This window comes from Euprymna scolopes, chromosome 8 (assembly GCF_053919585.1).
Source record: "Euprymna scolopes isolate OS-2025 chromosome 8, ASM5391958v1, whole genome shotgun sequence".
Lineage (NCBI taxonomy): Eukaryota > Metazoa > Mollusca > Cephalopoda > Sepiida > Sepiolidae > Euprymna > Euprymna scolopes.
In genome coordinates, this window is record NC_136489.1 from 145,790,923 (window position 1) to 145,857,724 (window position 66,802).

Consider the following 66,802-nt stretch of genomic DNA (forward strand, 5'->3'; position numbering starts at 1 on the left):
AAATCATTTTTTCCATTGCTTCCAAAATGAATGGCTCTCGTTTTGGGATGGCTCTGTGTTTTGACAAGCTTCTGGGTCTAACCATTACTTCTGATCTGAGATGAAACACATGCATCAAATTCGTTGCCAAGGCTGCTGGGAAAATGGTGGGATCCTTCTACCGCTCCAGTAGATATCTCACTGCTGATGCAATTCAATACCTGTATAAGAGCCAAGTGTGTCCAAGGATGGAGTACTATTGCCACATCTGGGCAGGAGCTGCTAGAAGTACCTTGTCCTGCTTTGGCAGAGTTTAAAATAGACTTTGTAGCCTAGTGGGGGATGCCATTTCCTCTTCCCTGCAACCTCTTTCCCACAGAAGAGACGCTGCGAGCCTGTCTCTGTTTATCATTATTTTCATGGCAAGTGCTACTCTGACCTCCAATTTAGGGTCCTCTCTGATCTGACTTTCACAAAAAACACATGTATAGCTGAAACCACTATCAATAATTTCCCCCACCCTTTATCTGTGCCTAAACCTAAACGTAGATTCCATGAACAAAGCTTCTTTCTTAGAACTGCACGCCTGTGGAACTCTGTTCTGTTTTCCTGCTTTCCAACTGACTACAATATGGTCGTCTTCAAGTCCAACGTGAGCCATTCCCTTGATTTACCAAATTTCCATTACTAACGATTACTACAACATTTGCTACTGTATACTCATTAACCCTTATCCTCGTGGTGACTCCTTTGTAAAAAAAAATGAAGAATTAATAAATATTCCACAAATTTCAGGCTATTTGGAGTAGTTCAAGAATATTTGTTTGGAGTATTTAAAGAATATTTATTTGGAATATTTAAAAAATATTTAGGGGGCATAATATAAACACAACCTCCCATTTGAAAATTCAAATATTTCAGATTTGCATTAAATTTAATATATAGCCAATTAAATAAGATTTCCTGAATTTCAATTTTTTTTAATCATAAGCCTTAAATTTAGCTGATTTTCTAGAATCAAAATCATGTGATGGCTTTTGACCAAAGTTGGAATAAGAATTCTAGACATAAGACTTAGTAGCATTAAATCTTGATTTTAATATGTGTAAGGGTGAATAAAAGTGATATAAACCTGTTTTGTTTGAGGAATAATTTTAATCGTCTTTAAGACGATTATTCTTTTAGTTTGCATCTGCAACTAAACTTTTTATGTACAGATTTTCCCAGACGTCCCATCTGTTGACCCTTTCCAAAACTGATAGAAAGAGACGAAGAGAATTTATAAATTCTGTCAGAAAATTTTTACCATTCCGACTGACTGTTTTTCTTGGTAAGAGAAACATCACTCACCAACCAGACTCGGTTCTTTGCTGGCGACATTCCTGTTTCGTACCGGCAATTTGAGATCTATCATCAGTTGGAGATTTTTTTCCTTTCTTTTTTTTTTCTTCCTCTCTCTCTCTCTCTCTCTCTCTCTCTCTCTCTCTCTCTCTCTCTCTACCCCCCGCTCTCTCTCTCTCTCTACCCCCCGCTCTCTCTCTCTCTTTCTCTCTCTGTTTTTATTTCTCTGTCTGTGTCTTCAAGTCTGTCTTATTATTTCTTCATAATATTTTTCTTCCATGTCAATCCGAGCTCCTCCCACGTTTTCTTCCTGGCGCACTCAAAACAAATCCATTCTGCCAGTACACGTTTATTTCGTGTTTGACGAACAAATATACAAATGTGTAAAAAAAATTTATGAATGTGTAAAAATTTGAACGAAAAAAGGTCATTTTAAGCAAATGAATAATAATAACAATATTTAATGTGATAAAAGTAGTTTTAATTAATGAATTACACAAAAAAAGTTTGTAAATTGAATATGAGTTGTGTTCATCTGCATGATGATGGCTACACTACACCATTATCGCTTGATCGCATATAAGGCATCGTGACGACGATATCCTTTGTGCTCTACTTTATAATGGGATCACAGTTACTGCTTCTTAATTGTTCAATGAAGTTTGTGCGTCTCTACATATCATCCAAAGTTTCTGCTTCTGAATTTGCGGCTCAGTTTTCATGAGAAATACTGGCACTGCTCAGCACCAGAAGACTCATTACTTTCTTCATCATTTTCCACAGTAAAGGACTAGTCTGCCTCCAAGCAAGACAAAGATCCAGACATGATCCCCTATATCATATAGCCCATTCATTTTCTCGTTATCGTGTGACGGCGTAGCATTGTATCAGTATGTTGTTTCCCAATGGAGCACTTCTCCCTGGTAGCAATCCTCCTCTCTATGCTGCAGTGACTTCTTTCTATGAGGCATTTACCTGGCGGTACATATGCACGTCGCTGCTGCAGTTGAACTCCCTATTCTTATAAAAACCTATCTGACTTGCTAGCTACAAAAGGCTGTGTTATTATCGGCCACAATTTTATGTGCTGCTCCCCTTTCGTAAAAGATGGACAATAGTTGTTGATTAATGTTTGCCAAGTTTAGTTATGCAAGTGGTTACCAACCCACAAAACAGGTTGATGTGAATAAGAAATGGTTGACATTATCATAGGGGATAACCATTCCCACACTTTGTCATGCTTCCAGTCATCATGCTAATTCTAGGTCAGTTGACTGACATATCTCAACGGTGATTAATGAATTGTTTGATCTTTGATTTGACCACTGCTTGGTCTATAAGACTCATGAACGCCTAGATGTTCTCTCTGCATGTTTTACTCTCTTTTTTTTTTCAACGAGAATTTGTCCATGCAAACAATGCTCATTTGCATAAATAATGTGATCACTCATTTGCATAAATAATGTGATCACTCATTTGCATAAATAATGTGATCACACAAAAATAATAAGATTCTATCTTATGTTTCTGAAGTTTCGAGACGAGGACTTGTCACATAGTAAGTGATATAAATAAAAGTACTTAGTAAAATTCAGCTGTAAAGTTACACTCTTCTGAAAATTGAAGGTTCAATCCTCAGTGCGGGCGACACTCAAAAATACAATTGCAAATTACTTAGAACTTTTATCTAGTCATGGCTAACAAAATAAGAGCATGCTATCCCCGTGAATTAAACAAAGTGTTCCATTCGAAATTCCTGTGCAGATTTCCGAGTTTAACGAAAAGATTCTAAACTCTACAAGATACACCTGAAAAAAGTCGAAGGTTACATCAACCAAAAACGTTGTGAAAATAACACTCAAGATAAGAAGAGTACTTCGAAGAATCTAAATCATATTAAGATTCTATCTTGTAAGTGGAAATTTTTGGGTTCAATCCCTAATGAAGGATCACAACGTGACCCTCACACTTTTATGATGTCTGCTACAGAAATGCGTTGGGTAAATTAGTAAAATAAACAAGTCATTGTTTAGCAAATAATGTTTAAAAATAAAATTAAAACAATTGATTACTACGGTGAGCTGATCATAAAACGAAGAAGATGCTTATTTGATTTTGATAAGTGATGATGTTTTGCTTCGCTTGCAGACTCGCTTAGGGATCCTGCTGAAGATCCATAGAGGTAAAAATATGATTATGTCATCAATCAGCAATAACACCTAAACAATGTAACTCCTGTAATATTGGGATTATTTCGACTACAGTTCTCATCTTGGAAATTATTTTTACATCGTTGTGGTCGATAGAGCCTCCGACTTTCTTTAAATGCATCTTATCAACTTAGGAATCTTTGTCATACTCTGAAACCTACACAGAATTTCAAACTGCATCCTTTATTTAATCTATAGGGGTAGATTGCTTGTTCTATCGGCATAATTATTAGTATCGCCTGTACTGAGGATTGAACCTTCAACCTCAAACAGACTGTGACTTAAATCTGACTGTTATCTATTGACTTTATCGGTTGTGCTACAGATCAAGATTTTCAAGAGTTTTGCAAGACGCACCTGCACACAATATCCACAATATCCAACGATATTTTTGGGTGGAATTCGAATATTTTTTGCTTTTTTACATTTTAGAATTTTATTTCTTCACGAAATCCTAATTTATTGTTCGTTGACTGATGGCACACAGTTCCTAACTCAACTGCATTTTACTAATTCTTTAATTAAAAGATTCTTCTTTTTTATTGTTTGAAATTTCCCTTATCCATCAATAAACTCTACGACTAATCTAAACGTCTCCTTCCTAATAGTGTTGTACCTTTTCTCCACGTTAAAAAACGACCCTGGTGTCTAACTCTGTCCCGTGGGGAGGCATTGTAAATAGGTACACCTTATGAAATTTAAGATACATATTTCATATTAAGGTTGGTTACATAACGTTACATAATTTCGATTTTGTTTTTGTGTAAGAATTATGTATTGCACTGTTTTCTTGTTGACTCTATTGAAACGGTTAATTTAGTCCACATGGATAGAAATCAAGAAACCACAAAAGGAAAACGACACTCATATAGGATTAAAACCTCTGCCTTGGGAGTCACCTGTCGTAAATTCAAGGTGATCATCATAAAAAAAAACATAAATAAAGTTGGAGAGATAAGTTATTTTCAAATTCAACCATAACTTTGTTTGGGTATGTTAAGGTGACGGCGCAACAGGTGATCCCTCCTATCTGCAGCCGAGGTTTGAATCCAGTACACTTCTCAATCTTCTGTTTGTGAGATTTTTTGTTTATTCCCAGCCCCATGGACATACTGAACTGTTTATTTAAATGTATTACCTACATAAACACAATCTCAAGAAAAATACTTTAAAAAGCAGTGAGATATATATTAATGAATAACCATTTCATGACTGATATTACTATTAGTCATGAAATCACTAGTATAGATTGAATTCCTCATAAAATGATAATTTGTATAAAGCACAGCTGAGATCAAGGGTCATGGCTTGCCTCTTCACGGAAACAAAAAGGAAAACATTGTTTAGAAATTGAGTTTTCTTTCTTTTTTCCTTTTTATAACGGGTAGAAAGAATAAGAAAATATAAAATTGGACAAAAAAAGAAAATAATGTAGTTGCTAAGAAAATGAATGGACACTTTAGTTTTTGCAAAATCTTGGTTCATGAATAAGCAATTAATTATTTCTAAATATTTTGTGCTATTTTGTTGTCTTTGTTTTTTGGGGTTTTTTTTTTTTTGCATGACATAATATGGAATGCTAAGCGTTTTTGCATTGGTCACACGAAAGAAGGAAGCAAAACATTGCGTGGGTGTTTCTGGCATGAATTATGATGATGCCAACAGATGATGCTGGCAGGTCGTTGTTGTCTTGGGCCGCTCGTGGAAAATATAAGATGTTTGCAAAGAAAGAAGCGGAAGGTTTAGAGAAGGTAGGGTAAAAGTAAAAGTCAGTAAGAAGAAGAAGAAGAAGAAGAAGAAGAAGAAGAAGAAGAAGAAGAAGAAGAAGAAGAAGAAGAAGAAGAAGAAGAAGAAGAAATTAATGTGAGGAGGAAATTATAAAACCAAAAAATGTAAAATAAAAAAATGTAAAAAATTCAGTTAATCCAGGGATAAAAAGGGGACAGAAAAGTTTGAAATGTGAAAGTCACATTTCAAATAGAAATCCTTCCATGAAAATGTTTTAATCATATGCTGAGTCAGATTTCAATACGACAATATGGCGAGGACAGCTTGACCTCAGCAATGCTTTAATCTATCAGACTACTATTTTATTGAGAATTTAATCTTCATGCGTTAAATTTGTTTTCTTTTATGGCATACTAGCAGATCGCCCGGCGTTACTCGGTCGTAAAATACACATAAATATTTTATTTTAATCAATTCTTATTTACCGTAGATATTAAACGAGATGTTAAATTCCTTTTCAAAAAATGAAGTAAAAAAAACGGAAAGAAACGAAACATGTGCATGCGAGTATTATGTTTTTTCTAAACAGTTCATTTCTTGTAAGTAAAAAAAATACTCAAGCTGAGATCGAAATCGAAACCTGAACGATAACCATTAGGTCAACTTGACTACTTATTCTGAACATAAGAAATCTGTCATTAAAATGATTCACGAATGCGCATTCGTGAAACAGTTGATAAACATATAAAAATCTGATGACCCCCCCCACATATCAATTTTTCATTTTTTACCCCTTTAGCAACCCTTTTTTCCAGATGAAAACCGATTAAAAAAATTTCAACATATCTGAATATCCTATATACCAAATTTCAAGTCTTTAGATTAAAAATTCGTTGAATATATAGGTTAGGAAGTGTCCTCACACACACATTCTCACTTTTATGGAATACTAGCAGTTCAGCCCGGCTGTGCTCAGGCCCTATGTACTGTTCATAACTTTATGTGCATATGTATATACATATGTATATATATATATTAAAAAGTTTGACTCATATCCAGGTAACATACATCTAAAATTTCAAGTGTTTAGACCCAAAATTGGCAGAGGAGTTTGGTAGAATCTTCAAAGGTCATCTCTTTCAACTTCGACCTCTTGGCAGCCAACTTTTCACCTAAAAATTGATTAAAAAGCTTGCTGCATGCCTGAATACCCTTTATGTAAAATTTCAAATGTTTAGACCCAAAATTGGCTGAATAGTTTGCTAGAGACCGCAACGGTCAACTCTTTTGAACTTTGACCTCTTGGCAGGCAAATTTTCGGCCAAAAACCGATTAAGAAGCTTGTCTTATGTCTGAATATACGTTATGTAAAATTTAGAATGTTTAGACCAAAAATTGGCTTAGTAATTTGGTAGAGACTGCAGAGATCAACTTTTTTTTACACTTTGACCCCAATTTTGACCTCTTAACATTTATTGTTTTGGACTCAAATCAAATTAAAAAGTTTGATTCATTCCAAATAACCTACATCTACAATTTTAAGTGTTTAGATCCAAAACTGGTGGAGGAGTTTGGTGGAGTTTGACAGACAAATTTCTGTCCAAAAACTGATTAAAAAGATTTTCCCAAATCTCAATACTCCTTATGTCAAATCTCGAGTGAAAATTGACAGAGTAGTTTGGTAGGAACATGTACACACACACACACACACACACACACAAACACACACAATTTCATCTTTATAGATATATAGATAACATAAGATAGATTAACACTTTTGGCTTATTCGATGCCAACTTTATTTGGATGAAAAGTGTTTTATGCTTGAAATTTTTAATATTTTCAAACATTCAACAAGTTCTGTCAACAGATCAATTTCTTTCATCTGTTTATTTTGCGAATAAGTGGTCTCCAATCAGTAAATTCTATTTCATCCATTGAACAGTTTGAGTTGGTTTATTGGATTTACAGATATTAAATTTAGGGATTTAAATCCGCAATCTTCAAAAAGGACACTACAAGTTCTCAACACAACATAGTTGCGGGGCGAGGGGGAGAAATATGTTTACAGATTTGAGTACAAAAAATCACGAGACACCCTTACTTCAGCAGCGATTTAATTTAGCAGATTATCATTTTCCAGTGCCAATATTGTTTGTGTTTGTGACATGAGAGCAAAATTAATATATTCTAACAAAATGTCTGATATGACAAATCACACAACATGGCCGTTTCCATAACTCAAGCAAGAATGAAGGTGTAACTTTTTAGTCTCTGTTTTCATAAATCAGGTTGCATTGTCCACACTATTGGATGTATCTAAACTTGCATTTCTTGTTTATTTTAACGTTTGTCTATGAAACTTAAATTTGCTGCTGAGGGACTCTTTCAGTGTAAATCTGCACTTCATGTCACACCTAAAATAGACACTGTGAAAGAATACATGTTTTAGTTTTTAATTTGTAAAATAAATTGTTTTCAGTGATGTCTTATCAAATTGTTTTTATTGTTTTATTGGTATTATTTTATTGTTATATTGGTATTATTTTATTGGTATAATTGTTTGTTGAACCACAGAAGAGGAGTGATGACAGAATCAAATTATTTGGAGTTCGACAACAGAAAACGGAAACAAAGTGGAATTGACTTAAAAGAAAAAAAAAAGAAGAAATGTTAAAGAAAGAAAAAACAAGAAGAGAAGGGTTGAAAAATAGAAAATAAATATAAATTATACAAACAGAAGGAAAGAAGGAGAATGATTTGAGAATAAAAACAGTAAAAAAAATAATAAACTGATGGTAAATATAAATTTTCAAATGGAAAAATGGATGCAGCGAACAAAGAAAAGAAATTGTTGTTGAGTTATGTTTCTTTTACAGTAAAAAAAAGTCAAAATAAAAATTTTCTGACAGAAATTAATCAAGTTACAGTAAATTGTTATAGCCAAGAATTTGTTGAATCATTCAGTTTTGTTTTGTTTTTGTTATTGTTTTTTTTGTGTTTATTTAGAAGAGAAATGTTATTTGTGTATAAATTCCAATCAACTTTTGCATCTTTTTTTTTTTATAAACATAACTTTGCCTGCTGTACTCCTGGTCCATCTTTAAATGTTTGTTGCAAATGCAGAAATGTATAATCAGGTCCACAGTTATTTAAAGGGTGGCAGATTGTTTTGGTTCCACTTGGAGAGAATGAGAGATATGAAATGCTCTGCTTAGGGGAGAAGGATTACATTTTGGAAGATGGACAAATTTGAAGTAGACAGTAATTAGTTGGTGAAAGACATTACCTGTAAGCCTTGTAGTAGTCACAAGTTGCATCATTTTCTTTTGACTTGGACAAATTTACTGCTAGATAATTGACCCTAAATGTCTTGGCATAAGAATACCTGGTTTTAGACTATTTTTTGCATCAACCAGTCTTCCCCCCACACACTCGTAAAGTTTGAAGACTATACTAGCAAAACCTATGTTGTTTGTCTTTCCACTTTGCCAACAACATGATAAAGTCTACCAAGATGCATAACGCCCCTTTTTTTAAAGATTGACTCTTAGTTCTTTTAATTGCTTTGCAAGGTATTTCTATTAAACTTCTATGTCGTCTGTTTGCTCATTTATTCATTCATCTAGAGTCTGAGCTCAAATGAACCTTCTATTTTTTCATCTATGGAGTGAGATTAATCTTTTACCACAGCCAACTTTAATTCTATGAAGAACAGATACCCTATCCTTATCACTATGGACTCTTCTCATAATCAACATGGAAAAGTAAACGGAAAGTTCCTAGAGTCTATAATAAAAAGGTAACATCTATGCTGGAGATTGATTTGATAAATTGCACTAAATAAAATAGATATTCATTGTGTCCATATTTGTAGAGGTATCTCGCAGATAAATTATGATGAGATGCAACCAATGATATCTTGTCAGTTGTGTATCTTGACTGGAATTCCCGTTTCTTGTAAGGCACCACATTGTCTTACCAGAAATAGGAAAAGTGGATGTGTGCATGGTGTTCCAAAACGTTCACAATGATTCGCAAATCTTGCCATCACAATGCACCCACGAGAGATTGCAGCAGGAAATGGATTACAATCATGTGATTTCACATATTAATCTAATACAAATTTTCGACAATTCCAAGAGAGAAGACGACATAATGATGACCCAGTTCATCATGTGGATCATCAAAATCGTAAATAAAAGAATTCCAATATTCCAAGAAAGAATTCCAACATCCACAAAGAAAGAATATCCACCAATAGAAATTCTAATTTGTTGCTGTGCAAGAATGCACCAAACTGTTTTTATATTCGCTTAATTATATCTTGCATCTTTTCTTAATTTGTCATTATTTACTTGGATTTGAAGAAAATTTTTAAATATAAACCAGAAAATTTATTCCAAGTAGGCAAAATGAAATAATTTAAAAAGAAAAATGTTTGGAAAAGAAAAGAAAAAAAAAAAAAAAAAAAAAAAGCACGCAAAAATTGTTTTGTTTTGAGCAGACTTCATTTTGAAGAAATGCCCAAATTTATTAAAATAATAAATTTAAATTAATCAATGTTTATTTCCCCAAAGTTTTTTTTTTCCTATATACTTTAATAACATAAAATACATACTATATTTTACATTAGTTCTGGGATAGAGATAATTAACTGTACATTTTTCTTAGTTATCTATATATTTCTTTTGCTTAGTGTTGTAGGCAAGGAATGATTCCATTTTTTACATTATATGGATGGCGGGAGTTGAAGTTTAGGAAGTGTCCAGTTAAACTTAATTGAGCAATATGAATATTAGTCTGTTTGGTAGAATCCAAGATCTCTCAGTTTGATGTTCTGTCTTTCCAGATCGTAGCAAATAAGTATAGACCTATTCAAGCTGCATCTTCTGTGCAAGGTTACATTTCATTTATGACAAACTTGGAATATTCCTGCTGGGATTGAGTAACTAAAGAATGTTCACTATGTACACATGTAACGCGATGTACTGTTGCAAATGCATAAATAAAACAAATACAAATAAATCCGAATTGGCATTTTTTTTTTAATAAAACTTTTTTCATTACGGTTATACCACTTAAAAGTCTCTCACCATCGTCCATCTCACCTGGTGTATACTTTTCCTCTCCTGCCCCACACCGGCCATAGCCAGCCATTTCTCGCCTTTGCTTTCCTTTGTCCATTTCCTTAGACGTCCACTTTGTTTTTGCCGCAAGCATGTGTTGCATTTTTCTCCTTATTTTTCCTTCTTACACACACTTCCTAATTTGCATATGCGCGTTTTTTGGCTGCTGCTAATCTCCCCGCAAGCCAGCCATCCTTCACTGCTGCTGGAATCTTCCCAGGCATTCATATGCACTGTGTACACACAGTTCTGACCATGTAGAATTTAGTTGATATGGACGGTTACGGTATACAATAGCAGCATAATTACAATATTTGGATGTAGTTATGCAGAAAGTAGGTTGAGAATCAGAATTTTTCACAAGAGGTTAAAATTAAGCAAATGGAAAATTCCATTAAAAATTAATAGTAAAACAATACAAAGTTATGGTGTGGGAGGAAGGGAGACAAATGAATCTTTTTGGCAAACAAGTTGATTGGATTTGGTCACCTTTCATAAAGCTCCGTTTCTATTGATTCCTCCCCCATGACAAGTAGGCAGTGGAAAACTGACACTGAAGATAATAGAACATCAAAGATCATGAGTCATTGAAGTACAAGGTTTTTTTTAATTCAATCATTGCAGCTTTTAGGTGTGAGGGGAAAACAGAAACTTTGGCTGCTATATCACCACTTGGATTTTAGCGAGATCATGTGGATCAAAGACGATCATAACATTATGTTACATAATATCAAAAAAATAAATCTGGTTAGTTTCAAATGAATACACAAATAGAGTTAAGTAAAAAAATAACTTTTATTTGAAAAAATAAAGTCAATGAAAATAAAATAATAAAAATGAGATTGGATTCTTAAAAATCATTTCTTCCTTCTCAGCATTATTGGCATCCATGAAATTTACTTTTTATATCAAAAATATGTCATTAGAAAAATAAATCTCAGAAAATAAAGTTGGTAAATATTTATGGGAAAATAAATAATGCTAGATTATTTTTTAATTTAAGACTTTAATTTGTGAAATTTTAAAAGTTAGACCTAAATAGCATTTAAGCTGGTATATCAAATTTTGACTAACAATTTTTCAGTTGTTATTGTTGTGCCATGTTATTGTCAATATAATAATGTACTTTGCTATTTAAAAAAAAATTACAAACAGCTTGTAAAATGGAAGCATTTTTGATATTTGCTTAGTTTAATCAAGACATTAAATATTGAGATTATTGAAAAAACATTATATTGTACATACTCGTTATGTAATAACGTTTTCATAAAAAAATCACTTTTTTGGTCGAGTAGTTTTGTTTTTTTTAATGAGATCGATCGTGAGGTGGCCATCTTGCCTATTTTGCAGACTAGGAGGGGACCGCTAAGGGTGATAAACTTTAAGCGGTGATTAGAGTTTGTCCCAATTTGACAAGATTATTTGAAAACCTCGATAAATATTTTAGTTTTATTCACTTATTTTACAGAGTTCCTCTGTCCTTTTTTGATCCCTTTTTCATTTTGTCCTGTTAACCACTTTTTTCGTTTAAAGGCATCCCCCTTCTCGTTCGCAAAATAGGCAAGATGGCTGCAACACGATTAAAATCATTAAAATTTGATTTTCTTCTGTAAAAAAAAAAAAAAAAAAGTGTATATTTGATCGAAAGAAGTGATTTTTTTAATGAAAACTTTACTCCATAACGGGTACGTACAATATAATTTTTCCCCCTAATATTTTCGTTTTTTAATGTCTTGATTAAACTATAAACGAGTACTGCATTTTTCAATCATTCATGAAAAAAAAATCAAAATTAGCAAGGGAAATAACTCATTTTGTCGAAAAATATGTAAGAAAACAGTTATCTCCCTTATAGCTATTTTTATTTCCTTCTGTATAAATTTTTAAAATATCCAAACATAAAAATCAAAAACTAAAATGGTTTCATTTCATCCTGTTTAAAGGTAGTAGAGTATCAAAAATATCCATAAAAACTAAACGATGACCACAAAACTGGCATTTGAAACTTGTTGAAAAAATAATATTTCATGTGTGATGCATGTCATGCTAGATTGGTTTGTGGAAAAGATTCAGATTTGAATTTGTAAATGAAAAGACATTCACTGCTCTCTCTAAAAAAAAAAAAACAACAAAAAAAACCCTAAAACCCATCTAATGCATGTTAAAATATCACTGCTAAAACGGTGATATTTTAACCTCTGTTCAGAATTTTAGTCAGAAATGAAAGTCATCTTTGAGAGTCAAAGTAAAGTGAAAGACATCCCAGTGTAAAAGCATCTAACATGCTGAAGGTGGAATCAAGAAAACATCAGTTAACTTTTGTTCAAGGTGATGGATAGCAGCAAAATGTTTTTCAGTGCAGTCTTTGAAATCAGTAAACCAAGTTGAATCAATTATATTTATTTGGGAAATATATGAATCTATATTTCCTTCTAGCTATATTTCCTTCTAGCAATAGAAATGTGTCTATAATATAAATCTCACCTGTCTGTTTAAATGTATGTATGTATGTATGTCGGTCTAAAACTTTCGACAAAGGCGACGAATTTTCATGGGATCGGTATCATTTTGAAGCTCGATGTCTCGGACAACAAATATCGAAAAATTGGCCAAAAACATTAATTCCTTCCCCAGGGCAGTTTTCTACAAGGAGCTGTCGATTTTTACGAACCATTTTTGCAAGTCATCATATCAGTTGGATTGACTTTCCTAATTTTAACGTTCTGAACTTCACGTCATGGAGTAGCGGTAAAACGTCAGATTTTCTTTCACTTTCTTTTCTGCCTTCGCATCACAAGTTCGAGCCTGCCTACTACCCCCTTTTTTTTTTTTGCTCAACACACACCTCCAAACACCTGGGCACACAGTCTAGTCTAATATATAAAATTATATGTGCCACATTTTAAATTTTTTGGATCTAAATAGCATTTGTTATTGTTGTACCATGTTATTGGCAATTAAGTAATGTACTTTGTTATAATTTATATAACAAAAATAATGATTCCTGGTAATGCCTGGTCAGTACAGTTAATTTACAAAATAATCAACACTTGATTGTTTCCAATTGGCATACGATTGGGCCAATGGATACTATTACAGCCTACAGAATCTATGCTGTTTGGTTATAATTGTACTCATTTATAACTACTAATACTGTTAGGGTTAGAGGATGAACCTGGAATTCTCTGTGAACTATGAGTAAAATAGCAACATGTCTTCATATAATATAGAATACAATAGAGATTTCTGCATTAATGATACATTGATTTTTCGTAAACCAGATAAATAAGTATTGGAGATTTTTTTTTTTAAATGAAAAATGTGTCAACCTATAAAATAGACAAAACCAAAATGAAACAAAACTAAGGAATTCATTTCAATTGCTAGAATGTAGCTTTGGAGATGATTGATGTGACGAGTCTTTTTCACTGGAAAGCTTCCCAATATAGCGTAAAAAATGGCAAAATTTTGACACATGAAGTTTGAACATCAAAATTGTGATTTAAAATCAACATGTTTTGTCGAAATGCTTACCTCTAAGCTAGCAACATTGCAGGGTATTCTTAAAATTTTGTTAGTAATTCTACAATTTAATAATTTATCATGTACTAGCAGAGGAGGGAGGGGGAATACTTGACCTTACACAATCATAAAATATTCTGAAACATATTTTAATGCATGCAGATTTTATATTATTACAGAGTCTATTGATATTATATTGTACCTAATATATAGTACTAATTTCAAAAGTTTAAAAATAAATGACTTGGGTGCTAAAAACCAAAACATTTAGTGCTCCAACCGCATTCCCTACCATTGAGCTATCGACAGATAGATAAGAAAGATTTAAAATTAAACCACTTCAAGCTATGAATGAATTTGTGTATACACAAAAGTAATAGAAATATGTCGGCAAGTTGAAATGAACATTTTGCATTTCAACTTGCTGACATATTAGTCATCCAAACATTTTATCATCCTTGGTGAATGGTTACCATTTCCTGTTAATTTCAGTGTTATGTAACCAGTAGTTTAAGAATTTATAGGTTAAATATTTTAACACAGACACACATCTACTGTTTCATTTACATAGATTTCAATTTCTGTTCCTTTGTTGAAATTACTAAAACAATTGACAAATACTATTATTTTTGTTAAATCTTTTCAAATTTATTTTTTTAAATGGTTTTATAATATTCAAATGATACTTGGAATGGTTCCATTTATTTCCAAATATATACAAGACAGACACAACATTTGAGGATGCCAATAATGTTGAACAGAACTGAAAATGAAGTATGTCAAGTAGCAAAAGACAAAGATCATGTCGTAATAAAGATATGGGAACAGAGGAAATGTTCAAATGAGAAATTATTAAAAGAAATTATGATTTGTATGACAAATGATTCAGATGTATTATTTTCATTTCTGTAAGGCCAAAATGTTTCGGAATACTCTAATAGGTCCAGCAGATTCTGCAGACAATTTTGCTGTGTTGTTTCTTTAATATATTCTTCCATTGTATCATGTACAATTTCTCAAATTATTCTTATTAATGATTTGTGATATTAGAAAATGATTGCAGTAATTACTTATCAGTTAAGAAACAGTAGATGTTTACAACATATTACTGGACACATATCATGCGTAATATATATGCACTCAAGTGTCTGAATAGTTATAAAATGTTTTACAGTTATTGAACATTAAATAACTTAATTGCACAAGTAAAATGAAATTGTATTATTAAAGATTGACCTAATTATTCTGCTTTTGCTAAAACTCTTCAATACTCCTCAAATTATATATATTTGCCTGGCATCATAGTGACTATACTGCAGAGATAGTTGAATAACCATTTTGTATAATAAAAAGCCCAATGAATTTTGGGAGCCTTAAATTTATTGTTTTAATGTGTAGCAGTACTACTTATATATATATATATATATATATATATATATATATATATATAATTAAAAAGATGTGGAATAAAAGTTACATAGGACTTTAAAGACAAAAATAAGAGTTAGAAAGAACCTCTTTTCAAAGTTAAATGCTTCTCATCAGAAAAGGAGAAAAGTCGGTCTTATTGAAATATAAGGGTATGCAAACATGAGAAGTATGTCAAGCTAATTCGCTGAACCCATCCTAATTGATTGATTCAAGCCATTTCATGATAGCTATCAAAAAATAAATGCTCAATATCATAGCAGGTATCATTCAAATTAATTAGCTGCTGCATCAAACTCACTTGATATGAATCCAACTGTAATACGCTTATAATGCAGAGATTTAAGGCAGGATTGGAAAAAGCATCCAACTACCTAGATACACTTTTTCTCAGTTAATTATGATGATTTTCTTCACATTTGAAAAATAAAATATAGTTTTATGGAAAACATTTGGACGGTTGATTGAATATCCAATTTTTATGAAAAAACTACGCATTTTGAAATTTAGCTAATGTTTTTTTCAAATGTTCTTTGATAATACTTCATTTTATATTATATATTACAAAATAATTTATATATATATATATATATATATATATATATATATATATATTAGTTCATTTGAACAATATTTTAACAAAAAATGTATATTTGTATTCTTTGGTTTCTTCAGATTATTGTTCTAACCTTACAATAAATAAATAATTGCATATATATGTTTTACTATTTACTTTAACAATGCTCAATACAAAAGGTTTATGTGGTTAGCTCAACAAACTACCTCTAGAAATGAAACAACGTTTCTGTTTAGCTTGCTTGCCATAGGTATATTTCATACTAAAATATATATATATATATATATATATATATATATATATATATATATATATACACACACACACACACGGACCTATGGCACAGTGGTTACAGTATTTGGAAAAAAATCAATTGTAAAAGTGATATTCTTGTGAAGGTAGAAGGTTCAATTCTCAGTGTGGGCAACCGAAAAATACAATAGCAAATTACTTAAGACCTCTATCCAGTCATGACTGGCAGAATGAGAGCATGCTACTCCCAAGAAGTATAGAAAGGTTTCCGTTTGAAATTCTGTCCAGATTCCCTGAGTTCGACAAGATATACCTAAAGAAGGTAAGAGGTTACATCAACCGAAACATTGTGAAAATGACATTAAATATAAGAAAAGTAATTTGATGAATCTAAATAAAACGAATATACATTTTTTGTTAAAACATCGTTTAAATGATTTCTACACTAAAAATGTTCTCAAATAACTGTCACATCCTGTAACAAATGCTTATCTAACTTGACTGCTTCTGCTCTTAACAAGACCTGCTTGCTTATATAGCATCGATAGAGTCCATTCCTGGGGGAGAGGGGGAATACAAGTCAGCAATGAATTAGTAATGATTCATAATTCCATAACTCTTAAATCCTTCATTAGTGACTTGTCTATTTATGCAGCATCCTCATCTTCATCTTCCTCCTCTTCAGAACTACTATTCTTATTGGACGTCCTTTCATTTGGGGAATCATTGCCAGCATTATCTTCATCTTTTTTCATTGCGTTCATCTGCTTCCACTTCTGGGCCATAGCCAACAGTTTCAGATTTGGCTGAGCAGACTCTTCATCGGGGAAGATGTAGTCGAAATATTCTTCCCAACCAGCATCCGACTGAAAAGAGAAACAATTATACAAATAATAAGATCATAAAACACTGCAAAAAGTAAATTCCACATAAAATTATAAATTTATGAAAGACAATTTCAATCACAGCAGAAATATTTTCTAGTATTTTCAACTGGTTGTATACAAAAGAGGGAAAATATGATTTATATTAGCGGGGCCCATGGAAATTCCACAGTGCTTTTTACATTAATCTGTATAATTTACTGTTGAAATAATGAATGCCTGTCAGCGTCAATTCATTCCAGTTGTGTGCTGTCTTATATAAGCATTGACAGCTGTGACTCTCCATCTATCTCTCTCCTTCGAGACATTCATGAATTTATTGTTGCTCATCATTAAGAACCCCATTTACGCTATTTCTCAAAAGTGTTTAATGTATTTGCAGTTGTACAAACAACAGGTTGCAATTTCTTTCTGCCCAAGCAGTGCCCGTACTAGGCGATTGTCCTGCCATTGTACCTGAGTGAATCTTCTGCTCAGCACAATCAAATATGAAACCATGAACAAAATTATTCTTAATTACATCAGTCACCTGCTTTCCATGACCTCACGTTACTCTGATCAGAAGGCTGAAGTAGATTCTTGACCTTGCTCAAGGGTCTCCCACAGACTAGTGGAGGGAAAAAAGCGCTATTACTCTTCCATTTACAGTAGTGCTGTCCCCTCCACCCTATACAGCACCTAGTATTCCCAAACGGTCAATCATCATTGCTTTTCATTAGCATTAATACTATTAAAAAAAAAAAAAATGACGCTTTCTTCTTCCATGAAAAGAATAGTCATTCTAAGTTAAATATTTTTTAAATAAATAAAATGGATAGGTCTATTTAAAATTGTAGCAATTTCATTTTAAGTTTTTTTTTCTTTTTTTTACTATAAAAATAATTGTTTTTAAATCATTCTTCAAATCAATAAAAGAAATTATTTTTAAATATATTTAAATTTATACCCTTTTAGTTGACAGAAAACAATTGAATTTTAGAACAATTCATTTTAAAATAAGTAAAATCAGAATTGTTTACCTTAGTGACATCAAATTACACACCAACCATAATTTTTACTGATGCAATCTCATTAAATGTACGTGAAAGGTGATTACATGTGTACAAACATAAAACGCCTTAGCGTATAATATTAGCTTCTCTTTCCTCGGATGCTCACCTTTGGAATCCTCTCCTTGCTCCCCATTTCTCTGAGATAATGTGACTAAAAAAGATCTAAATTGCAAATAAACAAATCTTACCCCATCTTCTGTAACAATCTTTCGTCTCTTTTTGATTTTCTGTGGCATCAACTTCATTACAGCTTCTTGTGATGCAGCAGCACCAACTTCTTTCTGTTAAGACAAAAGCAAAGAAACAAATGATAAAACCGTAAATGTCAACTGAGAATAACAAGAAGGGCATTTAATAAAAATGGAATTAACTGATCATATATTTTTACTAATTTGCATAAACCAACATATTCAAATAAACTAATTTGCATAAACCAACATATTCAAATAAACTAATTTGCATAAACCAACATATTCAAATAAACTAATAATGTTCATATTCTACTTTTCTTTTGTTTTGACTATTTTTCATTTCTTTCTATAATTGCTACTTTATTACTTTTTTACAAAAACATTGCAAGGTGACAGTGGTCAATGATACAGCCTTACAACCTGGATGTTCCTAGTTCAAATCCAGTTTGTTTCACAAATATCACTTTTATTTGGGACGTTAGCAACCTTCTCATTATTCCTCCTGCAAGTACCCAATGTCTTTCTAGAAAGAATATTGATGACAAAAATATTGGGGAAACTAATGCCAACAAAAGAATCTTCACATGCATACAAGATGATGATGATGATGACACACAAACATTACAACTAATGTCTCATTAGAATTTCAGTTCTGTCAAAACTTGGAATACTAAACATTAAAGAAATAAATTTTGAATTATTTGAACTATTGTGCTTGTTACATTCACAATGTTTCGGCAAATAATGTAGTCTGACTGACCTTCTTCGGGTGCATCTTTTAAAACTTGAGTATCTTCTTGTGTGAGTTAATAAGGACACAAAAAAATTTTATTCATTTCTGTGACTATTTTTTTGGTATGTTAGCAAATGACATTTCATTAAAACGTTTTATGATGAAATTATAATCCAAGCCATGAAATGCTAACCACTACAAACCAATTCACTGAAGATAACAGATATTTAACACATGAAAGTTGGAAAAATATAGAGTGTTACTTTTACATGAACAGGCGATCTTGTAAATGTCATATCTGTAAACACAATGCTTTCTATTTTCACTGAAAACATTTTTCTTTTTATATTTTTATTTATAATCTCTGAATGTAAATGAATAAAAGTGTGTAGATGCTCTTTTGATACTTTTATTGCAAAAATTTTCTTGGATTTTGACATTATGTACAATCATCAAAATAAAATACAAATCAGAAGTGAGACAGCAAACAAATTAAAAATTTTGTTCTTGTGTAATATATTTTTCTTTATCATTTAAATAAAATTTAAAAAAAAAGAAACTAAAAATTCCAAACAAACTATTTTACAACACTAATAATTCTTATTTTTACTATTGTTCAACTAGATATTTTTTTTAAATCTTACTACTTTTCAATTTCATTTTAAAGAAAATTATACCATAATTAATAAATGAAAAAAAAAGCATATAAAGAATGCATGAGTAATTTACAAAGTCTGAATCTATTATTTTCGTTGTTTTTCCAATGTTTAGAAAATACTCATCCTACCCCAAAGCATGTCAACATAAGTGAATTAAAAATTGGGAAAGAACAAAGATGAAAAGTTTTATTTTTCATAAATCAATCATAAAATCTTTCATGATAACTGTTTTATGCTAATTGTCAAAAATAAATGAATCATAGAATGTTGTATTTAATTAAGTTAACACTTATTCAATAAAAATATTAAAATAAAATAAAAGAACTGAAGCACATAAAAAAAATGAAACAAATAAAAAAAAGCAGTTTATATATTTATTTTCAGAAGTTTAGATAAGGTAAGCCATCGATACTGTCGGTTTCAAACCTGATAAAAGGGAACCATTTTAGGTCCCAATTATTTAGGTCCCAACAATTTTAGGTCTCTAATTATCAGGTTTGAAACCAACTGCACTGATGGCTTATCTTATTTAAACTTCTGAAAATAAAAATATTATGATCGTTTTTTTTTTTTAACTTTTTCCTTATAATAAAGCACTCTGCTGAAATTCTTTTTTCCAAAAAATATAACTAAGTATATATATATATATATATATATATATATATATTAGATAGATAGGTAGATAGATATTCTCAGTTTTTTATGGTGGTATCAAGTAACATGTTTTAGTTTAGTTATGATTCAACCAAGGATTAAATCCTGATCACTCTGCTAATTACTAAACATTTCAACCACATAACCAATCGAGTAGCAAATTAATGAAAAAGCCGAATTCAATGGGAAAAAAAAAAAAAAAAAAAATGTTTCTTTACCTCAAAATCTAACCAAGATTCTAAAAGCATGAGCCGTTCTTCTCGCTCTTCTGCTGACTTCATGGCTCTAGCAGCTTCTTTGTAGATATTACGAGCATTGACAAGGGCATCATCAACAGGGACAGACATCTCAAAATGAGCAAAACTGATCCACACCTAGTTTAGATTTGAAAACAGAAATTCACAAAAAAAAAAAACTGATCCACACCTAGTTTGAATTTGAAAACAGAAATTCACAAAATGGCAAAAGATTTCAAATTTACTCAACTCAAATGGAATAAAACAGCACTAAATTCTTTGCTTCACAAAGACATTTACTTGTAATGACATTTATCAAATACAAAATAGTTTATTTGCAATAATGTCAATTAAAAAAAACATTGATTGCAACAATGTCAGTTAAGTAGAAAAAAAACATTGATTGCAATGTTAATTAAAAAAAAAAACGTTTATTTAATAGATGTCCATTCAATAGCAGAAGGAAGTATTTCAAAAGAAACTGCCTACCTTAACATGTTGCGTTCGCTGTAATAAACGTCTGTACAAGTGACGAGTCCGAGCATATTCCTCTTGATCAAACTCATAGTCGATGTATGATTTCCATAACACTTCCGGCATATCCAATTTAAGCTGATTGATAGCAAGTTCATAGATGCCTCGAGCTCTGTCTTTATCACCAAGAATGGCTTCTAATTCAGCATACTGGAACAAAATCAAAATATAAGTCATTCTTTAAAATATTTTATTTAAGTTCAAAACAACAAATATTTATTTATGAAAGGAAAATTTGTTTTCGTTTACTAATTATTGGTAAATTAATGTTAACATTTTCCCATGAGATGAAAAGAAGTTATTCTATTCCTAGCAAAAATAAAATTATTTTAATTTGTTAGAAAATAAAAGAAAAATATTTATAAAAAAAAGGGTTCAGAGGAAAAAATTATTACCTTCATCCATGTTGTGCAATTCTCAGGTCCAAACTCGAGAAATTTTTCATACAAGACTCGGCAACGATCAAATTCTCTCAATTGAATTTCAAGATCTATATAACCACGAAACAATTTATTTTTTGGACATTTTCCAATAGAAACACCCTGAAAGAATCAAACATGTTATAACTTCCTTATATGGCTATGTTTAGTCAAATGCATAGTGTATGAATATTGTGAATATAAAACTAACCATGAAATAAAAAATAAAACGTCAAAGAATTGTCTTTTACATAAAATGAGAAGCATTTATTTATCAATTCTCAACTCCATCAAAACGCGTTGCAAGAAAAATGCACAATTCCCATGAAACATTTCAATTTTTTATACATTATTAACTGCAGTTTTTGTAATACATTATTAACTGCAGTTTTTTGTAATACATTATTAACTGCAGTTTTTTGTAATACATTATTAACTGCAGTTTTTTGTAATACATTATTAACTGCAGTTTTTTGTAATACATTATAAAATGCAGTTTTTTATACATTATAAAATGCAGTTTTTTATACATTATTAACTGCAGTTTTTTATACATTATTAACTGCAGTTTTTTTATACATTATTAACTACAGTTTTTTAATACATTATTAACTGCAGTTTTTTAATACATTATTAACTGCAGTTTTTTAATACATTATTAACTGCAGTTTTTTAATACATTATTAACATCAGGTTTTTAATACATTATTAACATCAGGTTTTTAATACATTATTAACTGTAGTTTTTTATACATTATTAACTGTAGTTTTTTATACATTATTAACTGCAGTTTTTTTTTAAATACATTATTAAGTTTTTTTTAAATACATTATTAAGTTTTTTTTAAATACATTATTAACTGCAGTTTTTTTTAAATAAATTATTAACTTCAGTTTTTTTTAAATACATTATTAACTGCAGTTTTTTTAAATACATTATTAACTGCAGTTTTTTTAAATACATTATTAACTGCAGTTTTTTTAAATACATTATTAACTGCAGTTTTTTTAAATACATTATTAACTGCAGTTTTTTTTAAATACATTATTAACTGCAGTTTTTTAAATACATTATTAACTGCAGTTTTTTTTAAATACATTATTAACTGCAGTTTTTTTTAAATACATTATTAACTGCAGTTTTTTTTAATACATTATTAACTGCAGTTTTTTTTTAAATACATTATTAACTGCAGTTTTTTAAATACATTATTAACTGCAGTTTTTTAAATACATTATTAACTGCAGTTTTTTAAATACATTATTAACTGCATTTTTTTTTAAATACATTATTAACTGCATTTTTTTTTTTAAATACATTATTAACTGCAGTTTTTTTTAGATACATTATTAACTGCATTGCCAAAGATTCAGTAATGTCAATGTAGTTTAAAAATGTTTGTACATTTTTAGGGTTATACAAATATATAAAATTGTAGTTTTCATTATTTATTTCAATAATTATTAGATTTATACTAAGTTTATAAACGAAAATAAGGTGCTTCTTTAGTTAAATAATGAAAAAATATTGAATTTCAAATAAAACAAATGGCACCTACATAATTGTCATGTCACAAATAGTAACATAACCAAAATTTATTGAAAACGATAAGGTTGAAAGTTAATTATTCATGAAAACGGTTCGATAAGGGTAAAAATACTTTGATAAGGTGACATGCTGAGGTAGCCATATTGGGTCACGTGACATAAGCAAAGAGGAAGTAACTCTGTTGAAACACTAAGTATAACAGACAGCATTTATTCAAAAAACAAAAATAAACATAACATAAATACATAATTTGGGATTTTTTTAAAAATATAACTTCATTTGAATTTTGAATTGTTTTTTATAAGAAATAACTGATTAAATTTTGGTATTTAAATTTCCAAGAAATTGAAAACTTTATTACCTCCCCTGTTAGTCTTCAATTTGAATCAGAAAATTTGGAAACCAAATCGCTAGATTTTACAAATGTTTTTTTTCATGATTAATTAATTTTCTACCTCATGGATTTCTGTAATTTTTGGATATGTTACTATTTGCGACATGACAATTACATAGGTACCATTTATTTTATTTGAAATTTCATATTTTTTCATTATTTAAATATAGAAGCACTGAAAATAATGTGTAAGTCTAATTTATAAAACTCACTATGTTTGTCTGTCTGTCTCCATATTTTCAATCTCTATCTCTTCCGAATCATGACTATAGTAATAGTAGTGTGTGTGTGTGGGGAGCTTTTTCCGGTCGTAAAATATGCTTAAATATGATATGTTTTAATTGGTCATATATTATTATAGAGTCATGATTTCAAATGTAAAAAAAAAAAGTATTTGGGTGCCATCAGCTAGAATCAAAACCGAAACCAAAACTGAAGCATTCAAAGCTGGTGACGTTACCACTGTACTAACGTGACACGCATATGAACCGATTAAAAATGACCTAAAATGAATGTACAAAATGTACAATTTTTTCAATTTTTACTCCTTTTTGACCCTATATATAACTGGCTAAAGACCCATAAAAGATCAGTCCATGAAAAATCTAAACATTTAAGGCCCCTCATGCAACTTTTAGCTTCAGAAGAGAGTTTGAAAATATGGAGACACACAGACAGACATAGTCAATTTTATAAATTAGATATATGAAATCTGGACAAATTAAAATATTTAAGCATATTTTACAACCAAGCAAAGTCTAATATAATCCTCGAGTGGCCTTCGGGCCTTGATAAGTGGTGACTACCTTGTAAAAAAATTTTATTCTAATGGATTAATTTTATTTCTAATGGATTTGATCATAGTGGATCATTCTTTGAATAACAAGACCCACTCTCTCAACCAGGCAAATGATTACTGTACAGATCCATTGTGTCATATGTCAGAAATCTACCAGTTTTCAGAGGTTGTTTTGGAATTTTCATTTTGTTTGACTAATTATTCTAACAAGATTGGAGAATCGGCACTACACAACTATATAATTCACAAACTGTACCAATTCGGTGTTACCCTGGATGCAATGAAGTCAGTTTTTACATTTTTAAACTTAAAATGAGTTATGCTCCTTACTGATTTTTGTAGGTGATTATTTAAAAGTTTTTCATATTGGGCCTAAATAAATATTTGTTTTTAATAAACAACTTGTTATTTTTGTAAGTTTGGATAAAATCTTGTATTAACTTCTCATTTTTAGATAGCAAGTTCAATTTTTAAAAGGGGGCAGCAAAATTAAAATATGTGTTTCCCTTAGTCCCTTCACTCTTACAATAAATATCTTATGAAAAGGTGCATATACGATATAGCAGGGACCGTGAATGCACAAATATGCAGCTCCTGACCTAGTCGGCCATCTTAATTTTGTTCAAAATAACTGGACGCAGTGTTGGGTCTTGAGAAGAATTTGCACAATTTCTTAGTTTTCCTTGTTTAGACTAGTTAGAAATTCTAGTCAACCTGTCTTATTTCAAATATAGCGATGTAGATAGAAACAGATATGAATTCAGTTGTCCCTCCTAAAATTAGAGAAAACGACTTGATGATCACCCATCTAAGTATTGATCAGGATCAATGTTGCTTTATGTTGGTGATCCAATGAGAATTGGTGTCTTAAGCTAATTTATCCATAGATAAAAACATAAATATATCAATAACGACCACAGACAATAAATATAACTAGAATATGAAAGCTCACCTCTTCACAAAGTTAACCAACATTCGATAGTCTTACAGAAAGCAAACGAGAAACATTATATCATCACGAACATTTCGTTCAAGATAAAACAAAAAAAAAACACAACATACCAAAATTTTTCGTGCACCTTGAAGATTTTTTTGCCGAATTTCAAATTGTGCAAAAAGAAGCCAAATTTTGGCAAATGTAAATTTTTTGTGTGGAATCACATCAAGTGCTGCCGTATAAACAGCTCTCACTCTTTCAGGATCATTGCATTCAAGTTCTTCAAAAAGTGCATACATAATCCAAAGATAGATGTAACGGCGCCAATGGCGTTTCTCCTATGAAAAGACAAGACACAAAATGTGGACATGATGGAAATATTGAATCGAACAAATATGATGGGAGAGGTGACAATCGAGCAACATTGGAGACATTTTTTTATTGTGACTGTATATAGTTTATAAAATATTAATTAAATCAATATTTTTAATAAAATTTGGTATTTTTGGTTGATTTCACTTCTACATAATACAATGTAATCATTTTCATTTTTAGTGTGAGAAAATTTGTTTATGAAACTTTTTTTTAAATAGCTTAAACTTAATATTTATAGATTTTTCAGCCCTTATATAATAGGATAAAATAACGACATGGAGTTATTTTTATTTTAGAAAATCTTTTCTTTTTTTTTATAGTCATCGTCAACAAAGGAAAAATTCTATCAGTCAGGTGTATGCAGAATGATGATTTAAGTGAAACCTTGACAGTTAGGATTGAGGATATGCGTTGCATGGAGAGAAATGATATGAGAATGATAGAATGGATGTGTAATACAAGTCTTAAAGAAAGGCTTGGGTTTGATGAACTCAGAAGATTAAATCCAAACAGTATAGGGAGATGTGTACAGAACAGGAGACTTTGGTGGTATGGTTACAATGAAAATGGATGAAAGTTCTTGTGTCAGTAGATGTAGAACAGTTGAGGTAGTAGATACAGTTCAAGGAAAACATGGGAAGACATGTTAAAGATGGATTTGCGAGGGAAAGAGGGATAAATAAAGACTTGGGCGAAAATAGGTTACTTTGGAAGTCAATTTCTTAGTTGTCCATCATATGGCACAACGAAAACAAGCATTAAACCAATGGTGATGGTGGTGGTTATGGCAAAAAAAAAAAAAAAAAAAGAATACAACAAAATAACAGTCATATTAAGCAACTAACTTACCTGAGAAGGAGGGAGGTTAGCTATAGCTCTCTCATAAACTTCTCTTATTTGTTCGACATCTCCATCGGCTTCTAATAATCGAAGATAATCAAACCAAGCATCATAATTCATTGGATTGACCTTAACTTCCTTGAAGCGAAAAAAATTAAAACATTCAGTAAAAAATATCACATACAAATCTTGGTTAATATTAACTTCATGAAAATCCTAAAAAAAAAGTTCCATTTTGTATTGTTCTATTTGAAAACTTATTGCCTAAAAATATTTTATTTGTTTGTTGGTTTTTTTTCTTGAAAAACAATATTTGAATCGTACATGTAAAATGGTGGTAAAACATTGTCATGTTGGATAATATTTTTATATGGCTAATGTAAATAAATGGATGCCAGACAGAAGGGAAATAAGTTTTTTTGTATAATTGGAAATAACCAGTTCCCTAAAAAGAAAAAAAAAATAACGTTGCTATTTTTTAAATTTTGTAGAAAAGTCAAAGAACCAATGTTATTTTCCTTGTAGTAGATTACGAAGATATATTATGTAGATAAAACAAAGTGTCACCAGTGAGTCTTTCAAATTATAACAAATATCATTTGGCTGATAACTTCAATACATGACTTGCAATTCCCAACAGAAAACATTACTTTATTATTTACTCTTTATCTATTAATATTCACAACAAAGAAAAAAAACATCTGTTTTTTATGGAAATCGATTAAAACAAGGCATGAAGTTATTTGATGTAAGGCACTAACAAGAATGGAAGCTGATTATTGCAAAGACAGGAGATTCCTATTGACTTTAGTCTTGAAAAGACCAAAGCTTTAGGTAGAGTGAAAACAGTGAGAAGGAAAAGAGTTCCACAAAATTACAGTCCTTGGAAAGAAGTTACTGGAATAGGAAGCTGTATTAGAATGAGGTATTAAAACAATGAATTGATGGAGACCACTAGACGAACAAGTTAAACGAGCTGAAACAAAGGAAGCAGCGAATAAATCAAACAATTCTGAGGAACACATGCTATAATAGTATTTGTAGGAAAGACTGAGACTAGCAACATCACATTTGTGAGAGAGAGGTCGCAGTAAAGAAGGGTAGGGCCAATCAAATTACAGATACATTTCTGCAGTTTATCAAGAACCTTCAAATGGAACACAGATTCACCAGCTCAAATATGACAACAATATTCCATACATGGTTTGATAGTAGATTTGTAGAGATAGAGAATAGACTCGGGAGTGAGAAAATGTTTAGAGCGATAGAGAACAGATTTTACAAGAATCAGAAAGAGCAATGAATTTAACATCTGGATTTCTTACTTAATCCATAGTAGAACCCGAATCAACTTCAAGATCAACTGTATATTTCAACTGATCTAAGAAAGATGGGTGAGAACCAATAGCAGAACAAAGGGTGGTGTCATCAGCATAAATGTTAATTTTCCGAGTAATATTCTTTGGAAGATGATTTATAAAGAGAAGGAAGATTGTTGGACTGAGAACAGAGGATCCTAGGAACACCAGCATTGATAGGAAAAGAAATGATTTTTTTTTGCATCACAGGATACATAGGCTGAGTTCATTGAAAATTCCAGTCAGAGTAGCAAGTGCATTCAAATTTAATTTATGATAGAATTTTTTTTTTTTTTATTCGAATACTTTATTTTTTATGTACTCCAGACTGGTGATGTTTTTAGAACATTTTATGATACGGCTTTTGTTATTTATTGAATTTTATATATATATATATATATATATATATGAGTAGCAAGAAAATTGTGTTGTTTGTAATGGAAATGAATTTAACCTTTAACTTTGCCAAGGTATACTTAGCTTTTCTTTGAAATTCACAAGGACGTCTGTGCACTTTTGCCCCAAGCAATAAATCCTTTATTAAAATTTCTATAATTTCATGTTATAAATAAAGTAAAGCATTGCATTTCTTTTTTATGTTAAACAATTTGATAAAAATAAAATATACTCATCTAAACACTCTGAATAACAGAGTTTCAGATCTATTTCTTAAAACTTAGGAGTTTGTGAAAAATCAAACCAAAAAAAAAGCAGTAAGTCATATAATATATATATATATATATATATATATATATATATATATATATATATATATATATATATATATTCCTGTCTCACTGCTCACTGTTTAGCAAACATTTAGAAGTGTTTCTTCCTTACCTCTTCATACTGGAATCTTCGCTTACTGACAATCACATCTTCAATGGCCGTTCGATCTCCATAACGTTTTTCATGTTTTGTGTAATTTTTGTAGATTTCTGTACACTTTTCTTTGGGTAAACCATCCAAAGCAAACTTATAAATTGCCCGAGCACGCTCATGCTGAAAAGAAAAAGAAAGAAAACTACATTTTATTTCATCCTCCAAAAAATGTTAAAATCTTATCAAAGAAAATATAAAAAAAAAAAAATTCAATGAATTGTTTCAACATCCACCCTCAACACGACAAACATGAAATTTATCTAGTTATACGAGCGATTGGAAATAAATGCAATTTTTTATAAAGATCATTTTGTAATTATTTCAAAGATAATGATAAATTTTCTTGCAAAATTGCTATCACAAATTTTGGTTTTATGATCTGCAACATATAACATTGTAATTAATTATTCACCCATGTTCAACTGATTACTTATTCAAGAATTTCATTCGTAATTAGCATAGCATTGCAAAATGCAATAGTTGGAAAATGCATTGGTCAAACAACATGGGAATGCAATTTTGTTCATGTAACATATCCGGTTGATCTCCTTGTCCAAACCAATGTGACTCTTTTTCTCTCTCTCCAGATTTCCCCGTCCTCCATCAGTTGCCTCAGATCTTCAGGATCACAGTTGGTGTCATGTCCGATTTGCTGGATGATTTTTGTAAATGTTTTTATGCTTCCAATTCTTTATCTTCAAATATTTATTCATGGGGCTTACTTTAGTTGCTTTTGTTTTACGTCATATCAACCCCTTTTTGAATCATTTAATCTTGAATCTGATCATTTTGGGAAAGGTTTTGTGCCTTAAGGTCTTTATATCTTTAAATATTTATTCATGGTGTTTGTTTTGCTTGATTTGTAGTGGAAAATTGTTGCTTTCATTTTTGGCATTACAAAATATGATTCAGTTTTGCACAGGGAAAGGAAAAAACAATAATATCAATGCTTGGTGCATTTTAGGTCAGGAAGACGGTATTTTTAGACCGTCTAATTTAGTTGCATCAAATTTGTTTTTTTGTTTTTTACTTGTACTAAAGTAACTTAATCAAATTTGAATATTTATCTTTATTTTATAAAATTAAACAATTAAAATTAATCAAAACATTAATTGTAATTTATTTAAAAATAAAACAATTTGTTTTGGTTTAAATTTTTCAAAATTTGCTCCATTCAAAGAAAAATAAAGCAAGAACAGAAAATGTCCAAATTTCTTAAAATAAAAAAAGGGAGAAAAAATGCTTGACTTGCTTACCTCCCTTTGGCTTTCCTCAAACTTAGCAAATGCAATAAGAAGCGTTTCATCAATATTATCTTGACCAAAAAACTCCACTGCTCGTTCATACACTCGTCGTGCACTGTTAATGTAATTGTTCTTTTCTTCAAAACGAGCATATTTTATCCAATTCTTTACTTCCGGATGAATGTAAACAAGTAAGCAAAGTTAAGGCTAAATGAGCTGAATTTCTTGGAAAAAATAAAAATACATTTCGGGGGAATTTTTTTTCTATAATCCAACACAAATACAAAATCACATTTAGTTGTAAATAATATTATCAATTTTATAAACACTTGCAAATAAAAAATTTAAAAAGAAAATTCATAAAAATATGATGATACTCGAAAAACATCAATAAAATTATTTAACAAAAATTTTACTCTAAATAATCTAAGGAATAATTGATAAAATATTTAAATATCGAAAGAATAACTAACTGGATTTTTTAATTCAAAAATATGAAAAATGAAAAAACAAAATGTATGTACAGTTTTGTATCTATTGATAAATAAACTAATCACAATAACATGGATGCAAGTAAATTTCAATAATAAAACAATTTATGTATATCATATATTTATTAAATGATACGTGTTGTAGGTCATAAACTAACAAAGAAGTTCAAGGCTAACAGTATAAGAAAATTATATATATATATATATTTATATATATATGGTAAGAAACAAGTTGGTGTTATCTTATTCCAAATTATCTAAGATACGTCGTATAATTTGGTTTATTCAGATTACTATTCTCATCTTTGTTGTTATATTCTCAACATTTAAGCCAATTCTCCAGACGTGTATTTTTTTATCAAGTTTTTTATAAATGAAGATATTTTATTTGTTTTGAGTTGTTTTATTTATGACAACTGATAATTACAAGTTATGAAATTGATAAGTAGAAAAAATAAACTCCAAAATTGTTTTTAAAAACCTTTAAATTTATTTTTTTTAAAATAAATAATCAGAAAATTTTTTTAAACCAAACAAATAAAAAGGATATATCGTTCATAAACTGCTCTTGCTCTGTCCAATTCTTTGTATCGTAATTCAAAATTAATGTAGGAGTGCCAGGCCTGTTCTTCAGGTTGCCATTCCATCCATCGTTCAAACACTTGACGAGCTCCTGCAGTAAAATAATAATTATATAGCTTGAGAGTATTTCAATACGTTTGCATTTATTTTCATGTTCTTTAGGACCTCAAAGATTACAAAGTTTTCATACATTTCTATGAATTCAATACATAGTTTTTAATTTATGCAAGATCTATTAATGACAATTGGAACATGCGTTAGTTGAATGTCCATCGCACAGAAAATGTTAAGTTATGACTAAAAAGATTGAATAATTTGGTAAAGTTTTATGTTTGCGTATAAATGTCAAATAATATAAATGTCAAATAATAATATAAATGTCAAATAATAATATAACTGTCAAATAATAATATAAATGTCAAATAATAATATAGATGTCAAATAATAATATAAATGTCAAATAATAATATAGATGTCAAATAATAATATAAATGTCAAATAATAATATGTCCAATAATAATATAAATGTCAAATATTAATATAAATGTCAAATAATAATATAGATGTCAAATAATAATATAAATGTCCAATAATAATATAAATGTCAAATATTAATATAAATGTCAAATAATAATATAAATGTCAAATAATAATATAACTGTCAAATAATAATATACATGTCAAATAATAATACAGATGTCAAATAATAATATAAATGTCAAATAATAATATAAATGTCAAATAATAATATAAATGTCAAATAATAATATAAATGTCAAATAATAATATAAATGTCAAATAATAATATAGATGTCAAATAATAATATAAATGTCAAATAATAATATAAATGTCAAATAATAATATAAATGTCAAATAATAATATAGATGTCAAATAATAATATAAATGTCAAATAATAATATGTCCAATAATAATATAAATGTCAAATATTAATATAAATGTCAAATAATAATATAAATGTCAAATAATAATATAAATGTCAAATAATAATATAAATGTCAAATAATAATATGTCCAATAATAATATAAATGTCAAATATTAATATAAATGTCAAATAATAATATAAATGTCAAATAATAATATAAATGTCAAATAATAATATAAATGTCAAATAATAATATAAATGTCAAATAATAATATAAATGTCAAATAATAATATAAATGTCAAATAATAATATAAATGTCAAATAAGCAGCAGAAACATTTATGAACACAAATCGTTCTGCAAATTAAATAACATCAACTCAGCTACAATATTTTTGCCTTATTTGATTGTTTTGTTGTCAATATCACTACAAGATAGCCAATAGGACTTAAACATGGCAGAGTTGTCAGTTCGCAACGTCTGTATCAGCTGTTTACACACCCAACTATTCAGACCCGTAAACACTAATGTCAGCAACGTAGAAATGCGAAAAAGGTTCTAAAGAAGAATGAAGTATTAAAAAAGAATTCAAATTTTGTCTGAACAATAAAGGAGAGAAAAGGGGTAACAGACACAAAAAACGGCATATTAACTTTTACAGTCATTTAATGCTGGCAACTATTTTTCTAAAAAAAAAAAAAAAAATGTTTTACAACATTAGACAGAATTAAGGCATTCATACTATTCCCAAGTTTTATTATCTTTACCATATTCAGTACTCAACCAAAGCTGGGTAAATCTGATGTTATATATTATTACAGTTTCATTCAAAAGAGTACTCAATAGTGAATATACAGATCTGAGTTTAATGAGTTAATAAAATTAACATTAATATGAATGCATTTTTATCTTAAGCAATGCCAGATAGGAACTGTGTGTGTGTGTGTGTGTGTGTGTGTGTATATATATATACATACACACACACACATATATACTGTATCTTTTGGCAGATAAGACAGCCTTAAAGTAAAAAAAATCATCTTTAAAAACCAATGTTTTATAAGATACCGGGTGTTGCAATCTCTAGCCTAGGCCAAACAAACATACAATCTCTAGCCTAGTCCAAACAAACATACAATCTCTAGCCTAGGCCAAACAAACATGGTTTTGTGATTTAGCAGTCATCTTATACAACGATATATGATAAATTTATGAAAATTTGTTCCATTTTTGTATCTTGTTTTATCTGAGTCACCTTATATGCTGAAATACACAGAGTATATATATATATATATATATATATATATATATATATATATACACACACACTAGCAGGCCACATAACATTACCCAGTTATAAAATATGGTTAAATATATTTTAATTTATGCAAACTTTGTATATATTATTATAGAACCAATTCTCTATAGATTACTATATTGTACCTGATATATAGTAGTGATTTCAAAAATTAAAAAATAAATAAAAATATGACTTGAGTGCCATCAGCTAGAATTGAAACCAAAACATATAATCCTCCAGCGTTATTCATTACCATCAGAGCCAAAGCCATACACATATAAAAACTTTTAAAATATTGTTGTTAAAGGTATAAATGTATATTTTTGCATGTGTAGAAGTAACACATTTAGTTGACTGCTAACCAAAAACCAAATTGAATTTGTTTCACAAGTTCAAATCTCCTATATATAGTTTCAAGTCTGTAGACCAAAAATTGACAGACTAGTTTGGTTGAGACCATTCTGCATAAAACAGAGAGAGAGACAAAGTCATATATATATATATATCTATATATCTATAAAAGTGAACATGTGTGTATCTGTCTGTCTGTGGGTCTGTCTGTGTACATTTCCCAACGTAATAACTCTGTCAATTTAAAGTCTACAGACTCAAAATTTGATATACAGGGTACTGAGATTTGGGGAAATCTATGTGATCAGTTTTCGGCCAGTAATTTGGCTGTTAAGGGGTCAAAGTTCAACGATTTTACTTTTGAGAACTCTACCAAACTCCTCCGACAATTTTGAATTTTGAACACATAAACCCATATATAAAAAGATACAACAATTAAGGGTAGATAAATTAATAAATAAATATACTATAAAAATATACTAAAATAATTAAATATATATTAATATAATAATAATAATGAAAAAATTATATTCATAGAATTATTCAATAATAAATAATACTCAAGGATTATTAAGGGGTACACATACATATAAATAAATAAATTATAAGAAAACTACTACTTTCACAAAATATTACTATTACTGCCACCACTATTAATAATAGTAATAAAGTAATAATAATAAATCTAAATAATAATATTAATAATAATAATCATAAAAATAAAAACATATATAAATAATAATGATGAAAAAACTAAAAAACCTGGAGGGAGGGTAGAATTAGATCGATTGTATAATACATAAGTAAAATAAAAATAAGTTTAAGAGAGGGGTTCAATTTAACGTAGCCTGGTAAGAGAAATGGAGAGCTTACGAGGGCCAGGGGTTGTCCGAATATAAACTACTCCATATAGGGTTTTCCAAATTATCGGGGACATATATCACGGTTAGGTCAAGCATATTTGGACCCCCCCCCCCCGGCCCTCATAATCTTTCCATTTCTCTTAATGAGAAGATGCTGTTTAATATCAGGGATAGAACAAATACAAATGTGAATGCATTCTTCAGCTTATTGATTTGATCATGAAAACATCAGTTATCATATAAATTTGATTCTGTATCCACCGCAGTAAACCAAATCCTTAAAAGAAAAAGAAATAACTTGATATTTGTCTTTTGGACATGAGGCATTTCCTTTTAAGTTACAATTTTTTTCATCTTGTTTCTGTAGATTGGTTGTTATGTTGATAAGGAATTTTAAATATTGTCGATAATTTTAATGAAAACTGAACGTTTTAAGGTTAATAAAAAGATACACCAACCAGCAACATTCCCCAACATTTCTTCCATGTAAGTATACTTGTACCAAAACTGATTGGCCCGTGGCAATATGCAGATGGCTCTGTCCCAAATATTACGAGCGTGATTGATCTGTCGATTTCTGTCAAAAGAAAATCACATTTGAATTGGATTTTGTAAGAATTGACGAAACATCAAAAAAAATTTTTTCCCATTTCATTAGTAAATATTAAGTTACAAATATGCAAAACCAAAAATCTGGGAAAGCAGTTGGACACCCATAAAAAGTTTTAAACCATAAATGATGATAAAGATTCTCAAAATTTGCTCAAATAACAATTATTTTTGAAATGTTCTAATGAAGGGACTTAACTCCAGAATCTTGTTTTAGGTTTTCGAATTTTTTAGATGAGGATTAATAATTTACATTATTTGGATTATATGGACTACTATTCTCATTTTTGTTGCCATTTTCATAATATTTCGGCCAATGTAATCACTGACCTTCTTCAGGTGCATCTTTTTGAACTCAGAAACCTATTAGTGAAACTCTGAAATCTATACAGAATTTTAAACCAAACCGTTTATTTAATCCACAGACATAGATTCTCATATTCCATCAGCCATTATCAGCTGAAAATGATAAGCAATTTTTAGTCTAAATTAATATTGCCTTTAGTGGAGTTTGAATTTTTAAGTTCCAGGAGACTGTCAGTTAGAACTGATTTCACCAAATGCCTTTATCCATTGTGCCACAGGTTAGGGATTTCATACAGATTACAAAGTCTGACAAAGATTCCAGCGTCCAAAAAGATGTACTTGAAGAAGGTTGAAGGTTACATTGGCCAAAATGTGAAAATGACAAAAAAGATGAGAATAGTCGTCCGAATAATCCAAATTTATAATTTTAATCTTGCAAAACGTATTCTCAGTTTTCAACATGGTAATTGATGTTTCTGATTGATTTGAAGTATTTTGGGTACTTTCAACTTGTATCAACCTAAGCACGTATTTATATTGTGAACTTGCTCTGGACCTGAATTAAACTCACAACCTACAGATAATGAGAATTCTGGTGTTTAATACATTCCAATCCCCCCTCCACAACAATCTTTTCTTTTACCATTTCATTCTTCCTATATTATAATCTATCTTTAACAAAAGTCAATTTTGCTCTCTTCATTTTTACATTTAAAAGAAAATAAGTATTTACATTTGATAAAAAAGTAAATACTTCCAAACTATTTAAAATCAATCAGAAATATCATCTGTCAGACAGATGCATCAACAAACCTCATTATGTTTATTAAATCTATGTGGTTATCATAATAACTTATTAAACTTATAATAAACAAATCTTTTTAAGAACACCTAATTATTTTGAATTTATGAAGGAATGTGCTCACTTATCTTTTCTACAAGATTTCAACATATGGTAGATGACCGTTTTCTTTACTATTGATATTATGGATTATAAATATTCATATTTAATGCAAGGTTTTCAAAGCAGATACTTTGTATTTATGTCAGCATAGAAAATGAATGGGTGAATACAGATAAAAACAATTGTGCACATAGGAAAAAAATGGTTATGTAAAAATGCAACTGTTTTACTTTTGATTACAGTTGATTTTATAGAAATATTGATCAGACCAAACTCACTCAACCATGTTTGAAATGTCATTGATCGAAGACAAAATGAGGGTGAATTATCTATGCTGGTATGAATATGCACTATATGAAAGCAACATCATCACAAAAATGTGATTCAAGAGGTCTTTTGAAGAGGCCGAGAGAACATTTAAAATCAATGTGCTTGAATACTCTTCAGCATGAGCTCAGAATAGTTAGACTTTGTCTTGACCAAACTTTTGACCGTGTATGGTGGAAGGAGCAATCTCGTGTGTACTGTACTGTGCAGGATAAAGGCAGAAGAAATAAATGTTGTTGCTTTGACATAAGCCTTGTAATTGTCGAAGTTAAGAAAAAATGAAAAGAGACCCTGAAGCGATTGTAATAATGAGAAGAAAACAGGAGAAAAATATGTTTCAGTTTTCAATATTATGTTTTGAATGCTTTTGTTTGTCACAGAACTTGGCAAATATGAATAGCTTCTCATTTCTATTTAACACTTGAAAAGTATTTATTTCAAAAGTGTTTATTTCAAAAGTGTTTATTTCAAAAGTGTTTATTTCAAAAGTGTTTATTTCAAAAGTGTTTATTTCAAAAGTGTTTATTTCAAAAGTGTTTATTTCAAAAGTGTTTATTTCAAAAGTGTTTATTTCAAAAGTGTTTATTTCAAAAGTGCTTATTTCAAAAGTGCTTATTTCAAAAGTGTTTATTTCAAAAGTGTTTATTTCAAAAGTGTTTATTTCAAAAGTGTTTATTTCAAAAGTGTTTATTTCAAAAGTGTTTATTTCAAAAGTGTTTATTTCAAAAGTGTTTATTTCAAAAGTGTTTATTTCAAAAGTGTTTATTTTATTTCATGTTTTGAAATAAAACTAGGTAGATATTATTAAGATTAAAAACTTACTTCATTTCCATTTCAGCATATTTGAGCCAAACTGTAATATTTCGATGGTTGACATCCAATGTTCTCTCCCAAACAGATCGGGCTCTTTAGAAAAGAGAAGATAATGAAACAGTAAAATACATTTCAATATATATAATAAAACAAATAATAAAAATTCAACTCTCAAACCTTTATGTAACTAGCAGATATTTGCATGTATAATTCCCGAGATGTGTAATCAGCATTATTATAATAACTATTAGTTTAATGTTTCTCTACATTCTCGTATGTATTATACCGTATGTAAAGCTGTAATATCCAGACTTAAAATGAACGTGGTTATACACAGAAAATGCATTTCAAATTTCAAAACACATAAATGCTGTGAAATGTATGATGTTTGTCTGCAAATCTGCAGCTAATCTAAAAAGCCACCTACAAAGCCATGCACATGCAAAGGATGATAGTGGATAAATCTGAAGAAACTGCAATCATCAAGATGTGAATTATCATGTGTGCATAAGAACAGTGAAATGTGTTTAAGGCATCTAGAACAAGGAAAACTGATAACACACACACACACACACACACACTAACTGACTTCCTATACTACAGACTTGTCCTTTTAGACTCAGAGTGGCAAAGAGTGGAATGGGTTTTGTGCAAAACCTTTTCCTTACTTAAAAAAGCTTCATGCACAAGTGGTACTTGTACAGTTTAATCAAGACATTAAAAAACGAAAATATCGAAAAAAAAAAAAAGCTTATATTGTACGCATCCATTTTGAACTGAAGATCTCAAAAAAAAAATTTTACTTAATTTGATCAAGTATTTTTTTTTACAGCAGAAAAACGTGTTTTTATGACAGCACGTTGAAGGTAGACATCTTGGAACTTTTTGGAATTTTTGTTTGAATTTTTAGAACACGCCACGAGGAGATAACTCAGTTTAAAGCACTGACACTCCCTCCCCATCTTTAATCCTAGCTTTTCTTTCTAAAAATTGAACCTTTTGCTCGGTATCATAACAGTTTTTCGCTGTAAAAAAAACTTGATGAAATTAAGTGAATGTTTTTTGGGGGGAGAATTTCATTCCATAACGGATACGTACAATATAAACTTTTTTCAATATTTTCTTTTAATGTCTTAATTAAACTGTGCAAGTACCACACAGACATTGCTTAAAAAATTATTAGTACAGCAATTGCAATGCTCATCCATCATCATTATGGTTATAAGGAAATACTAGTTGAGAATATTTAATTTAAGAAATTCAAATTCCATTACTTTTGCTAGATTACAAATAATCTTAATATTGTTTTATTTGCCTTTTAGACATTTTTGCCAGCCAAAAAAATAATTATCTTCTTTTGGTTAAATATGAATTTTGTTCTAATTACATTTTTATGTAAAAGAAAATAAACATATTTTTTTATAATTATAGATACTTCTTTTATCATTCACCCCTTATTTGCATCATTCTCCCGCCCCACCCAACCATCTAAAATATTCATATACAAACAAAAAAAGTGCATGGTGACAAGTAAGCAACACCATTACAGTTTTTGTATTACACAGATAAATATAGTCTAATTCAGCATTTTCAAACATTTCTTTGATATCGTTTGTGTTATTATATAGTTGCTTTGTAGGAAGTAAAAAAATAAAAAATTTTTGTTGTTATATTTAAGATTCACAATTCAAACATTAATAATATTGAATTGATTTTTGTTTATTGAACACAGAGATTCTATGAATTTTGCTAAGAGAAACATCTGCATTAAATGAAAATTAAAATGACCAACCTCTGAATTTCCTTTTGTGTTTCTTCCCACTGAGCATATTTGATCCAGTTTGTCATGACCGTTCGGTTCTTACGGATATTGTCCTCAAATGCCTGCAAAAATGGAAATGGTTGACAGAAATCTGAATGAAAAACATATCATAAAATAATAAAAGAACATAGGACTTTAAATTGGAGGAAAATGGTTTGGTAAGTTTCATACAATTTAATATAATCAATAAGATTTGTAATTCTTTCCCAATTGTTTTGTCATCTGTTGTAATCTTAAGTTCTATTTGCTATGAGAACTCAGATGAATGTAGAAACATTTTATTGTCACAATTATAAAAATGATGAAACACTTGGTGTTTCTTTGTTAGAATGGCGAAATTCAAAAATCGAAATATTGAATTTCAAGTAAACCCAATGGTATCCATTTAATTGTCATGTTGCGGTAATGAACATATCCAAAAATTATGTAAAACGATAATTTAGAAAATTAATTATTAATGAAAATAGTTTTCAAAGATAATTTGCAAAAATTAACTTTTGCTAAAAAAGAAATCAAAGAGTTTGAATCATAACAAGGAAGGTAATTATTTTCTGAAAACTTAAAATCTTAGTCCAATTTAACAAAACTCAATTTTTTTTTTTTTAATTTGTTAATTCTGGATAAATAAAAAAAAATTTTTTACATGATGCTGAAAAATAAGATTGTGTGTTATGTGGTTGGTTTCCTTATGCAACGTTGCTTTACGATAATACTTCTTGTAGGTATACATACAACTTTTTAATTACAAGCGTGCTAAACCCATAGATTATTTTAATTAATCGTCTTCCAGTGTTTAATTATTAAGTATCCAAAGTGCACATACTTTTATCCATTTCTTGGCATATTGTGTTTCTGCTCATTTAGCTTAGCACTAAACAGCATCGCTCGAGATGGTGTTGAGGGTAATGAGAGGATGGTTCCTTCCTTAATTTAGCTAAGTTAAATATGTTAGCCTATTCTTCGAAGCTTTTTGGTGGGTGTAGTTATCAATTAATTAGAGGGGTGTCGGTTTTTAGTAAGTATAGTTATTAATTTGTGGTGCATTAGGACTACTTTGTATTCTTTCAACTCTTCCCTTGTTTCACTTATTAATTAAGATATTGGGAGTAAGAGATTATGATTTGTAGTATTACTGGTTATGATCGGATCGCTATTCGTTTTTTTACATCTTATTTAAAACGTAGCCTTCAAAGCCAATTCTACTTTTACATCTAATTTTTCACGATCCTTAAAACTAATAATCCTAAGTTTCTCTGTTAAACATAGGTAACAGGGTGAAGTTAACGAACTACATGTTTTTGCTTTCTTAAGCATTTTCCATTCGACTACAGTTGTTTTGTTCACCTCAATTAACTTCCAGTAGTATACTGAAAATGAGGTGTCCATAGCATATGCTTTATTATTCATGGATAGTGTATGACCATAGAATTTGTTTTTAAAGGTCATTAAGATGCTGCCTATGTAGAATTTCTCTATTTCTGGGTTTTTTACAGTGCATATTTTAGCCTGGATAAAAAAGCAAGGAATAAAATAAATAAATAAATATAACTTAACAATAAAATGGGCAGATAATGTAGTCGCCACCAGAAAAGAAAAAAAAAACATAAAAATTCAAGATAGGGAAGTTAACAGCGATGAAGACATAATATTACTTCAGATCAAAGCCAATTAGGACAATAAACAACCTTAAACGAAACTTATTAGACCAATAAACAACCACCAAGTTAAAATAATACCAATACCCCCTCACTGCTACAGCTTGACCACATGAACTCATATTTTCCCCTCTTCCCTAAGCCCCCCATTCCTACTCCATTCCTTCACCACACCTCCCTCCAAAAAAAGCCCTACTGCTCACATTCACAAAGTATACATCCCACTTTCTTCCAAAGTGGAAACCATACCTAAATATCCTATAAAAAAACGAATGTAATTTTGACTCCTTTCAATATCGCTTTTTTTTGGTCTGATGAGGTGGTCTCTTTGAATTGGAATTTCACTGAAACGTATGCACTTATGTAACCAATAATGCTTGTCTGGATTCAAATCCAGATAAATATGTAGCAAAAAAGATATATATGTAGCAAAAAAGAGACAGAAAAGTGGTATAAAAGTGTTTTGTTAATCATGTGTTTTAGAATTAATTAACAGAATCAAAAACCATAGCAACTGATATTTTATTATGTATTGAAATGGAAGTAAAATCAATTACCTTTCTTTTTTTAAGCCTGTAATCAGCTAGTTCCTCAGGATCAGAGATTTTCTGCTTTGGAGGCTGAAAATTATTTGATACAAAAACATTTAAACATTGTTTTATAGAAAAAGAACGATTAGAAAGATGTGAAAATCCAAAACCTAAAATCTAAAGAGAAACTTCTTTAATAACTAAATTATAAAAATATATACATCAACTTTAACCAGCCACACTTCTATGAGGGAACATTTTATAAAATACTTTTAAATTTATTTTTCATAAGCATTGATTTTATTTATTTTTTTTCACAATTTTAAATTAGAAAATGATTTTTGTGAATAGAAAATTCATAAGTTACAACCAAATTAGTGAGATTCAGGGAATACTTCATGTCATCATCTTCTCTTAGTTATATTTGCAGCTTATTTTGTATAAAATATTTTAATATCCTGGCAACATCTTAACATGGGAATATTTTAATATCCTGGCAACATCTTAACACGGGAACATGTTTGTATTTCAAAAAAATCTTATAAGAATGTATTCTATAACATGTGACATTTGCTTATTACAAAACTTTTTGCCAAATTACAGTATTCCACCAAAAAAGTACTTCACTGAAAAAATAATTTCAGATATATTTACAAAAGTAAAGCAAAAATTAAATCATCTCTTGATGAAATTAACAGAATTTCTTTGACTTTGGACAAATAATGTTCCCTTTCTGCATTTGAGAGGTTATTGGTCTTCAAATGAACTTTGAACAGTGCAGAGTTGTGTTTAGAGTTGTTCCATTTCCTGGTGCATACACAGGTGCAAGAATAATTGAATTGCACAATGTTCTAGATCATTATACAATTTTTAATAAAGTTTTCTAAGTCTTGCAACATTCAGAAGCAAATATAGTTGTTGCTGTCAGGTAATGTGATTTAAACTCACCATCATGCTTCATACATGCATTACAACTCTCAAAAAATGACTCCTTATTTTCCCCACAGGCATTGAAGACAATCATTACAACAGAAATATAGCATTTCACTTTAATCGTTAGCAATTAGCAAATAAACTGAAATACAGGATCAGCTTGATTTGGAAAAACAAACTCATTCAAAATGTAATTGTATGGTGGAATTCAACAGATTATATGCTGAACATAAATTAAGAACAACAAAAAGTTCTTGTAATGTGTGTGGTTGATAAGATTCCCATTTTAACAACTTAATAATGAGGATTTGTTCAAAAAATTATCCAGTTACTGAGTCCATTTGAAAAAAAAAAAAATCACCAAAGAAGCAAGTAAGAAAACTTAACCATATGAATAATAAATACCTACAATTTTAGCTTTAAGGTTATTTCCATCAAAAGCTGTCCAATCTGATATTTCTGACTTTAGTGAAATCCTTCTTACAATTGTTGAACAATTCAGTGAATCAATGGAAACAAGATTTTCATCCTATCTAAATGATAAAAAACTTGTCTATTTTTCTAGATCCAATATTCAAATTTAAATTTAAGAAAAAATGTCATGGAAAACACCATTAAGAATTGGATTCTACTTCTACTTTCTGCTGATATTAATGAAGCAGAACACTTCAAGTTCTATTGAGGGTCAAGAAGATCAAAGTGAAAGTAAAATTGTATCTCTTTCAAGCCTGTTTGATGAATTAGCTTCGAATAAGCCCAGAGTAATAAATCCAAACTTTGAACAGGTATCGGCAGAGTTAAACCTGGAGATTGCAGCTGCAAGTACAATAGAAATACAAGCAGCACAAAAAACTTGATTTTTATATAGCTTCACCACTACTCGCAAGAAGTAATGATCCATTTCAGTGATAGAAAAAAGGTACAGGAGACCTTACCACTATTCGAATTTCAATCAATTTCACATAAGAATTGTCAACAATGGTCAACAATTGAAAGAAAAACTCACCGGTGGCACCAATTCTAATTCTCGTTCTTTGGCCTCTCGAAGAAGTTGCTCAGCTGTGATCTGCACAGGGGCAGGCATTTTGTTCTTAACCTGAAATGGCAAAACAAAAACAATTAGTAGAATGGTTATAAAATGTAATGATAAAGAAAGGGGGGGGGAGGCTATTAACCTCTGAAACAAATCATTACTAGAAAATCTTTAGGTCATTTATTTAGTTAATGAGTTAAATAAGTCTATTTCACACAAAAAGTTGCTAAGTTTTTATACCATACTAGCAGGGAGACCTGACGTTGCCCGGGAGTGAATGATAATCAATTAATATTTCACATTCCTATATTTTTATTGCCATCGAAATCCATGAAATGGTTATCTTTCAGATGCAAGGTTCCTTGTTTACTTGCGATTGTAACGATGTAAGATTCCGTTGTACGGAAGACCAAATCGGCCATAATTTAAATATTTAAATTTATTTACTGAATTTAAATATTTAAATTGATATACTGTTTAAATGATAATATACGTCTACGATGTTTTTATTGGCGCTTTTCTTCGTATTTTTTAATAACATTTTTTTGCACCATTTACAAGTTTTTTTTTTTACAAATACTTTTTTTAATACCGTAATAGTAAAATTATTTTAGTAAAATTCTTTATTGGATACGTTTTTTTTATGAAGTTTAAGTAAAAAAAGTTCACTTTTTTTATTATTAAAAATACATTTCATGAAAACACTCATTATAAAATGTTCACGTTGTTTAATTAAAAGTTCTCAATTTTAATCTAATAGTTTTATAATTTTGTTATTTTGTTACAAATTTCTAATAAAGATTATTTTAATTTTAACGGTAATTTGGTTTTCATTATAAACTCCGTCATGTTAAAGGCTTGAAAATCACTTTAAATCAATTTTAATATTAAAAAAAAAAAGAGAAATCAACAGGAAAAAAATCTCGTGTGAAAACATTACGAGATACTTTTTCCGTATAATTAATAAATGTATCTTTATTTTACTATTACAGTATTAAAAAAATTATTTGTAAAAAGAACTTGTAAATGGTGCAAAAAAATGTTATTAAAAATACGAAGAAAAGCGCCAATAAAAACATCATAGACATTTTGGCCGATTTAGTCTTCCGTACAACGGAATCTTACATCGTTAAAACCGCAAGTAAACAATGAACCTTGCATCTGAAAGATAACCCATGAAATCGACCAAGAGGAAGCGTCACATGCCTCCATGCAGTAACTTGGTCAGAAATATATGTTATTCATCATTGCACTCTAGAGAACCTACTGTTTCTTTTATAAAATTATTTTATATAAACTTTTTTCCAGTTAACAAAAAAAAAAAATTAAGAAATTTATGTGTGGGGTTTGAACCTACAGACCACGTCATGCAAAAAAAAAAGAGAAGAAAACATAAATTTTCAAGTCTTCATTTACAGTTAATGAAAAAAAATTCAAACTTTTCATACAGAGTTTGAACCATGTCATGCACAAAAAAAAATACATGCTCTCAACTTACGCATAGTAGAAGTTTCACTGCCTGTTGTTCTATCATTTTTGCTAAGTGACGACATGGAAAAAATGTCTTTACCGATGATAGATAAAATAACGGTTTCGATTATCGGTCATTATCGGGGGTATTCTGAGACAAAACTTAACTAAGATCACTCCCAGACCTATACACTACTAAAGTTCTTAAATTTTAAAGAAAATCTGTTCAGCCATTTCAGAGTTTATAAGGAACGAACTCACACAAAGTTGCATTTATATATATATATATATATATATATATATATATATATATATTCAATATCTGAAGAAATGAAACTTCAATAATATTAAATTTGCCCCAAAATCTCCATTTATTTTCTAATCAATATTTTTTATTTAGCAGATACTTATCCAATTTAATTATCCCATTTTTTTTATTTTTTTTAAGATCACCACTTATCAAGGCCCAGACCCACTCAGGGATAAGGGTTATTGCGTGTACAGTAATCAATGGGATAGTATCGTAGTAATCATTAGTATTGGAGATTTGATAGCTTGTCTTACTTCAGGGGGTGGTTTGTCAGGAATTTGTTTATGTTGGACTTAAGACATCCAAGTTGTAGTCAGGTGGGAAACAGGCAAACGGAATAGAGTTCCACAGTCGTGCACTTCTGAGAAAGAAGCTCTGCTCATGGAATCTACGTTTCGATTTAGGCATAGATAAAGAGTGGGGAAAATTAATAACAGTAGTTTCAGCTAGACGGGTGTTTTTCATGAAAGGTTGGCGAGGGGCGACCAGAGATTGGAGCTCAGACGAGTACTTGCCATGGAAATAACAATAAAAAAAAGACAGGCTTGCAATGTCTCTTCTGTAAGAGAGAGGCTGCAGGGAAGAGAAAAGAGCATCTCCCACTAAGCCATGAAGTCTATTTTATATTCTGTCATGGCAGGATAGGCTGTTTTTAGCAGCTCCTGCCCAGATGTGGCAGCAGTACTCCATCCTTGGACGTACTTGGCTTTTATACAGAAAGAGAACTGCATCAGTAAGGAGATATCTTCTGGAGCGGTAGAAGGATCTCACCATTTTCCCAGCGTCCTTGGCAACAGACCAGATGTACGTGTTCCATTTTAGATCAGGAGTAAAGGTCAGACCCAGAAGCTTGTCAAAACATGGTGCCTCCTCAAGACGAGAGCCATCCATTTCAATTGATGCCAGATGGGGATCAGAGCATTGATGATGTAAAGATAGAACCTTGGTTTTGGATGCATTAAAAGTAACCAGCCATCTCTTTCCTCACTGTACTATGCGCTCAAGATCAGAGAAGAGAGAATCAGAGAGGACTTTGTCATTTACAGCCTTTGATGTGTTACCATAGATGGTCGTGTCATCAGCATAGATGTCAACGAATGATTTAAGTATGTGTTTTGGGAAATCATTGATGTAGATCAGGAAGAGAGTTGGGCCCAGGAAGGACCCCTGAGGGACTTCAGCATTAATACTCTGGGCCTCTAATTTCTACCCATTAACCACTACTCTTATGAGCCTATCGGAGAGAAATGATTTAATAATTGAGAAAACATTTCCAGTTATACCGTAGCTGGAAATTTTGTGAAGAAGGCCCTTATGCCATACCTTATTGAAAGCCTTTGATATGTCAAGAGCAATTATACTAGAAAGGAAGCCTTTGTTGAGAGATTCACTAATCCTATGAGATATGCTGTAGATCTAGCAGAATGGAAATCATATTGCATGTCACTAAGAAGGTTATTTCTGCTGAGGTGGTTGACTACTTCTCTATTTAATATGGATTCCAGCAGCTTACTCATGACACACAGGAGACATTGGTCTGTACTGAGAGGGAGATGACTTATCACTTGAATTCTTAAATATAGGGCATACTGATGAGGTTTTCCAGGGTGTGGAGAAGCACTTTTCCTTAAGGCAATTCTTAAACAGCTTTGTAAGTATGGACGCTAGTTCAGGTTGAAGTTTTTTGAGTACTATAGTACTGGAATTGGAATACCGTCAGGGCCAGTTGCTTTACTGGAATCAAGGTTCTTGATTTGCTTGGCAACATCACTCACAGATATTTGTATGTTGCATAGCGTGTTGTCTGTTATAGGAGGAAATACAGGGAGTTGATGGCCTTCGTCGCAAAGGGTAGAATTAGCTGCAAAGTTCTTGGCAAATAGTTTAGCCTTGTCTGATGCTGATAAGATAACCTCAGGTCGATTGATGATGGTTTGGATAGAACGCACGCTTCTGTTCAGGATCCTGTTTGCTATTTGCCAAAACTTGTGGGAACCAAGCCGCTGCTCAGCTACTTTGGATTCAACGGACTGAGCATATAGCCCTCTTGCATTTTTTATTACCCTTTTACAGTGGTTGCTGGCATTCCTGAAAGCAGCTTTAGTCTCAGTACATCTATTACGTTGGTAGCTATGGAAAAAGTTATTTCTGTGCACGATGACAGCAGCACATTCAGGGGAGAACCATGGCTGGCTGTTAGGTTTTTGTTGGAATTTTTTGGATGGTATGAATCGGTCTATGCCTACAATTAACCATTCCTTGAACATTTTTAATCATGTGACAGAAACGAACACTTGTTTTCTTCAGATATAGCCACTCTAACCAACCAAATCTGACCAAAGCATTGTACCAGCAGCTGCCAGAAATACAGTATAGAGTGCATCTCTTCACTCAGACATTCATTAGGAGCTTTCTCCCTGACCTTGATGCCAGATGTGATGCTGTGTTTTCCGACCTTTCTTTGCAGATCTTTGTTAGACATTAACGGTACCCATTAATTTTTCCACAACAACAATCTAGCAGATGCCGTAGCAGCCCTTTCACTTTCTCCAGCTCATCTACAATAACTGCCTGTCATCATTAACACTCCTTTCCCCATTGTACTACGTGCTCAACAGATCTATGCATTATCAACATTTACAGCTTGTTCCTATTCCTGCATTTGTCAATGTCCTCTGGCACCTTTTGTCTCTACTAACGTTCTCCCACAGCTCCCATTAATGCCCTCCTGCATCTAGCAACGTCCTCCCCTTTCCAACACTCGCCAACGTCTTCCTGTCGATCTAGCTCTTGGTCACGTTTATAGCCTCTAGTTTGTTTATTTGTTGTTTTGTTTTGTTTGCTTTGTTTTGTTTTGTTTTCTCGATGAAATAAAATGATCTCCATCTTTCAAGCTGTTGATTTGTGTTTTTTTTGTTTTTTTTACACAGGCATCACCACATTATCAAGGCCAAAAGGCCACTCAAGGATAAGGGTTAAAGAGTGTACAGTAGAAATTGGACAATATAGTAATCATTAGTAATGAAAATTCGGTAAATTTGATAACTTATATGGAACGGCTCATCAAGAACTTATTTATGTTAGACTTGAACACAACCATATTGTAGTCAACCGGAAAGCAGGAAAAAGGAAGACAATTCCACAGGCGTGCAGTTCTAAGAAAGAAGCTTTGTTTATGGAATCTACGTTTAGGTTTAGGCACAGATAAAGAGTGGGGGGAATTATTGATAGTGTTCTCAGCTAGACAAGTGTTTCTTGTGAAAATTAGGCGAGGGGGGACCATAGACTGAAGCTCAGTCGAACACTTTCCATGAAAATAACGATACATCAGAGACAAACTCGCAACATTTCTTCTGTGAGATAGAAGTTGCAGGGAAGAGAAAAGGACATCTCCTATGAGGCTACGAAGTCTATTTTGAACTCTATCAAGGCAGGACAAGTCCTTTCTAGCAGCTCCTGACCAGATGTGGCAACAGTATTCCATCCTTGGACGTACCTGGCTCTTATATAAATAGATGCATCACCAGTGAGATATCTACCGGATCGATAGAAAGATCCCACCATTTTTCCAGCGCCCTTGGCAACAGATTTGATGTACGTGTTCCATTTAAGATCAGGAGTAATGGTCAAGCCCAGAAGCTTGTCAAAACTTGAGGCCTCCTGAAGACGAGAGCCATTCATTTCAATTGATGCCAGATGTGGATCAGAATGTTGATGATGTAAAGAGAGAAGCTTGGTTTTAGATGCATTAAAAGTAACCAGCCACTCCTTTCCCCATTGTACTACGTGCTCAAAATCAGAGGAGAGAGAATCAGAGAGAACTTGGTCGTTTACTGTCTTAGATGTGCTACAATAAATGGTAGTGTCGTCAGCATAAATATCTACAAATGATGCAAGGATGTGATTTGGAAGATCATTAATGTAGATCAGGAAAAGAGTTGGGCCCAGGATGGACCCCTGAGGGACACCAGCATTAATACTGTGAGCTTCTGATTTTTGCCCCTCAACTACTACTCTTATGAACCTATTAGAAAGAAATGATTTAATAATTGAGAAGACATTTCCAGCTATACCATAGCTAGAGATCTTGTGAAGTAAACCTTTATGCCATACCCTTCAAAGGCCTTTGATATGTCAAGAGCAATTGCCCTAGAAAGGTTGCCTCCGTCGAGAGATTTGCTAATCCTATGAGATATAACTGTAAGCACATCTGCTGTAGATCTAGCAGAACGGAAACCATATTGAGTGTCACTAAGAAGGTTATTTTTGTTGAGATGGTTGATTACTTCTGTATTTAACACAGATTCCAGCAACTTACTCATGACGCACAGGAGACTTATTGGCCTGTACTGAGAGGGGGATGAGCGATCACCTGAATTCTTAAATACAGGGCATACTGATGAAATTTTCTAGGGAGATGGGAAACTATTCTCCTTAAGACAACGTTTAAACAGTTTTGTAAGTATGGGCGCTAGTTCAGGTTGAAGTTTTTTGAGTACTATAATTGGAATACCGTCAGGGCCAGTTGCTTTACTGGAATCAAGGTTTTTGATTAGCTTAACAACATCACGTACAGATATACGTATATCACATAGCGTGTTTTCTGATACAAGCTGCAAAGTTCTTGGCAAAGAGTTTGGCTTTGTCTGATACTGACGAGATTACCTCAGGTCCATTGATGATAGTTGGGATAGAGCAGACGCTTCTGTTCAGGATTCTGTTTGCTATTTGCCAAAACTGGTGGGAATCATGCCACTGCTCAGCTACTTTGGACTTAACGGATTGAGCATACAACTCTCTTGCGTTCTTTATTACTTACAATGGTTACTGGCAGTCCTGAAAGCGGCTTTAGTTTCCATACATCTATTACGTTGGAAGCAGTGGAAAAAGTGATTTCTGTGCGCAATGGCAGCAGCACATTCTGGAGAGAACCATGGCTGGCTGTTAGGTTTTTGCTGGAACTTTTTTGAGGGTATGAAACGGTCTATACCTACAATTAACCATTCCGTCAGGTCTGATACTATAGAGGACACATCCTTTTAAAACATGGAATGCAGAGGTAGATCCGATATAAATGTACGGAAGCTATCCCAGTCAGCCTTAGTGTATTGATATACTGTACGATGGAGAGGTACGTCTGGGGACTTATTACATTTCATTTTTATCTTTATTGATACAACAGAGTGGTCGGAAGATCCAAGAGGAGACAGAACAGAAACTGAACATAGTTCAGGGCAAGTTGTGAGAAAAAGGTTTAGTAGGCTCGCATACTGGCCATCATTGTCAGGCACACGGGTGGGTTCATGAACAATCTGAGTGAGGTCATAGGCAATGGAGAAATCATGACAGAACCTCCCCTCATCATCGGTCTTGTTTGAGTGGGTCAACCATTCAACGTTGTGAACATTGAAGTCTCCACATACGTGAATGTTATCTGAAGAATAAGCAGATAGGACTTGGTCAATTTTCTCAGATATGCTTTTAAAGATAGTAACTCCGCTGTTGTGGGGGCGATAGAGAGTAAATATAAATGCAGTAGTGTGAGCTAAAGCAACCCAGAAGCACATATAGGGTAAGTTAGGATCTTCCCTGGAGATGTCCATACCACATGGAAAGCCATCTTTAATATACACACATATTCCATGCCCATGGCGATCTTGGGGGTCAGATTTAGAAGTTAAGTTAGTGTATCCTTTAATTGCGAACTCTTCTAGGGAAATAGCCTGTCCAATGCCAGTTTCACTTAAAAAGAAAAGGTCTGGTTTAGTCTCCTGTAATTGGGTTTCAACCTTTGGAAGGTTAGAACGTAGACCCCTGATGTTGGAGAAGGAGACATGGTAGTAAGGGTCTACGTTGGAAGTTGGAGAACCGGGTTTAATCGTGTATTTTTTCTTGAAACTTGTCATGATGAAATTTTGCAATTTGTGGACTAGGTCGTCAGATTTACTTAGAGCAGGACAGAGAGGGGAAACTAAGAGACAAAAAGAAACGAAGAATTTTTTTTTTTTTTGTAGCTCATGATAAGGTAAAGCCGTAATAATTACCCACTAATATGGCATCGAGAGGCCCCATCAGAAGCTACTGCATGGTCCAGAATACATTCACCAAATGGTAATACAGCAGCCCCAGTACTTTGCACCTGCTGATAGGACAGCCTCCTTAGTGGTTAATCCAAGATTCGGGTCCCTGACTATCAGGCGGATAACGTCAGCCCAGATAAAACGTTTACCTTCAGCACCCGTACTAGTGACATGGCTACAAGGATAGACATAGAAACAGAAAATTTCCGCCATCTCTGCCAACTGTTCGCACAAAATACTGCGTTGTTTTTCATTTCTTCTTACTATTGCTGTATTTTTGTTTGTGTTTCTTTTTTTCAATGTAAGACCGATTTGTGATCGACCCCTGCAACACAATTTATTGGATTTTACTGAGTCAACACTAGTAGCCATGGAATCTGATTTATAAACAAAACTCTAAAAAGAATAAAAATTTCCTATTCTTCAAATAAAATAAAAAATAGAAAAAGAATTTTTTAAGAGTTATCGCCCTTGTCAATACTTGTTTATAAAAATGGCGACTATTTTTTACATGATGGATTTTTATTTCGGCGTTGGGTTTGTATTACTGTACACATAGATTCGAAAAAGTTACTGTTAAAAACTCGCTCAATATATGTTACCGTGACATATATTCGGCGGGTTTTTAATAGTATTTTTTCTAGTTTTTTATTTATAACACCTTTTCCCAAACTTACCGTGTTAAAGAGGGGGTGAGGCGCCATCTTGAATTTTACAATACATCGGTAAACACTGTATGTTTTTCGAGCTGAATAAACATGTTACATTGAATAAAAACACGAAAAATATACTCAGTTTGGTAGAAAAGTAACTTATCTTGCCTTTGATAACATTTATTTGTTATATATTTGTTTTTTGACAACTTTTTCGAATCTATGTGTTCAGTAATACAAACCCGCCATTTTATTGGCAATGTTATTGTTAGCTAAAATGAAAATAATGATGAGGTATTTTTATGCACATTTTCACGAACAACGATTTAATTTTCTTTTCGATGAAACAAATTACGTTTAATAAAGTGACAAAAACATTTCAGCACGAGGAACAGTTTTTATGAGTGGAGTATTTTGATGTTAAAACGAAATCTCTTTTTAATTAAATTTCAAAAACACGTGGAAAAAAAAATCAAAATAATGACCATATATTTTGGGAAAAATACGGCAGTCTAAACTAATTCATCAGAATTATTTTATTCGTCCATTAAACAAAAAGTTGTATCGACGGATCTGAACGAGAATCCCCCCCTCATTTTTATAGTATAGTTTTCGAGGTTGAGGGGGGGGGGATTACTCCGAAAGCCGTTCTTAACATGGGGGTGTTTATACCTAGCTGGGTCGCTCGGTTAGGTTGTAAAAAATACCAACTGCAGAATGCCGGTTAAAATTATAAGGGGGTAATTGATTCTCGTTCAGGTCCGCCGTTGCAGTATCAGTTCGAAAATTAAATTTTATTAAAATTTAAAAAAAAAAAAAAAACTTTAAAAATTAATTGTATTAATAAATCAATTGAACTCTTCTGAATTTTAAAGACATAAACAGTCGCTACCTACACTCATGTTAGCATAAGAGGGGGGTGCTTTATACATAAAATAATGACGATGAGATTGACCAAATTTTAAAAATTACTTACCTTTGCCACTTTCGGCATTTTGGTTTTTCCTCCAGGTGTAACTTCAGCCATGATTCTGATAAATTATTAAGCAAAAATAATCCGAGCGACAAGTTACCGTTTATTGTATACGACACGAGATCTGTCTGGAATAACACAAACAGTTGACGATAGTTAGTTAAACTACGGATGCGCAAAAGTGTTGAAAATGGTTTCAAATTTTAGGGGTTTTATTTCATTAGAATGGCACACACCACTAACAAATAAGAAAGTTTTCTTAAAGAATAGCGTTCATCTTACAACTGAAACTTTATTTTTTATTTTTTATCTTTTAAGATAAATTATATTAATATATTATATTCATGTATTTTTATTCATTTTTATGAGCTAATTAAATATCAAAATACGATGTAGGTAGAGAATAGTTAACAAAGCCTCCTCCTCCTCCTCCTCTCATGCTAAGAATAAGTTTCTAAATAATAACGTTATTATTTAGAAACCTTTCATAACACGAGGGAGACAGGACTAGGGGACCTTCTATACCTTCGCCAAATATATATATATATGTGTGTGTGTGTGTGTTAGTGATGGGACGATTCCAATATTTTTCCCGATTCCGATACAATTACCGATTCTGTGCTAAATTCCCGATTCTGATTCTTTATAAATCTCTAATTATTTAACTATAAGATTGCTATCCCCCCCCCCCGAATTTTTGTAAAATATGCAAATATTTTCCTAACCGTCAAAATACACTTGTGGAGGATAATCTATCGAATTTAGCTTTACTGGTATTTTGAAATCAATAAATATTTATTATTTTACCATCATTACCAGGAATGGAAAATTTTGGTTTAAACAAAACCAAATAAAAAAGATAATTAAAAGAATCGTTTTAGCATTGAAAAATAAGCATCAATTTTTCTGATTCCGATACCGATTCCAGTACCCCCAAATCTTCCGATTTTTCCGATTCCGATTAATCGTCCCAACACTAATATATATATATATATATATATATATATATATATATATATATATATATATATATATATATATGTGTGTGTGTGTGTGTGTGTGTGTATTGGGATGATTAATCAGACTCGGAATCAGGAATAAAAAAATCAGAACTTTTCAGGGTATGGGGAACGGTATCGGAATCGGAAAAATTTGTATCTATTTTTCTGATGCCAAAATGTTTTTTTATTGTTTTTATGTGTTTGTTTGTTTCAAACTTAATTTTTCACGGCTCGTATTAATGATCAAATGAAAAATATTTATTGATTTTAAACTACCAGTAAAGCTTAAATAATATAGACTATCCCAACAAGTGTGTTTTTACATTTGCGAAAATATATTATATGAGTTTTTGCTGTAATCTGTCCATAAAAAAAACGACTGTATATTTAGAAATTTAAGAAGAATCGAAATAGTACCAGAATTGGAAATCTAGAACAGAAGCAGTAATTATATCGAAAGTAGGAAAAATATTGGAATCGTCCCATTATTTATATATATATATATATATATATATATATATATATATATATATATATATATATATATATATATATATAAATTTAGTGGTTAAATTTAAATTCAGAAAATCAAAATATAGACACATATATTCGAGTTAAGAATTCATTGTTTGACAAAAGGAATATATAGAAGGGGTTATATTAATTTCCGTAATCCATGGATTTTCAATAAAGGCTCATATCATCAGAGGAAATGAAATGCAGTTAGCAAAATGTTCAGCTGTGAAAAGGCACTTATTTTGCTTTTCAGCACAAATATTGCAAATAGTTTTTTGGTATATGGTATATGAAAATAACTATTGGAAGAGGGAATTTCATACAACCTGGGCAGTCCATTATCGGAAGGAGTATAATGTCCTCCGGGGTTTTATTTCCAAATAGGCAGAATATTAGTCCAGGGAAGAAGGCAGTAATCCCATATAACAAAATGCGTCGTTGCTCCTTATTGATATTCCGAAAGGTATACAGGGTGGCCGTATTTGTTGGTGTATTGAACAAAATCGCATTCAATACACCAACAAATACGGCCGGCCCATATACCCTGGACCAATATTCTGCCTACTTGGAAATTACCCCGGAGGACATTATACTCCTTCCGATAATGGGCTGCCCAGGTTGTATGAAATTCCCTCTTCCAATAGTTATTTTTATATACCTATCATTCACCACCAAAAAATTATTTTCATATACCTTGTGCTGAAAAGCAAAATAAGTGCCTTTTCACAGCTGAACATTTTGTTAACCGCATTTCATTTCCTCTGATGATATGAGCCTTTATTGAAAATCCATTGATTAAGGAAATTAATATAACCTCTTCTATATATTCCTTTTGTTAAACAATAAATTCTTAACTCGAATATATGTGCCTATATTTTGATTTTCAGAATTTAAATTTAAACAACTAAATTTATATATTGCTCTATTCTTAAATAGTGAGCTTTTCTTTTTTGGCTAGGATCACCCTGAAACTGTTACCTCTAGTAATATCTATCAGGATTTTCATCGGATTTTAGTCTGTGTCTTATATATATATATATATATATATATATATATATATATATATATATATATATATATATATATATACATACATATATAAGAGCAAACAGTTAATAAAACATGTTAAAAAACACTTTGAAAAAGAGTTAAAAACATATTTAATCTGAAAAGGAAACACTTGATAAGTGGATAGTCATTAATCCGTGGAGTTTCGAAGAAATTTTTTTTTTTTTTTTTTACAAAGGCATCACCACATTATCAAGGCCCAGAGGCCACTCAAGGATAAGGATTAAAGAGTGTACAGTAGAAATTGGTCAATATAGTAATCATTAGTAATGAAAATTTGGTAAATTTAATACTTTCCTCTCATCAGAGGGTAGAAATTAGAAAAATGCAGGATCGGATTTTGCTTACAAAAGTATTTGATGAAGCTACAAGTAAGTCAAAGATCTTACTTGATAACAAAAAGTGAAGCAGAGGGAATATGGTGAAGGAAAAGGTGATTACACGTGAATGGATAGTCTGGTGAAAGGTAACTAATCCAATGACGGTAAAATCCAAAAATATAACTCCAAGAAAGTTAATTGAGTTTCCATTTGCACAAGTAAAATCCAAGGAAATCACGTAATTGGAAGATGGTTCAAAATAATCCAAAAGGCCGAAATCCATGGAATAATTCACAAATATGCACAAGGAAAAGGGGGGGGGGAATTCCAATAATATTAATAAAAGAAAAATAAGATATGCTTTTCATACGACTGCCGAGACACACTATAAATATTTTGGTGATGGGCTGAAACAATTGTGTGCTCTGAATGGAAAACAAAAATGATTTTTTTATGAATTTGTAAAAGTTTATTTGCTGCATTCAACATATGATATATGATAAAATTGTTTGCGTACCACACATCTTTAGAACCTTTTTCTTTAGACAAATCCTATTTACTTGCTTTTTAATGAGAAATCCATCTTCCAAAAGAGTGTTGCAGGTGGCCGAGAGGCATGAAGGTTCCAACCGACCATACAACTAATAAAGTAAACACAAGGCAAAGAGGTAATGGCAATAGCAAAGAAGGGTAGGTTTAAGACAATATACATCATGTTTTATTATTTATACTAAAAAAAAGGTAAAATGTAAGGCAATGGATTCAAGATAAGCCAGAGCGAGAACAAAATGCCTATAGAAATGAGACAACGAAATGGAGTTTCATTCTATATTAATAAACAACTTTATTTGTCATTTTCGTTAGTAACATGTGCAAGAGAGAAACGGGTTAGTAGGTTGAAGTGCTCTTGAGTAAAGATAGAATTAATATATTGCTGGCTGGTTGGGGAGCTAACAGCTCAGTCTACACGTGTTTATAGATAGTAGTTGCCGGAAAAAAGGAAGCCGATTACCGGAAAAAGAAAAGGCAAAATCTTCAGTGTGTTGACGTGTTGTCGTGGGTGAGTATGAGTTGTATCGACGAGAGTATTCCTGTAGAATGATAAAGCTCATATGGGTACCGCACGTGGAAATAAATGGTAGTTGGTAGTTAAAAGAAAGCCATTGTTAGCTTGTAGTATTCATGTTTTGCCTGAGGCTTCAGCCCCATGCAAAGTCTGCTCCCAGCCAGGATCAGAATCAAAGAGAGTTGAGAGTTTCAGATTTTGCATTTTATATACCCGGTCACGTGATTGAGAGCTGGCTTGTGATTGGACAAGCCAGGAGGAAATAGGTTTCAAATCTCGAATCGTGAGAATTAGCTCCTGCCTGCGTTTGTAGTGAGTGTCAGCTGCTACACGTATCATGAGGTTGAGATTCTAGAATCTTTGAGGTATGATGACATGACTAAGATTGATCAGAATCATATAGATGAGATCTATGCTAGAACTGGTAACCAGACGTCAGTGAGCATTGGAGCAGGTAGCTGGACATTAATGGGATGCTAGTTGCTTGAAGCGTTAGAGCTCCAGGAGTGAGCTGGAGAGAGCTAGAGGTGCTAGAGTCGCTGCAAGAGTAAGCTGGAGTTGCTGGATGCTGCAGGAGTAGGCTGGAATCACTACAGGAGTAAGCGCTGGAAGCTGCAGGAGTGTGTTGGAATTGCTGCAGGGATAAGCTGGAGTTGCTTGCAGCTAAAGTGAGCTGGCATTGTTGGAAGCTGCAGGAGTGAGCTGGAAGCCACAGGAATAAGCTAGAAAGCCACTGGAGTCGCCACAGAGTAAGATGGAGTCGCTGGAAGCTACAAGAGTGAACTGGAGAGCGGTTGGAGTGAGCTGGAGTCACTGCAGGTTCAGGAACTGAAGTGGCAGGCTGTGAGGGGGAGTCCCAGGATGCTGGTAGCAGTAGAGAGTGGCGCATGCATCATATTTTGATAGTTTGTGAATCGCATAATTAGTTTGTTGTGTAGCTCTGAAAAAGGCTGTTTAGGTACTGCTGCTGCTGCCTCTGGTCCATCAAGGCGGGATTTAGGAGGCTCCTAGTTCCTAGGTTGTGTTTGAAAATTTTACTGTGAAAGCTGCTAGCTTTATGGAGAGTCGTTCGTGCTACAGGCTCCATGGCCTGTGATGGTGTTACTATACAATGGATGACTATAATTAATTTTACACCATATTACTTATAGTTAAAAATGTTTACAGTGTTTATTAACTGTATTTATTTTAATCTAGGTTCAAAATAATAGTTCTTTGTTTTTGTTTAGTTTGTGAAAGATGAAGTTTTTATGTTTTTTCTTTATTGTTTGAAAATGGTCGTTGCTATTTTTTACACATATGGTTGTAGCATATTTCCAGGAGTTGCAAGTTTCAGCCGATGGCGTGTTTTTGTTTACAAACATGGGAGTGTTTAGCTGGTACACGTCAACAAGAAGTTGCCTCAATCTAGCGGGACTTCACTAACAAAGGAGAGAAAAGATGAAATTTTAGTTTGGGTTTTATTGATTGGTTTTAAAAAAAACATCAGGATAAAAAAGGTGATAGAGTGGGCTGTGTCTGGTTGTACCTAAAACTAAAATTGAATATTTAATAAGGAAGTTGTCATAATCTTCCAAGAATAACACCAAAATCTCTGCTACTAAATATGCATTGACTTTATTTACAGGAATATGTGAATATAAAGAGAGTTAATTGGCAGGTTGGCTTTTGTCAATAACGGAATGCTATATTCTGAAGTTCTAATTCGGCAGGCCACTTCTTGCGAAACGGCAGGAACAAAATAACATGTTGTATCATGAGGCAATCAACTGTGTAACCAGATTATGTTTTGATGCATAACTTTATTATCATGAATTGATCTGTTGCATCTGCACAGTTGTGTTGTAACACTTATGCAGTTCTATACATGTAGTCATCAACACATATGCGTGGAACAAAAACACAACTGAATATGATAAAAGATATTGTGTGCACATGTGAACAAAATAAATCGGTCATGCCATTGATACAAAGTGTAATATCAGAACAGATACTACACTTTGTTCCTAGCCAAAGATTAAAGGAACTTGAGTTATCAGGTTATTCAAAAGCAACAATAGCAAAATGCTGTTATGTGATCTCCAATCAGCAGCTTCTTTTAGCCAATTAAACAATTCCAATTTTACAACTTTATACAACATTTTGTCTTTTCTTCAACAGATAACTCATGTTTGCACTGAGTGATTGGTTCACTAACCAATCAAAAACCTTAGTATAGGAACACAAAAATTGTGGAACTACTTCTTACAGCACCCACATGTTTTGTTTTCCTACTCATCCCAGTCAAGACATATTTTGTTGGTTTCTCCAAATCACCAACAATAAACGACGATGATAAATAAGTCACATGGTTCTCTTTAGAAAGATTGATCATTCACTGTTTTAATTCCTTTTCAACACAATGCAAATAAAAGGTATTTTTATGTAAAACTTCAATCTTCATCTATATAGTTCAACTTTAGATCAGATGAACTTTCTATTACAGCCTAATATAATTATAATAGTGAACAGATACTCTACAATTATATATCTGTCATGATGTCCTAAAGAATCACTTTATCAGTTTGTAGCTTAAACTAGAATTTCAAATATTCTTCTTTTCATTCAAGTGCAGACTCAAAACTAAATATTTAAGACCAAACTTTACAAAATTTGTAAGCAGATAAGTAATATGGTTTAATTAATACTAAGACGAGGAAAACACGCACATACACAGACACATTTGTAGTAACATAATTTAATTAATTAATATATATATATATATATATATATATATATATATATATATATATATATATATATATATATATATATATATACTAGCGTCCGGTATTGCTAGGTATTAAACATAATGTTAAATTTCTTTTAAAAAATGAAATTTAAAATTAATTTAATTTAAAATTTAAAATTAAAAAAAAAAAAAACTGAGACATATGCATGCGAGCATTATATTTTCCCAAACTTGTAAGTAAAAAAAAATCCTTGAGTTGAGATCGAAACCAAAACCTAAAGATAGTGACATACGGGCATGCAATGGTCAACCATTAGACCAGCGTGACATGAACTTCAAAAAGTGTTTTCAAACTAATTATTCTTAATATAAGTAATCTGTAGTGTGAACTATTCACACATGTGCATTTGTGAAAGAGCAAACATAAAAATCTGATGACTCCCACATACTAATTTTTCAAATTAAACCATTAGCAGCCGTTTTTTGTTTTGTTTTTTTGGATGAAACAGATTTAAAAGTTTCCATGTCTGAATATCCTATATACAAAATCTCAAGTATATAGATCAAAAATTTGTTGAGTATATAGGTTGCGAAGTGTCCTCATAGACACATATTCTCACTTTTATAGATATGTAGATATATTTATGTTTGAAGAACTTGAGGTATAGAACTCAGTACAATTGCGCACAATAACTTTCCTTTAATATGTTTTGGTAAGTAAGGAAAAATGTCTCCACTCTAACTATTTTTTAGATGGAATAAGTATTAAAAAAAAACTGAGACAAAATAAAATACATTCATGCCAATAACAGAGTTGAAAGGCAAAATCAAACAGTAGGCTTGTCTGAATCAAGTATCTGGCATTAATTGAAATGAATGGCTCTCGTCTTGGGGAGGCTTCGTGTTTTGACAAACTTCTGGGCTTGACCTTTACTCCTGATCTGAAATGGAATGGATACATCAAATCCTTTGCCAAGGTCGCTGGAAAAATGGTGGGATCCTTCTATCGATCTAGTAGATATCTCACTGCTGATGCAATTCTCTATCTATATAAGAGCCAAGTACGTCTAATCTGGGCAGGAGCTGCTAGAAAGGACTTATTCTGCCTTGATAGAGTCCAAAATAGACTTTGTAGCCTAGTAGGGGATGCCATTTTCTCTTCCCTGCAACCTCTTTCTCACAGAAGAGATGTTGCGAGCTTGTCTCTGTTTTATCGTTATTTTCATGGCAAGTGCTCGTCTGAGCTCCAATATATGGTCTCCTTTCTCCAAACTTTCACGCGAAACATGTCTAGCTGAAAACACTATCAATCAATAATTACCCCCACTCTTTAAACTAAACATAGATTCCATGAACAAAGTTTCTTTCTTAGAACTGCACGCCTGTGGAACTGTCTTCCATTTGCTTGCTTTCCAGCTGACTACAATATGGTTGTCTTCAAGTCCAATGTAAAGAAGTTCTTGATGAGCCGTTCCACTTAAGTTAACAAATTTACCGAATTTTGATTTTATTGTCCAATTGGCTACTGTACACTCCCACATACTAATTTTTCAAATTAAACCATTAGCAGCCGTTTTTTTTTTTTGTTTTGGATGAAACAGATTAAAATTGTCCAATTGGCTACTGTACACTCTTTAACCCTTATCCTTGAGTGGCCTCTTTACCTTGATAAGAGGTGATGCCTATGTAAAAATAAAAGTATAGATATTTCAGATGGATTGCTATTTCAGTCTAACTATGAAAATCGGACAAGATACATATATGTTAGATTAGAAAACTAAAAAAAAGACACGTATATGTTATGACTAGAAAACTTTATGATGAAACTAGCGGGGGTACCCGGCGTTGCCCGGGTGTTTGGAGGTGTGTGTTTGTGGGAGGGGGGTAGATCAAAACAACCCTGTTAAAAAGAAAAAATCGTTGGCCAGGTGTTTGGAGGTGTAAAAGAAAAAAAAAAGTTTTAGTAGAAAGGTAGGCTTGAACCCTGAACCTTTGACGCAGAGGTGGAAAGGAAATGGAAAAAAAACCTGCGACCTAACCATCTCGACCACGAGAACAAACGAATTGATAAGTGTGTTAAGTTGACGTTTATAAAGTAAAATTAGCAGGTGCGAGAAAGTCACCTGATGTTTGCCCTAGTTTTGCGCTGGAAACCAGTTTCTGTTTTCCCCGCTACGAAATAGCTTGTAAAAGTCGGGTAAATTAAAGATAGCTGTGACCTGAGTTCCTTAGTCGTAGATATTATTATTTAGACAGCATATAAAAGGTTTTAAGAAGGAGCAAGCCAACCGAGAATGACGGCCAAAAAAGCCTTTTGTAGACATAAAGAAAAAGCGAACACATACATACATACATACATACATACATACATATATACATACATTTTCGCTTTTATATATATAGATATCGTGATGTAAATTATCAGTGGATGAGGATATCAATTCTAAGTTGAAAATCTCCAAAAGCTATGCTTACTTTTATTCTTCAATGAGTGTTTTCGTTTTTGGACCAAATCCAACAAACTTTCCACCATAAACTTCCTGTATGTTGTATGAATTGAGATGATCATTAAACCACAAATCATAACAAGCAGCCACATATGTCAGAACAGATGAAGAAATATATCGTTTCATTGTGGAATATTTCACAGAAAATTGCTTTTGCAAAAGTGTAAGAAAATCTCACTTTCTGTTGAGTATGAAATGGATTAAGTTTCTTTGTGCAGATTTAGATTTTTCTAACGACTATATTGTTATGTGCGCTGAACTATGAGAAAGTATGAGAGCTGAGTGGGTTCAACTCAACTGACTACATACATTGCAACCCTGGCAAATTGGGACACTGCCAGCTGAACAGAGTGTATGTTGTGGCAAAGGCAAACAGACTCCCAACCACGTAATGATTAACTGCCCAATTATGGGACTACTCTATAGTCTGAATGACGTGGGAAATTCTGAATTACTAAGTTATTTGAAGAAAAAAAAATTTTTTCACTTATTTATTTCATTATATATATATATATATATATATATATATATATATATATATATATATATCATTTCCTTATTTCCACAGCCAGACAACATCGCAGCTCACAAGAGCCATGATAGCCAACAAACCGGGATATATGGATATATATATATATATATATATATATATATATATATATATATATATATATATATATATATAAATAAATAAAAAAATAAAAATTACAATAAGTTTACCAAGGTAATCAAAATGGTAAACTTAAAATATATTATAAATATTAAAGAGTTAATATTTACAAGTAAAGTAATCTCAACCAGATGTAAAAGCTCAATAAAACCGAAAAGGAAATAGAGCTTATAATATGAACAAATGATTAATAAAACATGTTAAAAGACATCTTGAAAAAGAGTTAAAAACATATTTAATTTTAAAAAAGGAAGCACAAGATAAGTGGATAGTCCTTAATCCGCGGAGTTTTGAAGAAATACTCTCCTTCTCATCAGAGGGCAGAAATTAGCAAAATGCGGGATCGGATTTTGCATATAAAAGTATTTAATGAAACTACAAGTAAGTCATAGATCTTACTTGGTTAAAAAGAGGGTGAGGTAAAAGAAAAATGATAAAAAGATTTCACATGAATGGATAGTCTGCATTTTGCTAATTCCTGCCCTCCGATGAGAAGGAGAGTATTTCTTTGAAACTCCATGGATTAAGGACTATCCACTTATCTTGTGCTTCCTTTTTTAAAATTAAATATGTTTTTAACTCTTTTTCAAGATGTTTTTTAACATGTTTTATTAATCATTTGTTCATATATATATATATATATATATATATATATATATATATATATATATATATATATATATATAAGAACAAGTAGCTAATAAAACATGTTAAAAAACATTTTTAAAAAGAGTTAAAAACATATTCAATTTTAAAAAGGAAGCACAAAATAAGTGGATAATCCTTAATCCATGGAGTTTCGAAGAAATACTTTCCTTCTTATCAGAGGGTAGGATTTAGCAAAATGCGGTATTGGATTTTGCTTGCAAAAGTATATATATATATATATATATATATATATATAACTACTTCATTTACTCACATAAATTTAACATATGAAAGTATAGATTTATGTGTAAACTTTAAGTATTTACTTCAAAAGTGCTCAATACATAGGTAGAGCTAGTTAGTAATTTATAAAATATATATGGCGATTAAGCTATACTGAATATTCGGCGTTTCATCCACTCTAGGATTCGTCAGGCTTATGCGCGAATTCTGTGCTTGTTTATCGTTTTTATATGGTCCTCTTCTGTTGAGGATTTTAGTTAGCCAATCAGCTTTCTAGTATCCACCGCGCCTCTTCCTATCAGCCAATGGGCATGCATTTTATCGAACAAAGGATCTGTTTTAAAACTAGTTTAGTGGTTTAAGGCAGACATTTTCTTTTTTTTTATATATATATAAATATACATATGTGTACACACATATATGTACATATATATACATATATATATACATACATATATGTGTGATCGTTTATGTATATTCATGTGTATTTAATTTATTTATTTGTTTATTTTCTATTGTTTTTGTTAGTTTTAAAACTACTTTGTATCGCTATCCTAGAGTAAATTTTATTTTGTGAACACAGTTATTTGCTATTTCTCTTCTACAGTTTAATAGATTTTGGGGTTCTTTAAAGTACAGGATAGCAAATTTTTCATGAAGGCATGATTTATATGGGTCGTCTAAATGCCTACATGTGGTAGCTTGTCTTATTATTTTCCATTTGACTACCGGCAAATGTCCGCTTTCTTTGAGTTCCCAGTATTTATTTGCTAGTGCTGTTTTTATACGGTGTTTTTTATTGTTGAATGTACTTTTGTGGTCATAGTATCGGGTTTTGAAATCTAAGGAAGTTATGCCTACATAATATTTCTTGTTATTCAGGTTTTCTTTCGCAAATATTGTTGCCTGATTAACTACGCTTTTTGTTAGACATTTATTTTGAATTGGGCAAAGTGTGCGGTGTCTACAGTTGCATTTATCTTGTTCATTATTATTATTTTTATTTATGGTATGGTTGTTCTTGTCCGGGGTTGGTTTGTTATTATTATTATTATTATTATTATTATTATTATTATTGTTATTTCTGCTAGTATTAGTTTTATTTTTGTCATGGTGTCTACTTTTTTTATGTTTATTTTGTTGTTGTTAACATTGTTTTTATTTAGTATTTTGTTATTATGTGCTTTAATTATCATCTCTAAATTTTCGCAACAACTGTAGGATAACTTTAAGGTATTTTTATTGAAGATTTTGTGTAAGGGGTTGGTTGCCATATAAAAACGATAAACAACCACAGAATTCGTGCATAAGCCTGACGAATCCTAGAGTGGATGAAACACTGAATATTCAGTGTAGCTTAATTGCCATATATATTTTATAAATTACTACTATATATATATATATATATGCATGTATGTATATATATATATATATATATATATATATATATATATATATATAATAGCATTCAAGTATATTGATCACAATGCTCAGTACATGTGTAGAGCTTATATATAAACTATTATTATCATTAATTACCCCCCTTTTTCATCTGTGCCTAAACCTAAATGTAGATTCTATGAGCCAAGCTTCGTTCTTAGAACTGCATGCCTATGGAATTGTCTTCTGTTTTCCTGCTTTCCAGCTGACTACAATATGGTTGTCTTCAAGTCTAACGTAAACAAGTTTTTGATGAGCCGTTCCATATAAGTTAACAAACTTACCGAATTTCCATTACTAACGATTACTATATTGTCCAATTTGTACTGTACATTCTTTAACCCTTATCCTCGAGTGGCCTCTTGGCCTTGATAAGTGGTGATACCTATGTAAAAAAATTTTTTAAAAAAACTCTACACATGATCGAGCACTTTTGAAAAAATATTGTTTTTTTATCGATATACCTGAACTTAATTATTACAAGGAGCATTCCAAAAGTAATGCCTCCTATTTTTTATTCCGCCCAAACGGATCAGAGCGGATTGCAAGGTGCATTGTTATGATGACTAAACAAGATGGAACTTCCGAATATAGCATTCCGGTATTTACAAAAGCCAGCCTTCCAATTAACTCTCTTTATTCCTGTAAATAAAGTTAATGCATACTTAGTAGCAGAGATTTTGGTGTTATTCTTGGAAAATGATGACAACTGTCTTATAAAGTATTCAATTTTAATTTTAGGTACAACCAGACACGGTCCACTCTATCAAAGTACCTTTTTCATCCTGATGTTCTTTTCAAACAAACCTAAACTAAAATTTCATCTTTCCTCTCCTTTGTTAGTGAAGTCTTCCTAGATTGAGACAACTTTTTTCCAGAGTGTCCCCTTGTTGTGGTGTGCCAGCTAACCATTCCCATGTTTGTAAACAAAAACACGCCATCGGCTGAAACTCGACACTACCAGAAATATCTATGTGCATGTTTTCAGGAAGAAAATGATAACATTGAAGACAAACTGGACTTAGTCGAATCCTCCATAAAATTCACACATTAAACAGAAAACAATCACTCATTACCTTTTCTAGACATACTTACTATAAAATCCAATAATAAACTATCATTCAAAGTTTACTGCAAAACCACACACAAAAATGATTTCTACTCATACCATAGTAACAAAATAAAAACAGGTATGATAATTGGTTTCTTCCTACGTGTATTCAGAATTTGAAGTCTAGAATATCAGGACGAAGAATTCAAATATCTCACAAACACTTTGAAAACCTTGCAACATCCCACATATTTCATATCAAATGCTAAGCAAAAAGCCACACAAATATTTTTCAGGATAAATAAACAAAAATCATATACACCTGTTCGAACATGTTTTTCCTCACATACACACACCCACGTGTATGCACGCACATACGCACACATACACACGTACATATATTCACGTTCACGTACATACATTCACATTCACATACACACACGCTAATGTACACACATGTACGCACACATGGGCAACGTCACTTCCTTATAAATGAAATCCAGACATGCGCAGTCAGAACACTGACTCCGATATAAAAGTCAACAACAACGTTCAACTTCCTCTTTCTTCCCTTTTGACTTGGTTCGTCAACCAGATAAGTTCGTGTCCACAGCTTGTGGCCTGAAGACACTTCCACATGGACGACTGCTACCATGCAGGCACGGCTTTACTGTGGTCAACCTCCTCTCTCTTTCTTTCTTTACATACTGGACTGCTCTTTCTCTTTTCCCTACTTTATTCCTC

The 66,802-nt window shown here is 31.5% G+C and overlaps 1 protein-coding gene across 1 annotated transcript; it reads right to left on the minus strand.

The window, feature by feature from the left end:
- Window positions 1–16,507: 16,507 nt before the first annotated feature.
- LOC145283814 (crooked neck-like protein 1) lies at window positions 16,508–52,979 on the minus strand. The gene is made up of 16 exons (XM_080132902.1): window positions 52,801–52,979; window positions 43,285–43,374; window positions 41,373–41,435; window positions 39,131–39,222; window positions 37,348–37,431; window positions 34,838–34,956; window positions 30,948–31,070; window positions 29,919–30,097; window positions 28,621–28,782; window positions 26,432–26,560; window positions 25,333–25,545; window positions 21,505–21,651; window positions 21,065–21,259; window positions 20,558–20,713; window positions 18,291–18,383; window positions 16,508–17,032 (listed from the first exon to the last, which is right to left on the minus strand). The coding sequence occupies exons 1-16, from the start codon at window positions 52,849–52,851 to the stop codon at window positions 16,814–16,816; spliced, it is 2,115 nt and encodes a 704-aa protein (XP_079989028.1). The 5' UTR covers window positions 52,852–52,979; the 3' UTR covers window positions 16,508–16,813.
- Window positions 52,980–66,802: the final 13,823 nt, after the last annotated feature.

Bases quoted from the DNA above. Each gene is read 5' to 3' on its own strand.
- LOC145283814 (XM_080132902.1), bottom strand. From the start codon at position 52,851: ATGGCTGAAGTTACACCTGGAGGAAAAACCAAAATGCCGAAAGTGGCA. The intron at 28,783-29,918 runs GTAAGCAAGTCA...TTTTCTTTTCAG, and splicing joins TTGAGGAAAGCCAAAGGGAG to CATGAGCGTGCTCGGGCAAT. The intron at 26,561-28,620 runs GTAAGGAAGAAA...TTTCGCTTCAAG, and splicing joins GAAGATTCCAGTATGAAGAG to GAAGTTAAGGTCAATCCAAT.